Source organism: Pseudophryne corroboree, chromosome 1 (genome assembly GCF_028390025.1).
Source record: "Pseudophryne corroboree isolate aPseCor3 chromosome 1, aPseCor3.hap2, whole genome shotgun sequence".
NCBI classification, from domain to species: Eukaryota; Metazoa; Chordata; class Amphibia; order Anura; family Myobatrachidae; genus Pseudophryne; species Pseudophryne corroboree.
Window position 1 is genome coordinate 1,168,572,494 of NC_086444.1, and position 72,089 is coordinate 1,168,644,582.

At 43.4% G+C, this 72,089-nt stretch overlaps 2 protein-coding genes across 2 annotated transcripts; one reads left to right on the forward strand and one right to left on the reverse strand.

Annotated features, from left to right (window-relative positions):
- Positions 1 to 1,550: 1,550 nt before the first annotated feature.
- Positions 1,551 to 42,319, reverse strand: LOC135007427 (forkhead box protein I1c-like). The gene is made up of 3 exons (XM_063952118.1): positions 42,273 to 42,319; positions 3,403 to 4,307; positions 1,551 to 2,493 (listed from the first exon to the last, which is right to left on the reverse strand). Exons 2-3 carry the CDS (start codon positions 3,986 to 3,988, stop codon positions 1,943 to 1,945), a joined length of 1,137 nt encoding a protein of 378 aa, XP_063808188.1. The 5' UTR covers positions 3,989 to 4,307; positions 42,273 to 42,319; the 3' UTR covers positions 1,551 to 1,942.
- Positions 42,320 to 68,880: 26,561 nt separating this feature from the next.
- LOC135007576 (forkhead box protein I1c-like) lies at positions 68,881 to 70,653 on the forward strand. Its single transcript, XM_063952139.1, has 2 exons — positions 68,881 to 69,472; positions 69,988 to 70,653. The coding sequence occupies exons 1-2, from the start codon at positions 68,881 to 68,883 to the stop codon at positions 70,506 to 70,508; spliced, it is 1,113 nt and encodes a 370-aa protein (XP_063808209.1). The 3' UTR covers positions 70,509 to 70,653.
- The last annotated feature ends 1,436 nt before the right edge of the window (positions 70,654 to 72,089 follow it).

The window sequence follows — 72,089 nt, forward strand, 5'->3', positions numbered from 1 at the left end:
CAGTGGACAGCCTTAGGGCCGGATGCAATGGCGCCCAAGTTCAGCAGCCGTGCGGGATGCTGGCCGAGCTCAGGCGCCAATGCATCCGGCCCTATATGCGAGCCATCTTTACAATAAACCGAGGACATTATAATAATGTTTATATTGTAATATGATGCTTAGAGACCCATTACATGTGAATAAAAGCATGTATTTTGTAAATATGAGTATTGCAAAGTGTGCATTTGTTAGGATGGGAAAACATTCCCAGGACAGGTTTGAAGCGCATCTGTAAATACAATGTAATGTGAAACGCATTTATTTGAGACATGTCCTTCCAAAAGCAGTACCGTATATACTATTAGGGATTTTAGAACTCACATTACACATGCATGTCATTCCATTCACATGTCAAGCACATTTTTAAAACACAGATCTAGGATAATTTCACTTATTTTGTGCGACTGTAAAAGCCCTAAGACAACATCAGCCTTTTATATGGTATACATGTGAAAGTCGTTATATAGTATAATATTTCATCATGTTATTTGATTTCACTGCAGTATAACTCAACACCGTAATACCTGTATGCAAGATTGTATCGCCTTTTGGCACATGACACCTTTGATTTATTGCACATGTTTTCAGTTATTTCATAGTTGCGTGATTTGCGAGTAGCAACACCGTGCTATGATTGGTGAGTCATAGTAAGAGTTATCGCATACAGTTCATGGCGCCCTTCGAATGTGGGAAGTCAGTACAGTAAAATGTCCCCAAAAAACCAGTAGAAGAACAAAAAACGTGTAATATAAAAAATAAATGCTAAATATTCATTGATACATATATGAAATAAATTCATAATGCATACTCTAAAAGACCAGTTGAATAAGGGCTGCAACCAAAGCACTATACAAGCACACAAGTAGCATGGTGCCATGAGACACAATCATTCCGTATAGCCGCCTCATGCCCTGGTCTTTTTAGGATATGCGTCAACTTTTAGGTATCCAAACATACCATACTAGATTTCTACTCTTCTTATAGATCATTTATCACAACTAACACCATACCTAACCGACATAACTATTTATGACCAGTGTGATTCTTGATATTAGCGCAAAAATATGTACGCTGATCCAAATGACAAATGTGTGTGTATATGTGTGCGCGTGTGTATATATATATATATATATATATATATATATATATATATATATATAATTTTTTTTTTTTTTTTTTTTTAGTCCAGCGAATGACACTACATGTCTTGTTGATGCCTTCCGAACATTAAAGGTGCAGTCAGGAACGTAGATTCCAAAGTTTCCGAACCTGTTATTGTTGGTTCTTTCATCAGGGATCCCTGATGAAAGAATTGATAATAAATGGATCTGAAATGTTGAAACCTAAGTTTCTTACTGTACCTGTTTTATTGCTGTGAGTGCTGCCGGTATTGGGATTTATATGTGTGTGTGTGTGTGTGTGTGTGTGTGTATTAACTTCTGTATCATAAACAGACATAATAAATGTAAACAATTACTTTTCATATATATATATAGAGAGAGAGAGAGCGCTGACATTGTTGCATGATTTATTGCAAAAAGAAAACATACAATCCAATTGACTGTGTAATATATAAAAATATCAAAACTTGTCATTCATTATAAATAAAAAAAATATTTTTATGAAAAAAGTCCTCCCCAAATTTACACAATGTAAAATGCGTATGTATAAAAGAAGTATTTACAGTTTGTGCTGTCATTTGTTGTTAATGACCAACAAGAGTTTCTCTTGCAAAACATTTGTTTCCCAAAATATTGTACGCAAAGTCTAAGAGACCTGTTATACTGCATGTGGTCACAAGACGAAACTTTGCTCATGTTATTTGTTCTAAGTCTGTCTTCCCCATTTTTTCAACAGGAAAAGTGTCCCAGTGATTGTCAGCTGTGTCAGCAGATTCCTGGGATCACACCTCACTGCCGTCCCTTGTGTATATGAGGCTGTTGACGCTGAAAGTGTTGTAAAAATGGCTGTTGAATTGGCCGCTCTGGTTGGCGCCAGAGAAGGAGTTATAGTAGGGGGCTCTAGTGAGGTGCAAGCTGTCCTGAAATTCTGCAGATGGCTCTGACATAGAGCCTGGGGTGAAACTGCTTAATCCAGTGATGTTTCTCTGAGAAAGTTCATTCACCAGCCCCAGAGACATCTGTCTGTTCACCGAGCTCGACTCCAAGGATGTCATGCTGCTGAAAAAGTTATTCAAGCAAGGGGTGGAGGTGATTCCTGGGGGAGAGGTACTCTTCCTGCCATCTGAGGCGGCTTCCATCTCAGGAGACGACGGGGTCATCAAAGATAGACTCTCTCCATCTTTTCCCCCTAGAGTTCCGCGACCGTCCTCGCTTTTACCCGTAACGGCCTCAGTGTTGCTGGATTCTGATCTGCGCTTCCTTTTCCGGCGAAAGTTCCCATTATCAAACATTTTCTCACAGTTGGGGTCCAGAGTCCAGTAATTCCCTTTTCCTTCACAAAAAAAAAAAAGTGTTAAACAAAATGGTGGGGAGTTATAAACATGGTACAAAAGTACTGAAACACATGGTGACCAATCAGCAGCAACGTTTGTCAGTCTGATACATAATCCGCCAATTAAAGCAAATGTCTTATCAGTTGCTTTGGGTTACAGTATGTTGCCAAAATTATACCATACTAGTGTATTTTACCCCAACGCAGACTTAAATACTCTGATTTAAAAATCACAATTGAATAGAAAAAAAATTTACACTCCAAATAACTTTGCAAACAAATGTGACACGGAAATTTAGTAGACAGTTTTACTTGCAGGTTGTGTCTTAGTTTTAAATGAAACATTTGCTTGAAGCACTTAAAATGCAGAATAAAATTTTTATCACAGTTTTATGTGATTCGCCATGAACTCAGCGGAACTACAGCTGCACAACTAATTCAGAGGAAATGTGGAATTTCCAGGCCAAATCTGTGTACCTTTTTTTCACTAGTAGACCAACTTCATTTTATGCACTCATACTCAGCATTGCTTTACATGCAACACACATTTTCAGGAAATACTGAATGAGTCATTTTCATAATATGGAATTATCTCAAAGACCAATTTCAAAGTGATTTAAATTCAAATTTAGTTATGTGTGTGTTAACGAAATGTTTATAACTGCTGTCACTTTAAGTGTCATGAAAATTAAATTAGATTCCTGAGGTTCTAGAATCCAAAGGGTTAAAGGCTTTTTTTTTTGTACTTTAGAAATAACCCTTTACGCTCTTTTATAAAGTACAGCTTGTGGCATTGTTTTGTACATTACCATTGATTGGCCCAACGTAACTAACTTTTCCAAGATAAATAAAGTTATTTGCAGAATCAAATGTGAAATAATGATTTGCAATGATTTTTTTTATTTTTACCTGGGTCGTCCTCATCTCTCGGGACTTTCTTGAAGCAGTCGTTCAAGGACAAGTTGTGCCGGATAGAATTCTGCCACCCAGCTTTACTCTTCTTGTAGAAAGGGAAGTTGTCCGCCACATACTGGTAGATCTGGCTTAGGGTCAGTTTCTTTTCTGGAGCATTTTGAATGGCCATCGCGATGAGAGCTGAATATGAGTATGGAGGCCTTACCAGCTTCAGGAGTTCTTCCTGGGAGGCGATGGACAGCCAGCCAAGGTCTGCCCCACCAAAACCTGATGAATTTGGCAAGAACTGTCTCTGAGACCCATAGGAAGGTGGCATGTAAGAGGTTGGATTGTTTCCATGAAGATAGCTGGGTGAATTGTTAACTCCAGGTCCACCAAGCCATAAATAAGGGTTAGTTGAAGGTGCATAGTCCCCTATTCCATAGTTGGGTGTTCTTTGAGATGCGTGCAGGTTCTGCTGGTGGTACATGCTGAAGTTGTCACAGTACACTGCCATCTCCGTGGCTTCCTGGGCACTTTTTGGGTGAGTTGGGTGAAGGCCTGTAGATCTCTGATGGGCTGGAAGATGAATTGAGTTCATACTCCTCTCCAGCACCTTCACACATTCAGGTGCTCTTGGCAACAGGTGTCTAATGGATTTGGAGTGCTGTCTTTATACCTCTCCAGTGTAGTGATCCTCCCTGCCTGAGGCCGGTGATGGGTGTGCTGTGAGATGTTATTTCATTCTCAACAGCCAGTTAAATGCCTCAGTTGAGAGACAGGGGTGTGCAAACTGAAGGGCTGATCTCCAAAGAGGCACCGGGGGAGAACAATCTGTCTTTCTCAGTCATTGTTCTACTGATCTGTCTGCACACAAGACTAAAAAATAATAATTTGTAACTTGCTGACTTGGACTTAATCTGGGAGATAAAATAAAAGCAATTATCTTCACTTTCAAAAAAGGCAAGTTTTTGTTTTTTTTAATGCAGAAATGAAACTTAATCCCACTTTTTTTTCTGTTTCGTAACACAGCAAAACCTCACTATACTAATAACTGATGTTTAATTCGGCTGTAAAAAAGTTTCCAGGCATCATTTTCTACAGTGGTACAGGAAGACTAAGAAATCTACTTATCAAGCACTAGAAAGCTTTAATGCAGAATAATACTGCACTTTAATTGTTATGGCAAATTATGTAATCAAGGTTTTTTATTATATGGTTAGTTGACATATTAACGTTAATGAGTTATTTCATTTTTAATCTTTCTCTGTGGCCAATATAAATTGGATAAATTTAAAGCTATTGCGGGTAAGGTCAGTATTGGGGGGAATGAGTTTGCAAAAGTGTTGACTTCGCAGCGGTATTTGCCTTTAAAAAAATTCTGCTTTGAATTCGACTGCAACATTTAGCAAATAAAAACTTTTCCAAATTTGTTCCATATTACAATCCTGCTATTATCTCATTTAATTTACTTTGTGACCAGCCATAATTCTTTAACAATTTATTTTTCTTGACATAGATAATTCACTGCATTATATAATTTGCCGTATAATAAAAAAAAATCCTATTATTTAGTAATTGTTTATAAATTGCTGAATTAATATTCTGCAATATTTCATATTCTGTATGTGTTATATGCAAGGTAATATTTTGGAATCAATATAATATGGTTTCAAAGACCAGAATTTTTTTACCTGAAACATTTTTATACATAAGTATCTGGGTATTTTTTTTTTTTTTTTAATTTGACAGTGTTTTCATTACATTTTTTATTTATTTTAATATGTCAGCGGTAATGCCTAGGTTCTTTGCAGGCTGGTTAAGGGGCAATAAATACCAGTAACCAGGAAAAATTGTTGATTGTAAATAGTGGATTCCCTTGTAGATAGAGAGCAAATTGCGCCACAATAATCCAAACATTAGGTAATGAGATGCGATGCGGGTGTAATTGCTTAATTGTTTTTGAATTGTTAGTGCTTAATACTCATTTTAAAAATATTGATATTTTGTGTGTAAAACTAAATATATAATTTGTACGGAATAATATTACAAGTAACCATATAATACTGATTAAAAGAAAATGAGATTTAACTGTAGGTTTTTCACTTATTGGCTCTCAACCAGGAAACAGTTACAACGTGTGTAGCAAGACATCTGCTGCTGGAGTGGCACTCTTTGTAGATCTTTCTGGTTCTTTCACTTAAGTTAAAATCGACCGACTATAAATATTACATGTGTTTATGTTTGAAGCGTTTGTGGAAGTGACAGCGAATGTCAGTTATATAAATAGTGTATTAACGTGTTTAATGAATATTACATGAATTTAGGAACTTGATTGTATTTTTAGCATTTCTTGGTTGTAATATTTATTGTATTTAGTAATATGAGCCATCTGTCTCATGCCAGAGGGTTCTAGAGATAGATACGAGACAGACACATAGATAAAACAGATAGATATGAGATTGATGGATAGGAGATAGATAGGTAGACAGACAGACACAGACTGACAGACAAATAAGAGACAGGTAGACAGAGAGAGATAGATTTGAGATAAACAGATAGATACTGTAGATAGATAGATAGATAGATAGATAGATAGATAGATAGATAGATAGATATGAGATAGATAGATAGATATGAGATAGATAGATAGATAGATAGATAGATAATACAGTCATTAGGTAGACAGAGATAGATACTATGTATAGATAGATAGATAGATAGATAGATATGAGATAGATAGACACTTTAGATAGAGAGATAATAATTAGAGAGATATATAATGAGATTAGATAGATAGATAGATAGATAGATAGATAGATAGATAGATACTTTAGATAGATGATAGATATGAGATAGATAGATAGATAGATAGATAGAAAATAGATAGATAGATACTTTAGATAGATAGATAATACAGTCATTAGATAGACAGACAGATAGATAGATAGATAGATAGATAGATAGATACTTTAAATACATAGATAATAGATAAACAGATAGATATTAGATAGGTAATAGATAGACACTTTAGCTAGAGAGATAATAATTAGAGAGATATATAATGAGATCAGATAGATAGATAGATAGATAGATAGATAGATAGATAGATAGATAGATAGATAGATAGGACATATAGCTAAATGACAAATAGATAGATAATAGATAGACAGATATGAGATAGATTGATAGATAAACAGATAACTAAATAATATATAGATTGAATAATATAACAGATTATAGATAAATAGATACTTTAGATAGATAGATAGATAGATAGATAGATAGCAGTTAGATCAATAGCTACTTAAAATATATATATATATATATATAAATAGATAGATAGATAGATAGATAGATAGATAGATAGATAGATAGAAAGAAAATAATTAGATAGACCGATAAATAATAGATAGATAGATAGATACTTTAGATAGATAGATAATACAGTCATTAGATAGACAGATAGATAGATAGATAGATAGATAGATAAGATATATAATAGATAGATAGATAGACAGATAGATACTAGATAGATACTTTAAATACATAGATAATAGATAAACAGATAGATATTAGATAGGTAATAGATATACACTTTAGCTAGAGAGATAATAATTAGAGAGATATATAATGAGATCAGATAGATAGATAGATAGATAGATAGATAGATAGATAGATAGATAGATAAATAGATAGATAGGACATATAGCTAAATGACAGATAGATAGATAGATAATAGATAGACAGATATGAGATAGATTGATAGATAAACAGATAACTAAATAATATATAGATTGAATAATATAACAGATTATAGATAAATAGATACTTTAGATAGATAGATAGATAGATAGATAGATAGATAGATAGATAGCAGTTAGATCAATAGCTACTTAAATATATAGATAGATAGATAGATAGATAGATAGATAGAAAGAAAATAATTAGATAGACCGATAAATAATAGATAGATAGATAGATAGATAGATAGATAGATAGATACTTTAGATAGATAGATAGATAATACAGTCATTAGATAGACAGATAGATAGATAGATAGATAGATAGATAGATAGATAGATAGATAGATAGATAGATAGATAGATAGATAGATAAGATACATAATAGATAGATAGACAGATAGATACTAGATAGATACTTTAAATACATAGATAATAGATAAACAGATAGATATTAGATAGGTAATAGATAGACACTTTAGCTAGAGAGATAATAATTAGAGAGATATATAATGAGATCAGATAGATAGATAGATAGATAGATAGATAGATAGATAGATAGATAGATAGATAGCTAAATGACAGATAGATAGATAGATAGATAATAGATAGACAGATATGAGTAAGATTGATAGATAAACAGATAACTAAATAATATATAGATTGAATAATATAACAGATTATAGATAAATAGATACGATAGATAGATAGATAGATAGATAGATAGATAGATAGATAGATAGATAGATAGATAGATAGATAGATAGATAGCAGTTAGATCAATAGCTACTTAAAGATAGATAGATAGATAGATAGATAGATAGATAGATAGAAAATAATTAGATAGACCGATAAATAATAGATAGATAGATAGATAGATAGATAGATAGATAGAGATACTTTAGATAGATAATACAGTCATTAGATAGACAGATAGATAGATAGATAGATAGATAGATAAGATATATAATAGATAGATAGACAGATAGATACTAGATAGATACTTTAAATACATAGATAATAGATAAACAGATAGATATTAGATAGGTAATAGATAGACACTTTAGCTAGAGAGATAATAATTAGAGAGATATATAATGAGATCAGATAGATATATAGATAGATAGATAGATAGATAGATAGATAGATAGATAGATAGACATATAGCTAAATGACAGATAGATAATAGATAGACAGATATGAGATAGATAAACAGATAACTAAATAATATATAGATTGAAAAATATAACCGATTATAGATAAATAGATACGATAGATAGATAGATAGATAGATAGATAGATAGATAGATAGATAGATAGATAGATGGATAATAGTTAGACATATAGCTAAATAACAGATAGATAGATAGATAGATAGATAGATAGATATGAAATTTTATATATATATATATATATGTAGATAGATAATGTAGATAGATAGACAGACAGACAGACAGACAGACAGACAGACAGATAATAGATATATACGTTAGATAGATAGATAATAGATAGATAGATAGATAAATATATAGACAGAGAACACAAAGCTAGATACTTTAGATAGATAGATATATATATATAGATATATATATATATAATAGTTACATAGATATGAGACAGATGCACAGATCAATATAAATAGATATATAGTTAAATATGAGAGATTGATAGATAATAGATAAACAGATAGATAGGAGAGCACGGGCGTAGCCAGAACTTTGTAGGCCTCATAGCAACATTTTGAAGGGGACTCTGTCTCAATGCTTCTAGAGAGACCTCTGCAGCTGTTTTTAATTGTATGCTCTATAATAGTGCCAAAGTTTATTTTCGGAATCATAGTAGCGCCCTAGTTCACATTATGCCACATCAGTGCCCCCAGTTCAAATTATACCACACTGTAGTGCCTCCACTTGATATTGTGTCACATTACAGGGGATACGGTCTCTAGGTCGACAAGACTTAGGTCGACAGTGTCTAGGTCGACCACTATTGGTCTACAGTAAGTAGGTCGTAGGTCGACATGGTTTCTAAGTCTACAGGGACTCTAGGTCGACATGACAAAAGGTCGACATGAGTTTTTTGTAAAAAAAAATAAATCATTTTTTTTAAACTTTTTCACACTTTACGATCCACGTGGACTACAATTGGGAACGGTAACCTGTGCCGAGCGCAGCGGTAGCAGAGCGATGCACCGCGCCCGAAGCATGGCAACCGAGGCGAGCCATGCAAGGGTACACGGTGCACTAATTGTGGTTCCACGTCACTCTACGAAGAAAACACCATTTTTTAAATAAAAACACCACATGTCGACCTTTTTTCATGTCGACCTAAAGTCCCTGTCGACCTAGAAACCATGTCGACCTACTTACTGTCGACCAATAGTGATTGACCTAGACACTGTCGACCTAAGTCTATTCTATCTAACATACCACGCCCCATTACAGTGCCCCAGATCATATTATGTAACACTATAATGCCCTCCAGTTCATATTATGCCACACTATAGTGTCTACACTTCATATTATGCCACATTACAGTGCCCACTAGTTCATTTTATACCACCTTACAATGATCAGGTCAAAGGGCATACCTAGATATATTGCAGGCCCAAAGGCAAGTCTGTAAGGGCCCCATTTAATTTGTAAAAAAATGTATATGACACATATACCTTTGACACAGTAGCGGATCTTGCCATGGGCAAGCAGGACTTTTGCCCGGGGCGCCGCCTTCCGGAGGGCGCCGCACCATGGCAAGATCCGCCACCGCTGTGCCCTCCGCTGCCCGCTGTGTCCCCCGGCTGTGTCTCCTGTGAAGGGAACTAGACGCATAGCGTCTAGTTTCCCTTCGTGGAGAGGACCTTTGCTGAGCTGTGCGCGATTACGTCATCGCTCACCGCACAGCAAAGGTCCTCTCCACGAAGGGAACTAGACGCTACGCGTCTAGTTTCCCTTCGTGGAGAGGACCTTTTGCTATGCGCGATGACGTCATCGCGCACCACTCAGCATTTAAGCGGCGCTACTACTGTACAGGGGGCGTAATTGACCACGGCCCCTATATTAAGCCACGCCCCCGTTCCCTGCCCGGGGCACAGAGTGGGCTTGAACCGGCCTTGCTTTGACAGGTAAGGTGGGCCCCTCTCAGCTCTGGGCCCCATAGCAGCTGCACTGCCTGCACAAATGGGAACTTCGCCCTTGTATGAGAGATAGATAAATATAATAGATAGACACTTAGACAGACAGATAATAGTTAGATAGGTATGTTAGATAGATAATTGATAGATAGATAGATGACAGACAGATAGATACTAGTTACATAAAAAAATAAATAGATAGATAGATAGATAGATAGATAGATAGATAGATAGATAGATCGATAGATACTTTAGATAGACAGAGATAAATAATAGTTACAAAAATAAATAAAATATTGTCTCTGAATAGTAATAGCCATTCTTTATTCTATCTATCATATTTATTTATTACCAGTTATTTATATAATGCACAGATATTCCGCAGCGCTTTACAGAGAATTTTGGCCATTCACAACAGTCCCTGCCCCAGTGGAGCTTACAATCTATATTCGCTACCACAGGTACACATTAGGGTTAATTTTTTCGTTGGGAGCCCATTAACATACCAGTATATTTTTGGATTGTCGGAGGAAACCCACGCAAGTACGGGGAGAATATACAAACTCCACACAGTTAGGGCCATGGTGGGAATTGAACCCATGACATCAGTGTTGTGAGGCAGTAATGCTAACCATTACACCATCTGTACTGCCCTCCCCTCATATCTATCTAATATCTATCGATCTGTCATATTTATCTATTTATCTATCTTTTATATTATATTTGATCTCATATTTCTGTGGTGTGTAGGTTAGGGATACTGCACAGAAGCACACTGTCATACATACACTGAATGGGGCACACTGACAGATGACACTCTGCAATGAGCGTACAATCTGTGATGTTTGGAAACTACAGAATACTGGTTACTTTTTTCAGCGTTCATCATTTTAATGTTTATCTAACATTTTCCAACACCGATAACCACTGACATCTGGTTATATGATGCATTATCTATGTACGCTGTCGCCTGTCACCATAATTATCCAATGTATTCCAAGCCCAGGGATCACCAGGATTTATTGAGAGTAAGGGAAATAGTTCACTGCGTCTTTATAAAATGTTATATCATTTGTAAAGTTTAATATTGGTGCATAGTGTGATGCTAGAACTGTATGGCAATGGTACTAGAAACCGCAGACGTGACCCCTATTTCTTCCGCTGTACATAGCAGTGGGGAGAATATTATTTTATATGACTATCCCCGCTATGTAACTGGCAGGGACAGCGGTAGCGCTTTCAGCTGTCCCTGAGAGTTACAATCCCGCGGGTATCTGAGGAGTCTTTGACATTTGTGAAGTGTTATGGGTGGAGAGCCTGAATTCTGTCATGTTGGAGGAACGTGGATGGAGACGGAACACCTGTGTCAGCATGGTGTCGGCACAAGACCTGGTACTGACGATGTCAGCTTCGGCTGCAGACGGAGAAACACTGCATACGCACAAAGACAGTCAGCTACCCGCATATACAGAGAAATACTTTACAGTGGTAACTCTGGCTGCCAGGGATGTCCGCATATCAGACTCGGAGGCAGGCCCATCACTTTTTTCCTGTGCTTTTCAGTCATGTCTTTACATCTTGGCTTTTGTTGTTACCCCAGGATACGGCACAAAGCTCCGCCCTGGATACAGAGGACTCAGTGTCCTGCATCAATAAACAAATGTGCCTGGATATATGAAACCACTGCTATTTATTTATTGCCAGCTATTTATATAGCGCACACATATTCCACAGTGCTTTACAGAGAATATCTGGCCATTCACATCAGTCCCTGCCCCAATGGAGCTTACAATCTATTGCCCAGATTTATCAAGCCTTGGTGAGTGATAAATTGCACAGTGATAAAGTGCCAGCCAATCAGCTCCCAACTGCCATGTTACAGGCTGTGTTTGAAAAATGACAGTTGGGAGCTGATTGGTTGTCATTTATAACACTCCAAGGCTTGATAAATCTGGGCCTATATTCCTTACCACATATAGGGATAATTCTGTTGGGAGCCAATCAACCTAACAGCATATTTTTGGATTGTGGGAGGAAACACGTGCAAGCCCGAGAAGAACATACAAACTACACACAGTTATAGCCATGGTGGGAACTGATCCCATGATGTCAGTGCTGTGAGGCAGTAATGCTAACCATTACACCACCCGTCCTGCTATAGAGCAAGACAGACGGCGGGGACTATGAACACTATATATACAAAGCCTTGTAGGCTGGCACACACATGCTACAAAGCTAACTGAAGTTTGGAAATCCATAAAATAATGATGTTAATTAGCTGGTCGTTCTAACACACATTACACTGAATTGACTTATTTTGCAATGACACATTAATCATTTTAAAAAGATGTCCCAAGGTGCTTTGCCAGCATGCTGGGATTTACAGTTCAACAAAGAGTGCCTGCCAGTTTTGGCACATGAAAAGGTGCAGTAACCCCTTGTGTATGTGTTTAACTCATGTATGTTTTTAACGTGATGCAGCACCCTCATATAACTTTATGTTATGCAATAATGTGTAAATCTCTATCCACCTACTGTACATACTATAAAATATAAAAGACAGTGGAAAATCAGGTGAGCTCACATCTTAAGTCTGATGTATCATGTTTTGTACACCTCAAAGGTATTTCATTAATTTGGCAGTTACAGGATTAGTATAGGGCGCCCTCTATGGCTGGATTTAGGGACTGCAGTCACTTTGCTGCTACCTTTCCCTTTATTCCAGGAGCTTTAGCCCCATACACTAGAACGATAATTTCTGATTTCATCCGACTTCGGGCATTTGGCCCAATATATCGGATGAAATCTGGCATTTTGGAGGTGTTTCCAATCCGATGCGCGTTCCCGTGAGCATCGGATCCTCCAGATTGCCGTGCTGCACTAGTGATCATGTCCGAACCCGCAGGCATGGCTGGGATCGCACAAGATACATCGTATGCAAAAGAACAGCATACGATATATCTTGGGCGATCCTGCCGTCCAGGAGGCTGCCGGGGTGATCGCCTGCGACATGACGGGTGGACATGTGTCGCATAAGTGTATGTGGCCTTTAACTTTAACCGTTTGTTCTGTATCAACTGCATTTTGTAAAATGTTGAATGAACTGTACAGATATGTCCTCATACAGCCGTCCTTTCTGGGCCATATGGTGTGAGACGCAGAGTGCTACTTACATACTTAGACGCTCCGCCAGCGGGCGTAATTCCTGTACTTTTGTACTTTTTTTCTGGCTTTAGTGTCTTATTCAATATTCACACTATGGGGGTTATTCAGGTTTGTTAGCAAATCCAAAAAGTCAGCGACTAGGCAAAACCATGTGCACTGCAGGTGGGGCAGATGTAACATGTGCAGAGATTGATTTTTTTTGTGGGTTATATTGTTTCTGTGCAGGGTGAATACTGGCTGTTTTTTTTTTACACTGCAATTCAAATTTCAGTTTGAACACGCCCCACCCAAATCTAACTCTCTCTGCACATGTTACATCTGCCCCATCTGCAGTGCACATAATTTTGCCCATTAGTGTGCTTTTTTTGTTTGCTAACAACTCTGAATAACCCCCAATAGCCAGAGCTGTCTTAACAGCAGTGTAGGCCCCTGGGCTCAGCAATGCACTGGGGCCCCTACCCACCCATCGGCGGTAGGGGTCGGGGGTAGTGATGTGCACCGGACATTTTTCGGGTTTTGTGTTTTGGTTTTGGATTCGGTTCCGCGGCCGTGTTTTGGATTCGGACGCGTTTTGGCAAAACCTCCCTGAAAATGTTTTGTCGGATTCGGGTGTGTTTTGGATTCGGGTGTTTTTTTTACAAAAAACCTTCAAAAACAGCTTAAATCATAGAATTTGGGGGTCATTTTGATCCCATAGTATTAATAACCTCAATAACCATAATTTACACTCATTTCCAGTCTATTCTGAACACCTCACAATATTATTTTTAGTCCTACAATTTGCACCGAGGTCGCTGGATGGCTAAGCTAAGCGACCCAAGTGGCCGACACAAACACCTGGCCCATCTAGGAGTGGCACTGCAGTGTCAGACAGGATGGCACTTCAAAAAAAGTCCCCAAACAGCACATGATGCAAAGAAAAAAAAGAGGTGCACCAAGGTCGCTGGATGGCTAAGCTAAGCGACCCAAGTGGCCGACACAAACACCTGGCCCATCTAGGAGTGGCACTGCAGTGTCAGACAGGATGGCACTTCAAAAAAAGTCCCCAAACAGCACATGATGCAAAGAAAAAAAAGAGGTGCACCAAGGTCGCTGGATGGCTAAGCTAAGCGACCCAAGTGGCCGACACAAACACCTGGCCCATCTAGGAGTGGCACTGCAGTGTCAGGCAGGATGGCATTTCAAAAAATAGTCCCCAAACAGCACATGATGCAAAGAAAAAAAAGAGGTGCACCAAGGTCGCTGGATGGCTAAGCTAAGCGACCCAAGTGGCCGACACAAACACCTGGCCCATCTAAGAGTGGCACTGCAGTGTCAGACAGGATGGCAGATTTAAAAAATAGTCCCCAAACAGCACATGATGCAAAGAAAAAAAGGAGGTGCCTGACTTAAACAAACCACCTCACCATCAGAATCCTCCTTGTCAATTTCCTCCCCAGCGCCAGCAACACCCATATCCTCATCCTGGTGTACTTCAACACTGACATCTTCAATTTGACTATCAGGAACTGGACTGCGGGTGCTCCTTCCAGCACTTGCAGGGGGCGTGCAAATGGTGGAAGGTGCAGAGTTGGGAAGGTCAGGCATCGCAACCAACACAATTGGACTCTCCTTGGGGATTTGTGATTTCGAAGAACGCACAGTTCTTTGCTGTGCTTTTGCCAGCTTAAGTCTTTTCTTTTTTCTAGCGAGAGGATGAGTGCTTCCATCCTCATGTGAAGCTGAACCACTAGCCATGAACATAGGCCAGGGCCTCAGCCGTTCCTTGCCACTCCGTGTCGTAAATGGCATATTGGCAAGTTTACGCTTCTCCTCAGACGCTTTTTATTTTGATTTTTGAGGCATTTTACTGATCTTTTGTGTTTTGGATTTTACATGCTCTGTACTATGACATTGGGCATCGGCCTTGGCAGACGACGTTGATGGCATTTCATCGTCTCGGCCATGACTAGTGGCAGCAGCTTCAGCACGAGGTGGAAGTGGATCTTGATCTTTCCCTATTTTTTTAACCTCCACATTTTTGTTTTCCATATTTTAATGCGCACAACTAAAAGGCACCACAGGTATACAATGTAGATGGATGGATAGTATACTTAATGGATGACGAGTGACGACACAGAGGTAGGTACAGCAGTGGCCTACCGTACTGCTATATACAGTATAATGGACCTGGTGGACACTGTCAGCAGACTGCTAAACTACTAGTATAAAAAAAAAAGCCACCACAGGTATACAATGTAGATGGATGGATAGTATACTTAATGGATGACGAGTGACGACACAGAGGTAGGTACAGCAGTGGCCTACCGTACTGCTACATACAGTATAATGGATCTGGTGGACACTCAGCAGACTGCTAAACTACTAGTATAAAAAAAAGCCACCACAGGTATACAATGTAGATGGATGGATAGTATACTTAATGGATGACGAGTGACGACACAGAGGTAGGTACAGCAGTGGCCTACCGTACTGCTATATACAGTATAATGGACCTGGTGGACACTGTCAGCAGACTGCTAAACTACTAGTATAAAAAAAAAAGCCACCACAGGTATACAATGTAGATGATGGATAGTATACTTTATGGATGACGAGTGACGACACAGAGGTAGGTACAGCAGTGGCCTACCGTACTGCTATATACAGTATAATGGACCTGGTGGACACTGTCAGCAAACTGCTAAACTACTAGTATAAAAAAAAAAGCCACAGGAGTGTTTTTCAGGCAGACAAACGTATACTGGTGGTCACTGTCAGCAAAACTCTGCACTGTACTCCTGCTATAGCTGCTCCCCAGTCCCCACAATTAAGCAGTGTTAGCACTCAGCACAGATATATCATGCAGCACACTGAGCACAGATATGGTATGGAGCGTTTTTTTTCAGGCAGAGAAGAGAACGGATAAAAAACTGGTGGTCACTATCAGCAAAACTCTGCACTGTACTCCTCCTAACAGCTGCTCCCCAATCCTCCACACAATAGTAAAATAAACAAGCAAAGCAATCAGATCAACTGTCTCGTATATAAACGGAGAGGACGCCAGCCACGTCCTCTCCCTATCAATCTCAATGCACGTGTGAAAATGGCGGCGACGCGCGGCTGCTTATATAGAATCCGAATCTCGCGAGAATCCGACAGCGGGATGATGACGTTCGGGCGCGCTCGGGTTAGCCGAGCAAGGCGGGAGGATCCGAGTCTGCTCGGACCCGTGTAAAAAAGGTAAAGCTCGGGTGGGTTCGGTTTCTCGGAAACCGAACCCGCTCATCACTAATAATTAATTTATCTCCGGATCTCATCATACTCATGTCAAGTTTTTATTGGACTTGGCCCTAATTGGCAATCAAAATAGTATGTGTATGGGGCCACCTTGCCCTGTCACCTAGTGGAATCTGGAGCGGGATGATTACAGCTGCTCCTGGTTCTGGGTGGCTATAGGCAAAGGAAAAAACTGAACCTCTGCTCAGATTGCTGCTGCTTTAATACTACACAAAACACTGCTTCCCTGTCAGCGTACGCCTGATTGTTGTATTTAACAAGGTGAGATGTATTAAGCCTTGGAGAGTGATAGAGTGGAGTGATACATTGGAGAGATTATGGGCTAGATGCATCATCGCTTGGAGAGTGATAAAATGGAGAGTGAAAAAGCACCAGCCAATCAGCTCCTAACTTCCATGTCACAGGCTGTGTTTGAAAAATGTCAGTTAGGAGCTGATTGGTTGGTACTTTTACACTCTCAATTTTATCACTTTCCAAGTGATGATGCATCTGGCCCAAAGTCATGTTACAGGCTGTGTTTGAAAAATGACAGGAGCTGATTGGCTGGTAGTTTATCTCTCTCCACTGTATCACTCTCCAAAGCGCTATCCGGTCTTTAAGTTGACAACACTTAGGTCGACACTCATTTGCCCGAAGCATGGTGAGCGAAGCGAGCCATGCGAGGTGACACGGTGCACTAATTAGGGTTCCCGGTCACTTTACGAAGAAAACGACACCAAAACAACCACAAAACGCATGCCGACCTTTCTCCATGTCCACCTAATGACCGTGTAAACCTATTGCAGGTGTCAACCTAGTCACTGTCGACCAATAGTGGTCGACCTAGGTACCGTCGAACCAACGATGCACACTCCTCCAAAGCTTAGTACATCTGTCCTTTCGTGTGTATCTGAGGAGCAGGGTGTGTGGTTTTGTTTTGTGAGAAACTGACATCATCAGACAGCCAAAACTTTGGTCCAATCACGTTCTACCTACAATTGTGTGAAGTTTTGCTTTTTGTTAGAATGTGACAATACTCATTAGGGAATTGGATTGCCCCCTGTCTAATTATTTATTGGATTGTGCAAATTTTCTAAATGACAATCTAGCAGTAAATTCCACAGCCGCGGCTGACAAGTAATTGTGAGTGTTCAGAGAAGGCAGTGGGTCCCACTAGATGTTATCACGAGATGGGCTGGCTAAATAATTAAATGCTAATTCCCTTAGAAAGAGAAGGCGCAGCCTCAGATGTCCGGATAAGTCTCTTCTCACCATTACTGTGAGGAGGCCTCTTGGGAAGCCAGCAGAATACACAGACAGAACATTTAATTGTATTTTACAGCAATTCTCTACGCTGGAGATTGAAACTGTTGATTCTCCTGGCAGTCATTAAACGGCTAAATTCACTTACACAAATAACAACAGCTGCCGGACTGCTATAGGAAAGACAAACGTATGTAGCCACAGAGTGCATACAGTACCCCATTGCCTCGTATCACATCCGATATATAGTCAGTACATGCTACAATGAATAGAAGTAAATGGCTTATTGGTTACTGTTGGCTACAGCAAGATGTTTGAAACTGTCCATGAGATCATAACTGGAACAGGCAAAGTGTCTAACCCATTTATAAGGGGGGTCATTCCGAGTTGTTCACACGCAAGCTGCTTTTAGCAGCTTTGCACACGCTAAGCCGCCGCCTACTGGGACTGAATCTTAGCTTATCAAAATTGCGAACGAAAGATTAGCAGAATTGCGAATAGACACTTCTTAGCAGTTTCTGAGTAGCTCCAGACTTACTCGGCATCTGCGATCAGTTCAGTGCTTGTCGTTCCTGGTTTGACGTCACAAACACACCCAGCGTTCGCCCAGACACTCCTCCGTTTCTCCAGCCACTCCCACGTTTTTCCCAGAAACGGTAGCGTTTTTTCACACACTCCCATAAAACGGCCTGTTTCCGCCCAGAAACACCCACTTCCTGTCAATCACATTACGATCACCAGAACGAAGAAAAAACCTCGTAATGCCGTGAGTAAAATACCTAACTGCATAGCAAATTTACTTGGCGCAGTCGCACTGCGGACATTGCGCATGCGCATTAGCGAATAATCGCTCCGTTGCGAGAAAAAAATAATGAGCGAACAACTCGGAATGACCCCCAAGGTTCAACCATATGCCACAAGCCAGGCACCCTACAACACCCTGCCATCAACACCAATAGTCACCATTTGCAAAAGAGGTGCACAAGACAAATCTGGGATGTCACCACTAGTCTATCTGGTTGACACTTATAGGCTCATTTATCGATGAGTGATAAATGTCACTGTGAGTGAGAAACTGCACCAGCCAATCAGCTCCTAACTGTCATTTTTCAAACACAGTCTGTGACATGGAAGTTAGGAGCGGATTGGCTGGTGCAATTTATCACTCACAGTGAAATGTATCCCTTATCGATACATGAGCCTGTGTGCTTGATACCACCCCACCAACCAGAATCCCCCTACCACTACAGATTGGAAATTGAACCTCTCCCTCTGACCCTTGCCCAAATGCTTAGCCAGATTTTGACAGGAGGGGGAGCAAAGATGGAAAAATAAGCACTGCAGGCCCCATACTTCATGCATGGAAATACCCTTCACTCCCCATAAGTTCCATATTGCCCCTACATCCCCATTTCTGTGTTCCATACTGCACACCACATCCCCATCTCTATGTTCCATACTGTCCTGCACATCCCCATCTCTATGTTCCATACTGTCATGCACACCCCCATCTCTGTCTTCCATACTGTCCTGCACACCCCCATCTCTGTGTTCCATACTGTCCTGCACCCTCCCATCTCTCTGTTCCATACTGTCCTGCACACCCCCATCTCTGTCTTCCATACTGTCCTGCACACCCCCATCTCTATGTTTCATACTGTCCTGCACATCCCCATCTCTAAGTTCCATACTGCCCTACACCCCCCATCTCTGTTCCATACTGTCCTGCACACCCCCATCTCTGTTCCATACTGTCCTGCACACCCCCATCTCTATGTTCCATACTGTCCGGCACCCCCCATCTCTATGTTCCATACTGTCCTGCACACCCCCATCTCTGTTCCATACTGTCCTGCAACCCCCCATCTCGGTTCCATACTGTCCTGCACCCCCCATCTCGGTTCCATACTGTCCTGCACCCCCCCATCTCTGTTCCATATAGTCCTGCACCCCCCCCATCTCTGTGTTCCATACTGTCCTGCACACCCCCATCTCTGTTCCATACTGTCCTGCACCCCCATCTCTGTTCCATACAGTCCTGCACCCCCATCTCTGTGTTCCATACTGTCCTGCACACCCCCATCTCTGTTCCATACTGTCCTGCACCCCCCCATCTCTATGTTCCATACTGTCCGCCCCCCCATCTCTGTTCCATACTGTCCTGCACACCCCAATCTCTATGTTCCATACTGTCCTGCACCCCCCCATCTCTATGTTCAATACTGTCCTGTACACCCCATCTCTGTTCCATACTGTCCAGCACACCCCCATCTCTATGTTCCATACTGTCCTGCACCCCCCCATCTCTATGTTCCATACTGTCCTGCACACCCCCATCTCTGTTCCATACTGTCCTGCAACCCCCCATCTCGGTTCCATACTGTCCTGCACCCCCCCATCTCTGTTCCATATAGTCCTGCACCCCCCCCATCTCTGTGTTCCATACTGTCCTGCACACCCCCATCTCTGTTCCATACTGTCCTGCACCCCCATCTCTGTTCCATACAGTCCTGCACCCCCATCTCTGTGTTCCATACTGTCCTGCACACCCCCATCTCTGTTCCATACTGTCCTGCACCCCCCCATCTCTATGTTCCATACTGTCCGCCCCCCCATCTCTGTTCCATACTGTCCTGCACACCCCCATCTCTATGTTCCATACTGTCCTGCACCCCCCCATCTCTATGTTCCATACTGTCCTGTACACCCCATCTCTGTTCCATACTGTCCAGCACCCCCCCATCTCTATGTTCCATACTGTCCTGCACCCCCCCATCTCTATGTTCCATACTGTCCTGTACACCCCATCTCTGTTCCATACTGTCCAGCACACCCCCATCTCTATGTTCCATACTGTCCTGCACACCCCCATCTATGTTCCATACTGTCCTGCACACCCCCATCTCTATGTTCCATACTGTCCTGCACCCCCCCATCTCTATGTTCCATACTGTCCTGCACCCCCCATCTCTATGTCCCATACTGTCCTGCACCCCCCCATCTCTATGTTCCATACTGTCCTGCACACCCCCATCTCTGTTCCATACTGTCCTGCACCCCCATCTCTATGTTCCATACTGTCCTGCACACCCCATCTCTGTTCCATACTGTCCTGCACCCCCCCATCTCTGTTCCATACTGTCCTGCACCCCCCATCTCTGTTCCATACTGTCCTGCACACACCCATCTCTATGTTCCATACTGTCCTGCACACCCCCATCTCTGTTCCGTACTGTCCTGCACACACCCATTTCTGTTTCATACTGTCCTGCACACCCCCATCTCTGTTCCATACTGTCCTGCACACATCTCTATGTTCCATACTGTCCTGCACACACCCATCTCTGTTCCATACTGTCCTGCACACACCCATCTCTATGTTCCATACTGTCCTGCACACCCCCATCTCTGTTCCGTACTGTCCTGCACACACCCATTTCTGTTCCATACTGTCCTGCACACCCCCATCTCTGTTCCGTACTGTCCTGCACACACCCATTTCTGTTCCATACTGTCCTGCACACACCCACACTAGCTGGCATGTTACAGGCTGTGTTTGACAGGAAGTGATTGGCTGGTACTTTAACACGGTGCAAATATGGGTGTAGTATGGTTTGCCGGCAGGCGGGTTCCCGGCGACCAGCATACCGGCGCCGGAATCCTGACCGCTGACATACTGACAGCTGGGCGAGCGCAAATGAGCCCCTTGCGAGCTCGCTGCGCTCACCATGCTGCGGGCAGGGTGGCGCGCTATGCGCGCCACGCTATCTATTCTCCCTCCAGGGGGGTCGTGGACCCCCCAAGAGGGAGAAAAGATGTCGGTATACCAGCGCCGGTATGGCGGTCACCAGGAGCCCGGCCGCTGGCAACCTGAAGACCACCCGCAATTTATCACTCTCCAAGGCTTGATAAATCTCTAATGGAGTGCAATGCTTTTCTTGGGGACTACACTTCTAGGTAAAATAGTGACCCCACACAGAGGACAACAGGTGTCATTATATGAATTTCTACCCTACGCATTCCAATCCATTCTGATAAAGGTGGATTTACATTGTATGAAATATCATTTTGGAGTCAAGACAGAACAATTGAAAAGCACAATTGCATCCTTGAGGGGTTTCCAGTGTAACATACTGTATATTGAGAGATATTCAATGTTTGCTTTTTCTTGCTGTTAATATTTTAGTAGGAACCTACTGTATCACTACAGTTCCCCAACTGGAAACATACAGCAGAGCGGTCTCATAGAAACGGATTTAGGGGCCGATTTCTCAATGTAGGAAAAGCCGTATTGCTGTCAAAAAATGTCCTATATATAAAAGCGTTATCACCAGAGCATCTGACCAATCACACAACTGCAAGGACTGGCCCAGCAATGCAGTAAGTTAATAGTTTCTACTAGGTGGCAGTAATGTTCAGAAACCCACCAATATTCTAAAGTGAAATTGTTATTTCTCCTACATCCTAGAGGATGCTGGGGTTCCAAAAGGACCATGGGGTATAGACGGGATCCGCAGGAGACATGGGCACACTATAAGACTTTGAATGGGTGTGAACTGGCTCCTCCCTCTATGCCCCTCCTCCAGACTTCAGTTAGACTTTGTGCCCAGAGAAGACTGGACACACACTAGGGGAGCTCTCCTGAGTTTCTCTGAAAAGACTTTATGTTAGGTTTCTTATTTTCAGGGAGACCTGCTGGCTACAGGCTCACTGCATCGTGGGAGTGAGGGGAGAGAAGCGGACCTACTTCTTCTGAGTTCAAGGGCTCTGCTTCTTAGGCTACTGGACACCATTAGCTCCAGAGGGTCTGATCACTTGGTTCGCCTAGCTACTCATTCCCGGATCCGCGCCGTCACCCCCCTCACAAAACCAGAAGAAAAAAGCCGGGTGAGTATTAGAAGAACAGAAGACTTCAGTGACGGCAGAAGACTTCAGTGTCTCGGAGGCAGTGCCGTAACTAGACTTTTTAGCGCTGTGTGCAAGTAACCGCAACTGCGCCCCCCCCCCCCTGTCATGTTTTGAAATGAATGCTACCTCTCCCCCCTCCCCATCCCTTCCTATAATTCACACACCGCTAGTTACGCCACTGCCAGAGCGGCAACTAGACATTTTGGTGCCCTCTGCCAGAAAGAGAATTGCCCCCCCTCCGTTAGCCACATTACACTGCATGGTCACATTACACAGCACGGTAGCGTCCGCCAGTTACATTACACAGCACGGTTGCGTCCGCCTGTTACATTACACAGCACGGTAGCGTCCACCAGTTACATTACACCGCACGGTAGCGTCCGCCAGTTACATTACACCGCACGGTAGCGCCTGCAGTCACATTACACCGCACGGTAGCGTCCGCCAGTTACATTACACCGCACGGTAGCGCCTGCAGTCACATTACACCGCACATTAGCGTCCATTAGTTACATTACACCGCACGGTAGCGTCCGCCAGTTACATTACACCGCACGGTAGCGCCTGCAGTCACATTACACCGCACGGTAGCGTCCGCCAGTTACATTACACCGCACGGTAGCGCCTGCAGTCACATTACACCGCACATTAGCGTCCATTAGTTACATTACACCGCACGGTAGCGTCCGCCAGTTACATTACAAAGCACGGTAGCGCCTGCAGTCACATTACACCGCACATTAGCGTCCATTAGTTACATTACACTGCACGGTAGCGTCCGCCAGTTACATTACAAAGCACGGTAGCACCTGCAGTCACATTACAACGCACATTAGCGTCCATTAGTTACATTACACCGCACGGCAGCGTTCATTAGTCACATTACACCAGACAGTAATACTCCAAATATATATATATAGTTTTATACCATAGCAGAAAAATATTTACACACAATCTTATGTATTCAATTTACAGGGGACATTACATAAATGTATATGCAGTTTATCTTTTTTTCTTTATTATAGATAAACTACACAGTAGTTTATCTAATAAGTCACTGAGAGAAAGTCCAGAATTTCCAAACACAAGAAAAGTAGTTTGTTGTTGTATTTATGTTGTTTTACTGGAATAAGTAGTAACTAGCAGCACATACCTACAATATAAGGAGCACTTGCACGAGGGGTGGGAGGGAATGGAGGGAGAGACTTCACTTGCTGTGATAAGCAGCAGCTGCAGCCTTCGTCTCTCCTGTACCCGGAAGTCATAGTTGCCAATTCAGCTTATAACAAGCGGAATTGGGCTTGTTTTTTCTTCTGGTTGCTTATTTTTTTGTGTGGTTGCTTGTTGCTTGTTTTTGGGCTTATAATTTTTTTTGCTGCTTGTTTTTGGGCTTCTTTTGTTTTTAGGTATCACTGACACCGACTTTCAGAGATAATTAGTCATTCATCCATATAACACAGATCCTCACACAGACATACTGTAGGTGAGACGTTGTGGATGAATAGAGTCTTAAAGAAATGATGATGAGTCATTCATTATGTCTATTGTTGCCGACTGCCGGTTGTGTGTATTCAGTAGGGCTAATTTGTTTTTAACAATGACAACAACAAAGACACTGACCAGACACACAACAGTGAAGCAATTCAGGACCACTTTATGTGGTATTCTTTATGTCAGATATGGTTTAAGACGCTTGGGTATTTGTTGCAAGGATTTTAAACCAACTACCAATATGCTTCAGCGCTTCAACTCAGGAATGTATAACATGGAAGCTTCTATAGACGATGGAGACAGCTCAGATGAATTTGCTTATATCCATTTTACATAAAACCACCGCTTCTGCCAAGTTCTCAGCATGACGCTGGGGCCGTACAGGACCCCTGGATCCTACAAGTAGTATCCCAGGGGTACAGATTGGAAAGTCGAGACGTTTCCCCCTCGCAGGTTCCTGAAGTCTGCTTTACCAACGTCTCCCTCCGACAGGGAGGCAGTATTGGAAACAATTCACAAGCTGTATTCCCAGCAGGTGATAATCAAAGTACCCCTCCTACAACAAGGAAAGGGGTATTATTCCACACTATATTGTGGTACTGAAACCAGAAGGCTCGGTGAGACCTATTCTAAATCTGAAATATTTGAACACTTACAAAGGTTCAAATCAAGATGGAGTCACTCAGAGCAGTGATAGCGAACCAGGAAGAAGGGGACTATATGGTGTCCCGGGACATCAGGGATGCTTACCTCCATGTCCCAATTTGCCCTTCTCACCAAGGGTATCTCAGGTTCGTGGTACAGAACTGTCACTATCAGTTTCAGACGCTGCCGTTTGGATTGTCCACGGCACCCCGGGTCTTTACCAAGGTAATGGCCGAAATGATGATTCTTCTTCAAAGAAAATGGACGACCTCCTGATAAGAGCAAGGTCCAGAGAACAGTTGGAGGTCGGAGTAGCACTATCTCAAGTAGTTCTACGACAGCACGGGTGGATTCTAAATATTCCAAAACCGCAGTTGTTTCCGACGACACGTCTGCTGTTCCTAGGGATGATTCTGGACACAGTCCAGAAAAAGGTGTTTCTCCCGGAGGAGAAAGCCAGGGAGTTATCCGAGCTAGTCAGGAACCTCCTAAAACCAGGAAAAGTGTCAGTGCATCATTGCACAAGAGTCCTGGGAAAAATGGTGGCTTATTACGAAGCGATTCCATTCGGCAGATTCCACGCAAGAACTTTTCAGTGGGATCTGCTGGACAAATGGTCCGGATCGCATCTTCAGATGCATCAGCGGATAACCCTATCTCCAAGGACAAGGGTGTCTCTCCTGTGGTGGTTACAGAGTGCTCATCTTCTAGAGGGCCGCAGATTCGGCATTCAGGATTGGATGCTGGTGACCACGGAGGCCAGCCTGAGAGGCTGGGGAGCAGTCACACAGGGAAAAAAATTTCCAGGGAGTGTGATCAAGTCTGGAGACTTTTCTCCACATAAATATACTGGAGCTAAGGGCAATTTATAATGCTCTAAGCTTAGCAAGACCTCTGCTTCAAGGTCAGCCGGTATTGATCCAGTGGGACAACATCACGGCAGTCGCCCACATAAACAGGGCGGCACAAGAAGCAGGAGGGCAATGGCAAAAACTGCAAGGATTTTTCGCTGGGCGGAAAATCATGTGATAGCACTGTCAGCAGTGTGCATTCCGGGAGTGGACAACTGGGAAGCAGACTTCCTCAGCAGGCACGACCTCCACCCGGGAGAGTGGGGACTTCATCGGGAAGTTTTCCACATGATTGTGAACCATTGGGAAAGACCAAAGGTGGACATGATGGCGGCCCGCCTGAACAAAAAACTGGACAGGTATTGCGCCAGGTCAAGAGACCTTCAGGCAATAGCTGTGGACGTTCTGGTAACACCGTGGGCGTACCAGTCGGTGTATGTGTTCCCTCCTCTGCTTCTCATACCCAAGGTATTGAGAATTATAAGACGTAGAGGAGTAAGAACTATACTCGTGGCTCCGGATTGGCCAAGAAGGACTTGGTACCCGGAACTTCAAGAGATACTCACAGAGGACTCATGGCCTCTGCCGCTAAGAAGGGACTTGCTTCAGCAAGTACCATGTTTGTTCCAAGACTTACCGCGGCTGCGTTTGACGGCAGGGCGGTTGAACGCCAGATCCTAAGGGAAAAAGGCATTCCGGAAGAGGTCATTCCTACCCTGGTCAAAGCCAGGAAGGAGGTGACCGCACAACATTATCACCACATGTGGCGAAAATATGTTGCATGGTGTGAGGCCAGGAAGGCCCCACGAAGAAATTTCAACTCGGTCGATTCCTGCATTTCCTGTAAACAGGAGTGTCTATGGGCCTCAAATTGGGGTCCATTAAGGTTCAAATTTCGGCCCTGTCGATTTTCTTCCAGAAAGAATTGGCTTCAGTTCCTGAAGTCCAGAAGTTTGTCAAGGGAGTACTGCATATACAACCCCCTTTTGTGCCTCCAGTGGCACTGTGGGATCTCAACGTAGTTCTGGGATTCCTCAAATCACATTGGTTTAAACCGTTCAAATCTGTGGATTTGAAGTATCTCACATGGAAAGTGACCATGCTGTTGGCCCTGGCCTCGGCCAGGCGAGTGTCAAAATTGGCGGCATTTGTCTCAAAAAAGCCCATATCTGTTTGTCCATTCGGACAGGGCAGAGCTGCGGACTCGTCCCCAGTTTCTCCCTAAGGTGGTGTCAGTGTTTCACCTGAACCAGCTTATTGTGGTACCTGCGGCTACTAGGGACTTGGAGGACTCCAGATTGCTAGATGTTGTCAGGGCCCTGAAAATATAGGTTTCCAGGACGGCTGGAGTCAGGAAAACTGACTTGCTGTTATCCTGTATGCACCCAACAAACTGGGTGCTCTTGCTGCTAAGCAGACGATTGCTAGTTGGATGTGTAGTACAATTCAGCTTGCACATTCTGTGGCAGGCCTGCCACAGCCAAAATATGTAAATGCCCATTCCACAAGGAAGGTGGGCTCATCTTGGGCGGCTGCCCGAGGGGTCTCGGCTTTACAACTTTGCCGAGCTGCTACTTGGTCAGGGGCACACCCTGACTGAGGAGGACCTGGAGTTCTCTCATTCGGTGCTGCAGAGTCATCCGCACTCTCCCGCCCGTTTGGGAGCTTTGGTATAATCCCCATGGTCCTGACGGAGTCCCCAGCATCCACTTCGGACGTCAGAGAAAATAAGAATTTACTTACCGATAATTCTATTTCTCGTAGTCCGTAGTGGATGCTGGGCGCCCATCCCAAGTGCGGATTGTCTGCAATACTTGTACATAGTTATTGTTACAAAAATCGGGTTATTATTGTTGTGAGCCATCTTTTCAGAGGCTCCGCTGTTATCATGCTGTTAACTGGGTTCAGATCACAGGTTGTACAGTGTGATTGGTGTGGCTGGTATGAGTCTTACCCGGGATTCAAAAATCCTTCCTTATTGTGTACGCTCGTCCGGGCACAGTATCCTAACTGAGGCTTGGAGGAGGGTCATAGGGGGAGGAGCCAGTGCACACCACCTGATCCTAAAGCTTTTACTTTTGTGCCCTGTCTCCTGCGGACCCGCTATTCCCCAAGGTCCTGACGGAGTCCCCAGCATCCACTACGGACTACGAGAAATAGAATTATCGGTAAGTAAATTCTTATTTTTTTATATCATTATCATCCAGTCTATATTAGCAGCAGACGCAGTACGGTAGTCCACGGCTGTAGCTACCTCTGTGTCGGCAGTCGCTCGTCCATCCATAATTGTATACCACCTACCCGTGGTGTTTTTTTTTTTTTCTATCTTCTTGATACTAGTAGCTTACTTTAGGAGTCTGCAGTGCTGAGCTGACAGTGTCCAGCAGGTCCGTCATTATATAATATATACCTGTCCGGCTGCAGTAGTGATATATATATATATTATATCTCATTATCATCCAGTCTATATTAGCAGCAGACGCAGTACGGTAGTCCACGGCTGTAGCTACCTCTGTGTCGGCAGTCGCTCGTCCATCCATAATTGTATACCACCTACCCGTGGTGTTTTTTTCTTTTTTCTATCTTCTTGATACTAGTAGCTTACTTTAGGAGTCTGCAGTGCTGAGCTGACAGTGTCCAGCAGGTCCGTCATTATATAATATATACCTGTCCGGCTGCAGTAGTGATATATATATTTTTTATATCATTATCATCCAGTCTATATTAGCAGCAGACGCAGTACGGTAGTCCACGGCTGTAGCTACCTCTGTGTCGGCAGTCGCTCGTCAATCCATAAGTATACTAGTATCCATCCATCTCCATTGTTTACCTGAGGTGCCTTTTAGTTGTGCCTATTAAAATATGGAGAACAAAAATGTTGAGGTTCCAAAAATAGGGAAAGATCAAGATCGACTTCCACCTCGTGCTGAAGCTGCTGCCACTAGTCATGGCCGAGACGATGAAATGCCAGCAACGTCGTCTGCCAAGGCCGATGCCCAATGTCATAGTACAGAGCATGTAAAATCCAAAACACCAAATATCAGTAAAAAAAGGACTAAAAAATCTAAAATAAAATAGTCGGAGGAGAAGCGTAAACTTGCCAATATGCCATTTACCACACGGAGTGGCAAGGAACGGCTGAGGCCCTGGCCTATGTTCATGGCTAGTGGTTCAGCTTCACATGAGGATGGAAGCACTCAGCCTCTCACTAGAAAAATGAAAAGACTCAAGCTGGCAAAAGCACAGCAAAGAACTGTGCGTTCTTCGAAATCACAAATCCACAAGGAGAGTCCAATTGTGTCGTTTGCGATGCCTGACCTTCCCAACACTGGACGTGAAGAGCATGCGCCTTCCACCATTTGCACGCCCCCTGCAAGTGCTGGAAGGAGCACCCGCAGTCCAGTTCCTGATAGTCAGATTGAAGATGTCAGTGTTGAAGTACACCAGGATGAGGAGGATATGGGTGTTGCTGGCGCTGGGGAGGAAATTGACCAGGAGGATTCTGATGGTGAGGTGGTTTGTTTAAGTCAGGCACCCGGGGAGACACCTGTTGTCCGTGGGAGGAATAGGGCCATTGACATGCCTGGTGAAAATACCAAAAAAATCAGCTCTTCGGTGTGGAAGTATTTCAACAGAAATGCGGACAACATTTGTCAAGCCGTGTGTTGCCTTTGTCAAGCTGTAATAAGTAGGGGTAAGGACGTTTACCACCTCGGAACATCCTCCCTTATACGTCACCTGCAGCGCATTCATCATAAGTCAGTGACAAGTTCAAAAACTTTGGGCGACAGCGGAAGCAGTCCACTGACCAGTAAATCCCTTCCTCTTGTAACCAAGCTCACGCAAACCACCCCACCAACTCCCTCAGTGTCAATTTCCTCCTTCCCCAGGAATGCCAATAGTCCTGCAGGCCATGTCACTGGCAATTTTGACGAGTCCTCTCCTGCCTGGGATTCCTCCGATGCATCCTTGCGTGTAACGCCTTCTGCTGCTGGCGCTGCTGTTGTTGCTGCTGGGAGTCGTTGGTCATCCCAGAGGGGAAGTCGTACTCGTAAGACCACTTTTACTACTTCCACCAAGCAATTGACTGTCCAACAGTCCTTTGCGAGGAAGATGAAATATCACAGCAGTCATCCTGCTGCAAAGCGGATAACTGAGGCCTTGGCATCCTGGGCGGTGAGAAACGTGGTTCCGGTATCCATCATTACTGCAGAGGCAACTAGAGACTTGTTGGAGGTACTGTGTCCCCGGTACCAAATACCATCTAGGTTCCATTTCTCTAGGCAGGCGATACCGAAAATGTACACAGACCTCAGAAAAAGACTCACCAGTGTCCTAAAAAATGCAGTTGTACCCAATGTCCACTTAACCACGGACATGTGGACAAGTGGAGCAGGGCAGGCTCAGGACTATATGACTGTGACAGCCCACTGGGTAGATGTATGGACTGCCGCCGCAAGAACAGCAGCGGCGGCACCAGTAGCAGCATCTCGCAAACGCCAACTCTTTCCTAGGCAGGCTACGCTTTGTATCACCGCTTTCCAGAATACGCACACAGCTAAAAACCTCTTACGGCAACTGAGGAAGATCATCGCAGAATGGCTTACCCCAATTGGACTCTCCTGTGGATTTGTGGCATCGGACAACGCCAGCAATATTGTGTGTGCATTAAATATGGGCAAATTCCAGCACGTCCCATGTTTTGCACATACCTTGAATTTGGTGGTGCAGAATTATTTAAAAAACGAGAGGGGCGTGCAAGAGATGCTGTCGGTGGCCAGAAGAATTGCGGGACACTTTCGGCGTACAGGCACCACGTACAGAAGACTGGAGCACCACCAAAAACGCCTGAACCTGCCCTGCCATCATCTGAAGCAAGAAGTGGTAACGAGGTGGAATTCAATCCTCTATATGCTTCAGAGGTTGGAGGAGCAGCAAAAGGCCATTCAAGCCTATACAATTGAGCACGATATAGGAGGTGGAATGCACCTGTCTCAAGCGCAGTGGAGAATGATTTCAACGTTGTGCAAGGTTCTGCAACCTTTTGAACTTGCCACATGTGAAGTCAGTTCAGACACTGCCAGCCTGAGTCAGGTCATTCCCCTCATCAGGCTTTTGCAGAAGAAGCTGGAGACATTGAAGGAGGAGCTAACACAGAGCGATTCCGCTAGGCATGTGGGACTTGTGGATGGAGCCCTTAATTCGCTTAACAAGGATTCACGGGTGGTCAATCTGTTGAAATCAGAGCACTACATTTTGGCCACCGTGCTCGATCCTAGATTTAAAACCTACCTTGGATCTCTCTTTCCGGCAGACACAAGTCTGCTGGGGTTCAAAGAACTGCTGGTGACAAAATTGTCAAGTCAAGCGGAACGCGACCTGTCAACATCTCCTCCTTCACATTCTCCCGCAACTGGGGGTGCGAGGAGAAGGCTCAGAATTCCGAGCCCACCCGCTGGCGGTGATGCAGGGCAGTCTGGAGCGACTGCTGATGCTGACATCTGGTCCGGACTGAAGGACCTGACAACGATTACGGACATGTCGTCTACTGTCACTGCATATGATTCTCTCCCCATTGAAAGAATGGTGGAGGATTATATGAGTGACCGCATCCAAGTAGGCACGTCAGACAGTCCGTACTTATACTGGCAGGAAAAAGAGGCAATTTGGAGGCCCTTGCACAAACTGGCTTTATTCTACCTAAGTTGCCCTCCCACAAGTGTGTACTCCGAAAGAGTGTTTAGTGCCGCCGCTCACCTTGTCAGCAATCGGCATACGAGGTTACATCCAGAAAATGTGGAGAAGATGATGTTCATTAAAATGAATTATAATCAATTCCTCCGTGGAGACATTGACCAGCAGCAATTGCCTCCACAAAGTACACAGGGAGCTGAGATGGTGGATTCCAGTGGGGACGAATTGATAATCTGTGAGGAGGGGGATGTACACGGTGATATATCGGAGGATGATGATGAGGTGGACATCTTGCCTCTGTAGAGCCAGTTTGTGCAAGGAGAGATTAATTGCTTCTTTTTTGGTGGGGGTCCAAACCAACCCGTCATTTCAGTCACAGTCGTGTGGCAGACCCTGTCACTGAAATGATGGGTTGGTTAAAGTGTGCATGTCCTGTTTATACAACATAAGGGTGGGTGGGAGGGCCCAAGGACAATTCCATCTTGCACCTCTTTTTTCTTTCATTTTTCTTTGCGTCATGTGCTGTTTGGGGAGTGTTTTTTGGAAGGGCCATCCTGCGTGACACTGCAGTGCCACTCCTAGATGGGCCAGGTGTTTGTGTCGGCCACTAGGGTCGCTTAGCTTACTCACACAGCTACCTCATTGCGCCTCTTTTTTTCTTTGCGTCATGTGCTGTTTGGGGAGTGTTTTTTGGAAGGGCCATCCTGCGTGACACTGCAGTGCCACTCCTAGATGGGCCAGGTGTTTGTGTCGGCCACTAGGGTCGCTTAGCTTACTCACACAGCTACCTCATTGCGCCTCTTTTTTTCTTTGCGTCATGTGCTGTTTGGGGAGTGTTTTTTGGAAGGGCCATCCTGCGTGACACTGCAGTGCCACTCCTAGATGGGCCAGGTGTTTGTGTCGGCCACTAGGGTCGCTTATCTTACTCACACAGCTACCTGATTGCGCCTCTTTTTTTTCTTTGCGTCATGTGCTGATTGGGGAGTGTTTTTTGGAAGGGCCATCCTGCGTGACACTGCAGTGCCACTCCTAGATGGGCCAGGTGTTTGTGTCGGCCACTAGGGTCGCTTAGCTTACTCACACAGCTACCTCATTGCGCCTCTTTTTTTCTTTGCGTCATGTGCTGTTTGGGGGAGTGTTTTCTGGAAGGGCCATCCTGCGTGACACTGCAGTGCCACTCCTAGATGGGCCAGGTGTTTGTGTCGGCCACTAGGGTCGCTTAGCTTACTCACACAGCTACCTCATTGCGCCTCTTTTTTTCTTTGCGTCATGTGCTGTTTGGGGAGTGTTTTTTGGAAGGGCCAACCTGCTTGACACTGCAGTGCCACTCCTAGATGGGCCAGGTGTTTGTGTCGGCCACTAGGGTCGCTTAGCTTACTCACACAGCTACCTCATTGCGCCTCTTTTTTTCTTTGCGTCATGTGCTGTTTGGGGAGTGTTTTTTGGAAGGGCCATCCTGCGTGACACTGCAGTGCCACTCCTAGATGGGCCAGGTGTTTGTGTCGGCCACTAGGGTCGCTTAGCTTACTCACACAGCTACCTCATTGCGCCTCTTTTTTTCTTTGCGTCATGTGCTGTTTGGGGAGTGTTTTTTGGAAGGGCCATCCTGCGTGACACTGCAGTGCCACTCCTAGATGGGCCAGGTGTTTGTGTCGGCCACTAGGGTCGCTTACCTTACTCACACAGCTACCTCATTGCGCCTCTTTTTTTCTTTGCGTCATGTGCTGTTTGGGGAGTGTTTTTTGGAAGGGCCATCCTGCGTGACACTGCAGTGCCACTCCTAGATGGGCCAGGTGTTTGTGTCGGCCACTTGGGTCGCTTAGCTTAGCCATCCAGCGACCTCGGTGCAAATTTTAGGACTAAAAATAATATTGTGAGGTGTGAGGTGTTCAGAATAGACTGAAAATGAGTGGAAATTATGGTTATTGAGGTTAATAATACTTTGGGATCAAAATGACCCCCAAATTCTATGATTTAAGCTGTTTTTTAGGGTTTTTTGAAAAAAACACCCGAATCCAAAACACACCCGAATCCGACAAAAAAAATTCGGTGAGGTTTTGCCAAAACGCGTTCGAACCCAAAACACGGCCGCGGAACCGAACCCAAAACCAAAACACAAAACCCGAAAAATTTCCGGTGCTCATCACTAAGAAGTATGTGGGTGACCCTGTCGGCACCAACTATGATGACTGGGTGTAAAAATAATATATATATAAAAAACTTATACCTGTATGTATATATGTATGGTACCTTGCAGTGAGCTGTAGCTCGAGCACAGACGTGATAGTATTTTGTGGGATCGTCCTAGTGAAATTAGGTATATGTTTCCCTCAGATCCTTCGGGGTCACAAAAATTTTATTTTGCACAGTCACTACTCCCTGTCGTCGACACGTATACTTTGTTCTATGTCGGCCATAATGTTTCCTGATTAGATCCACAACATTGGCATTCAGTCCATGTTCATACACATTCAGAACACATAAATGTCACTAGGGACCCTGATGTTCCTGACAGATTATATATATATATATATATATATATATATATATATGTTGTATATATAGGTATATGTGTATATATGTGTATTTAAATGTGTACAGTTATATTACAACTTATTATGAATGCTGAAGTAATGTTATTCCTTCTCATGTGCTGGTCGCTCTGTCGATGAAGCACTAGGTCAGCCATGACAAGATGGTCTCGAATCCTCACGAGGAGTCCGAGTGTTTATTCTTCTCCCACAGTGGATAGAATAGAGTGAATGTCTACCCCTGGTCTACACGGGGCCCTGTCACCAAGGATCGTATACAGGAAGCTAAGTTATAATTTTAATTATATGCTTTGATGATATTTGCATTACATGCGCATGGGGGTGTACTTTTATTCAAAGATGGTCGGTTACCTAGATGTACCAAGATTTACCAGGGCTGCGTTTGACGGCTTGGCAGTTGAACGCCATATCCTGGCCCGAAAGGGTATTGCCGATGAAGTCATTTCCACATTGCTTCAGGCTAGTAAAGGAGTAACGGTGATGATTTACCACTATATTTGGAGGAAGTATGTGTCTTGGTGTGAACCCAAGAACGCTCCTGCGGAAGAATTTCGGCTGGGTTGTTTTCTACATTTTTTGCATGCAGGTTTCGGCCTTATCAATTTTCTTTTAAAAAGAAAAAGAAAAAAAAGTATGGGCCACCTTTCCAGAAGTTTGGACTTTCGTGAAAGGAGTGCTGCACTTCCAACCTCCATTTGTGCCCCCAGTGGCACCATGGGACCTTAATGTTGTGTTGCAGTTTCTTATGTCACACTGGTTGGAACCTTTACGTAAGGTAAAAATTTCTCTTGAAAAGTGGTCATGCTATTGGCATTGGCGTCCGCAAGGCAGGTGTCGGAATTGGCGGCTTTGCCTCACAAAAGCCCTCTTTGATCTTCCTTGTGGATAGAGCAGAATTGAGAAATTGACAACAATTTCTGCCTAAAGTGGTTTCTGCGTGTTCACAGGAATCAACCTATTGTGGTGCCTGGGGCTACTTAAGCCTTGGCTGATTCGAAGTCTCTTGTGGTAGTCAGAGCTTTGAATATTTGAGTCGCCAGAACGGCTCAGATTGGGGAAACAGAGGCTCTGTTTATCCTGTCGCTCCCAACAAAATTGGGGCTCCTGCTTCTAAGCAGACTATTGCACGCTGGATCTGTGATACGATTCGGCAGGCTCATTCTACGGCTGGATTGCCGTTACCGAAGTCGGTGAAGGCCCATTCTACCAGGAAGGTGGGCTCTTCTTGGACGGATGCCCGTGGAGTCTCTGCGGTTCAACTTTGCTGAGCAGTTACTTGGTCGGGTTCAAACACTTTTCCTAAGTTCTACAAGTTTGATACCCTGGCTGATGAGGACCTCAGGTTTGCTCAATCGGTGCTGCAGAGTTGTCCGCACTCTCCCGCCCGGTCTGGAGCTTTGGTATAAACCCCATGGTCCTTTTGGAACCCCAGCATCCTCTAGGACGTAGGAGAAAATAGGATTTTAATACCTACCGGTAAATCCTTTTCTCTTAGTCCGTACAGGATGCTGGGCGCCCGTCCCAGTGCGTACTGTATCTGCAGCTATTGGTTGTCGTTACACTCATGTGGTGTTTCTTTGCAGTCAAGTCTGTTGCTGCGGTTATTCGTGCCATGACGTGCAATATGTGATTATCGGTCATGATACACACAAGTTGTGTTACGTTTTCGGTCAGCATTTTGCTGTATGGTTTTTCCGTGCCGTCAGCTGGTGTTCTATTGAATGCCACGTTCTGCGGCATGTTCGTGGTGTGAGCTGGTATGACACTCACCGTGTTTAAACAATAAATTCTTTCCTCGAAATGTCCGTCTCTCTGGGCACAGTTTTCTAACTGAAGTCTGGAGGAGGGGCATAGAGGGAGGAGCCAGTTCACACCCATTCAAAGGGGGGTATTCAATTATCCGCAAATTCGCGGCAATTTTTCGCCCGAAAATTGCCGCGAAAACGCTCCGTTTTTCGACCTATTCAATTCCGACCGGGTTTCACGTGAAAATTCTTGCAGTGAAAAGTGCAGGTGAAAATGGGGAAATCAGCCTGTACCCCAAAAAATGCTAAACTAACATAGGAAAACAGAAGAGACGTGTGTTAGAGATCACATTAGAGCGTTTTTGGGGACTTAAATTGTGTGAAATCGCTGTTATATGCATTTTTTAAAAAAATGCAAAAAAATGATAGAAAGCAAGTTTTTTTTAGCAAAATAAATGCTCTCATTAAATTTGGGGTACATGAAAATGGGTATAAGTATATATTTGGGTCATTTTAGGGTACTTTAAAAAAAGTGGAAACAGACCGATTACTCCCATCTGCAAGCCTAAAAAACACCTGTCCCACTCATAAAGCACCCCAATATACCTGTCCAATACCTTGAACCCCAATTTCCATCACTTTTTACTTTTTCACCCCAAAAATTACATGTCATTATTGGCCAATTAAAAATAATTAAAAACTTCAACGTGCCTAACTAGTCATTAAGGGGGGTGTCCCAGGAGTTCTGTACCATATCCAAACATTTTTACCTTAAAATAGTGACTTTTCCCCAACTTTTCACCTGCTTCAGAGAAGGTGAAGTGAAATTAGTGAAAAAATGATCACCGATAAATTTTCCAAGATAATTGAATAGGCTGTAATTGCGTTTCACGTGAAAAGTCCGTTATCACTGCTAATTGAATATACCCCAAAGTCTTATAGTGTGCCCATGTCTCCTGCGGATCCCGTCTATTCCCCATGGTCCTTTTGGAACCCCTGCATCCTCTACGGACTAAGAGAAAAGGATTTACCGATAGGTATTAAAATCCTATTATTTTATTGAATTACATCAACTTAATGATTAAAAACATCAGCTTGACTACCCGATTGGCATTCTAATTCCAATTCAACGATTGCATTGCTTTTTGACCCAGTGGACCAATGAAATATTCTTATATCCCCTAAAAGCTTAACATGCTTACCTCTGTCTCTCTCTGTGGGTGGTGTGTCGGGTGGGGTTAGTGTGTGCTCTGTAGGGGTGCGTTACTAGGGTTTTCGAAACTTAGGGCAAGATGAAGAGTGCCCCCCCCTCCCCGATAAAATCAAGTATGTGTGCGCGCCGAAAAATGGGTGTAGTCACATACCAGAAGGGGCGTGGTAACTGAAAATGGGGCATGCCACCATGACTTCCACCTACCCCCTGTGTCACCTCTCTGCACACTATCACCCCCCCCTTGTGTCGTCTCTCAGCACACTATCACCTCCCCCTTGTGTTGTCTCTCAGCACACTATCACCTCCCCCTTGTGTCGTCTCTCAGCGCACTATCACCTCCCCCTTGTGTCATCTCAACACGCTATCACCTCCCCCTTGTGTCGTCTCTCAGCACACGTTCACTCCATTTTTGCACATTACGGCAGTAGAGTCCCCGGTTTACACAGTACACAGGCAGAGTCCCCTTTTTACACAGTACACACAGTGCCAGATACACATTACTCCACAGTGGCAGAAACATATTACCCCACAGTGCCAGATACATATTACCCCAGTGCCAAGTACACATTGCCCCACAGTGCCAGATACATATTACCCCACAGTGCCAGATACATATATGCCCCCCACAGTGCCAGATACATATTACCCCACAGTGCCAGAAACATATTACCCCACAGTGCCAGATACATATTACCCCACAGTGCCAGATACACATTGCCCCATAGAGATACACATTGCCCCACAGTGCCAGATACACATTGCCAGATACACAGTGCCCCACAGAGATACACTTGCCCCACAGTGCCAGATACACATTGCCCCACAGTGCCAGATACATATTACCCCACAGTGCCAGATACACATTGCCCCACAGAGATACACATAGCCCCACAGTGCCAGATACACATAGCCCCACAGTGCCAGATACACATTGCCCCACAGAGATACACATAGCCCCACAGTGCCAGATACACATTGCCAGATACACAGTGCCAGATACACATTGTCCTTTCTTTTCCACACTAGTATAGGAGTGGAGGTGAAAGCCTGTGTGTTGTTCCTGATTGCATGTGCCTCTCTAAATTCTAATCACCTTCTTGACACTGTCCTCTTCCTCTTGCCTCTTCTCATAATGTGAAAAGTCATCAAATATGGAGGTAGTATGTTTGAAGCTAGCTATGATTCGGAGAACTTGGTGAGCTTTTTCCAGGGGGACCAACTGTCGCTGAAATGATGGGTTTATTAAACTGTGCATGTCCTGTTTAAACAACATAAGGATGGGTGGGAGGGCCCAAGACAATTCCATCTTGCACCTCTTTATGTGCTCTTTGGGGCCTAGTTTTTAAAACTGCCATCCTGTCTGCCACTGCAGTGCCACTCCTAGATGGGCCAGGTGTTTGTGCCGCCCACTTGTGTCGCTTATCTTAGTCATCCAGCGACCCTGGTGCAACCTTTTGGCCTAAAAACAATATTGTGAGGTGTTCAGAATAGACTGGAAATGAGTGGAAATGAATGTTATTGACGTTAATAATACCATATGCTCAATATTACCCCCAAATTCTGTGATTTTAGCTGTTTTTATGGGTTTTTTTTTTCAAAAATCATCCAGATCCAAACCCAAAACGTGGAAAGTGTCCGCCGTACATCTCTATAAGGTACTGAATCACAATTCTGTAGGGAGGTCAAGACAAAGGCAGATGCTTAACCAATAGGACAGTGTTGTACAGAATCCACAGTGCAATGGTTCAAAGCCAAAGTACACGTTAACGGCAAATAAGCAGTCAAGATCAGGGCAGGGTTAATGGGTTCAGTATGATATCCCAATGGATGGGATGCCGTCGGTCAGAATCTTGACAGCGGCATCCCGGCCATCAGAATCCTGACAGCCCTTCCAAAAGTAACCTAACGCTCCCTGGTGGTGCCTAACCCTAATCCCCCATCATCAGTAGCTAACCATAACCTTGCCATCCCTACACTCTAACCCTAACCCCCCTTCTAATGTCTAAACCTCCCCCCCCACGTCCCGCTGGAAGAACGATCAGGATTCCGAGCGTAGGTATTTTGACGCCAGGATCCTGAGCTCTGTTTTGGATTTTGACGCCGGCTTTATGCCATTGTTCCGGATTCCGACATCGGTATTTTGACCGTCGGGATCCCATATGATGGCATTTGAACTACAGCCCGGGTTAATAGACACCCCCACGCATACTGATTCTGATTTGTAAGTAAAGCTAGTAACTTTGTGTCTGGAACAAACCATGTTGTCAAGGGGAGAAAATACATTTAGATTTTTTCTGTGCAGGGTAAATACCGGCTGCTTTTGCATGTAGTCCAGAAATGTTAGAAAGCTTTATTTTAACACTGCAATTTAGATTTCAGTTTGAACACACCCCACCCAAATCTAACTCTCTCTCCACATGTTCCATCTGCCCCACCTACAGTGCACATGGTTTCATGCTTTTTTGCTTTACTTGCAAATCAGAATCAGGCCCAGGGTGCACACATAAATGCACTGCAGTATATCTAGATGCTCTGACACATGTGCACGTGCTGATCAATATAGGTGCCCACATAGGACAACAGTCACCAGCTAATCACCAGCGGAAGCAGTTGTGTTATTAGTCTCAGAGACCCCCCATATTTGATAATATTTAATGGTTGGCAGTGCATGTGAGCAGGGAACTCAAGTAAAGACTGATTCTGAGTAACGCACAAAATAGCCACAAATGCACCTCCAGTGGACTAACTGTGAATGTCATGCACCCCGATGAATCCACTTGTTCCGACAACATCATCGTTATCATTAAGCCCTATAAATAAGACAGATCTGAATGCCCCCAATTCTGTACCTGCACCTGGGATACGCCCTTCTCTCGACTTCGCCTATGCATGAGTGCCTGTAGTGTTAACATCCAGTTATGCTGCAAGTGGATTTGCTACTGAGATGCATAGTCTGATTCTGATTGGCCCAAAGATGCATGTCCTTTACGATGGAGCATGCACATTGCCTTAAGAACTGTCAGCAAAAGGGACTGGCATGCAACTCCGGATTTGGCCCCTTAGTTGCCCTGAGATACTGCCACTTTAGTCAGCCACTTAGATTGCCTACTGGAACCACTGTTCCTGAAAGCTACACCATTCTCTGTATGCTGTATCATATCTGAAAAAAACAATATGGCCCAGGAGATAGACTGTCACTTGTGATTGGCTAAGCAACGAGGACAGGTTATTGTGATTGCTGAATGGTTCCAACTGAGAATCCAATTCTGCAGTCTCAACTGGACCTTAGTTTATGGTTATTCTTATCCTATTTGGATAAATCAAGAATAATTTTTTATTATTCCGTTAAGGCAGAGAATTTGTGCGTATCAGCAGCGAGGTTTTATAATATTTTAAATGCTTTTTTAACCCCTGTTTATTTGTGAGTTTATTTACCTTTTTCTTTTTTAGCTTTTACATATTCCACAGCGAGCACATGCAGCCAAGAGCATGCTGGGGCTTGTGGTTCAACAAGCCCCAGCCAAGAGCATGCTGGGGCTTGTGGTTCAACAAGCTCTAGCATGCACACATTTATAATCAGTGGTTGCCAGAGTGTGTTAGGACACTTTGTGCTACAATATCTGCGGTGGTAGCTGACACTACAGAGCTCTGATCCAATGAATTACCTCAACTGTCAACTCCAACCGGTTTACTGAGCAGTCTAACCCAGTGGTTCCCAAACTTGATCTTCAAGACTGCCTAACAGGCCAGGTTTTAAGGATATCCATGCTTAATCACGGTGACTAAATTAATGCATTGATTTTGCTTTAGCTATTCATGCTCCAACATGGCTATCCTTAAAACTAGACTGTTAGAATGGCATGAGGACCGAATTTGAGAACCACCGGTCTAATCTAACAGAAGAGACTCAGGGGTCTATTTACTAAGCCCTGGATGGAGGTAAAGTGGACGGAGATAAAGTACCAGCCAATCAGCTCCTAACTGCCATGTCACAGGCTGGATTTAAAAAATGACAGTTAGGAGCTGATTGGCTGGTACTTTATCTCCGTCCACCTTTATCTCTATTCAAGGCTTAGTAAATAGACTCCTCAATCACCTGGAATTTGCAGAATGTGTTCCCTGATTGCCCTTTAAAGCAGATTCAAAGTGCCTGGAGTAACATATCACTCATCATATTCACTGTACAGCAGGTGATTCTCTTACGTTACAAATAGATAAATACGCTTTGCATTTGTGCAGGCAAAATAAATGAAACCCTTGACTTATTGACTTCCCGATCTACAAAAAAACTAACTAAATTACAATCTGCTATAATACATTTATCAAATAGAGCTAAACAAATGATAGAAGAGGACAAGAAAAAAATATTTAGACTATAGAAAGTAGATCTAACTTTTCCCTGTTAAGATTAGAATCACATTTTCATTAGCATTTTATTTCAGATGATCAGTACCTTTATTTATTTATTTTCATTTGTTAAAAAGACATGTCTAATTGATCTGCAGTGAGTCACTCGAGCTGGGTGGAGTCCAAATTGCAATTATCACCTATTTGAGATGGTCATCACCCATTTATTCTTTCTGTGTCAATGTCTTTTAGAAATAATGGCAATGACTAAAAGAATAGAAAAGAAGAAACCGCCCATTCTCTCCACCCCAGCAGAGGTCAGTCCAAAAGTTTGCAAAAATAAAAAAATGTCATCACCAATTTTTAAAAACTCAGCTATTGTAGATATAAGTCCATATTTTAACTTTTTAATCAAACATTTATTTTATTAAGATTTACCTGCATATGCTTTAAAAAAAAAAAAAAATTATATATATATATATATATATATATAAACAAACACGAGGAACCACTGCACTCGCCATTCCCAGGGGTTGGGGTGCGGTGGGCTGTGACCACCGAACTCATATATACCAAACAGAAGACACTGCACTCTCCTAAGCAGCTTCATTCACCTTAATGCTTTAATATACATCTAAATAAACAATGGGGTTTTGGTTTATGAATTGTACAATGCATGTAAGCTTGCGGCCCACTCCACGGGACCCCATTTCACCGCAAGTCCTACTCTATCACAAACTTTCGCATAGATTTTATAGAAACCTGGCAACTGCTGTCTCATAGAGGAAAATGTGCTTATCTGGTTTCAAGCTTACCTGCCACACTTATGGCTTTTAAAAGGTAAGACAGTCACCAACACAAATAACACAAGTGTGCTTACCTGGTTTACAGCTCACCTGCCAACAGACTACTGGCTTTCAAAGTGAGACAGTCACCAACACACCTACATAGCAGCTGATCCAGGTTAAAGGTAAATGAGCTTAGGGGTGCATGAGAGAGAGATATGGTCACAAATGGGCCAATTAAAAATTAACCCTGTTATACAAGCAAACACGAGGAGCCACTGCACTCGCCATTCCCAGGGGTTGGGGTGCGGTGGGCTGTGACCACCAAACTCAAATATACCAAACAGAAAACCCAGCACTCTCCTATGCAGCTTCATTCACCTTAATGCTTTAATATACATCTAAATAAACAATGGGGTTTTGGTTTATGAATTGTACAATGCATGTAAGCTTGCAGCCCATATATATATATATATATATATTAGCCTAATTTACATGGATATTATTTTATTATTTTTTGGACTATTATTGGCATTATTTTTTTACAGCATTATTTTTTTAGTCTATTTAAATAATAAGCATATGTTATTACATACTGTGTTATTATTACTGTACAGAAGTAGCATTGTATAAACAATTTCAAAAGTATTATTTTATTTGTTATATAATCGTTTTATTTATTTCTTTATATTAAAATTAGCAAAATCATAAACATCATATCATATATAATGTTTCCAAAATGTAAACAGAAATTACCATAAATGAAAAATGAAAGTACTTATCAAAATTCTTCACTTATAAGGCTTGTTTTTTTATGTAGATATAAAATTAAATATATGAACATTGATAGTATCATTATATATTAACGTTATAAATTATAATGTGTGTTTTGTATGATGTTGACAGTTTTTATATTTTGCTGCAGTAGAAAAGGAAGAGATTTGATGGTGGCAATATAGTTTCCTTAATTTTTTATTTTTTTTAAATAATAATAATAAAAAACATTCTGATCCTGCATCAATGATACTTATGACAGCCCCTCCCTCCTTTCCTTCCTGGCAATTAGAGGTGAAAGTAAAAAAAAAAAAAAAAAGGGTGGGCTCTACACAGCTGATGCTCTTGTATTGTTTACTGTATTGTTTATACAGAAATAAGTAATTTAATTGGGGCCCTCTGCTACTCTGCACTTCAATGCAGTGAGTGTGAATAAGTGCTGCCACTGGAGGAGGCTGAATATCCCTCTGTGTCTGGACCAATTAGACAATTCAGTAACACCCAAGGGTCAAGCAGCTGGTAGAAAGATTGTCATCCCCCGCATATCACTGACTGGTCCTGATAAGGATCAATCTCTTATCACTTTAGTCTGTAAAGTTGTATTTTTTAAGACAATGTAACATTTTCCTAGTTCAGCCTCCAGTCGACAAGTTAAAGTCTTTGCAAAATGACATATACAGTAAGCTAATGCTGATGAGAGACTAATTATTAGCATACACACACGGGACACACAATAATATATAAAGTGTAAAGGAAGTAGGAATAAAACCAAAAATGTCTCAAACTCTCAACCCGATTAGTGCTAGAAGCAAAAATAAGTCCAGATCAGCATATAACTATAGAATCTATTCAACTATAGAATCCTTCAAAAGTAGACTCAAGACTTTCCTCTTTACTCAAGCATTCCAATGATTGTCTCTTTAGTATCTCTATGCTTCTGTATTTTATGAAAATCTGTTCTATACTTCATTATTTTCTGTACTATATTATGCTATGTATCTCTTAAGCGCCTTGAGTCCTATTGGAGAAAGAGCGCTATATAAATAACATTATTATTATTATTATTATTATTATTATTACATACTTACACCTTTGCTAACCATGGTGCTAGCTGTCTTTAAAAAAAAAAAAAAACCACAAGAACTATATATATATATATATATATATATATAATTTCCAAATGGTCGGCACTCACTTCTGTCCCAAGATGTACCTTGCCAAGGTGCTGCGTCGGCAGAAAGCATGCAGATATACCAAAAGACGGCACTCACTGGTCTCATACAGAATCAATAGACAGCGTCCTCTTGTCAACGTTTCGAGTTTATTTCAACCCGTCATCAGGATACACATAACAAACAACAAATAACACAGACATACCTTATATACCCCTCCATGCTGCCAAACGAGTGCGCGCCAAACTAAGCTCCCAGCTGCATAATCAGTGTGATTAACACAGTCAGTGTATTCACACTGCTCACGGAAGTCCACATGCGGAAAACAAGTCGCGTCCGGTTGCCTTGGCAACCTATAACAACACACGGGCCATCAAGTATGACTCACACCAATAGCGGTGCAGGTCATGATGCATTTCAACGGGGAACCAATCAGTGGAAACATCACCTCCCACACACTGAACTCACTGGCCTCCGCAACTGTTCCCATAGTAACTAAACAGAAGCTGGTTATAGGCGCTAAACAGCGCGTACGGTATCCGTAATCACCCGTTTGGCAACATAGATTAACAATACCACCAACATATCTATAAAAATCAACAAACACAATAATATATAACCATAATTGCCAACACAGAATAAAGTGCACAGTGCATAAAGAACAGTCATAAAAGACCCTCAAGTACAATTTATAAAGGCATCCCATAGCGTCACTGCAATCAAATATATCTACAATTATCAAAATAATCCCAGATCTCGCATAAAACAAAGTATCAAATTCAGATAATAGCATAGGGTTACTGATATCACCAATACATATTGTAGGTAAGATGATCATTAAGACCTCTGGGTTTAACAGTATCTAATACCTGTATCCATTTAGTTTCAATCTGTAACAACCTCTTATGTCGATCACCACCCCTCGGGCTCTCTGGTACATGATCAATAATAATATACTTAAGGCTTGCAAGCGAATGATTATTCTCAACAAAGTGTCTTGCCACCGGTTGTTCAGATGGCTTACCATTCAATGCCGCCCTAATTGACGACCTATGCAGGGTCATCCGCTCTCTAAAGGTACGTATGGTTTTACCTATATAGCAGGAACCACAGGGACACTTAATCATGTATATCACGAAACTCGTTGTACACGTGACCGCTGATTTGATCATATATTTCTTGCCACTATGTGGATGGTAGAAATGTTTGCTCGCGATCATAAAGCGACATGTTGTACACCCAGAGCACTTATAACAACCCCCACTCTTAATCTGTACTCGAGGGTCATAATGCATCTGCTCAGTAATGTCTGGGTGTACCACCCAGTCACGAATATTCTTACCCCTCTTAAGGCATGACATCACCTGCAAAGGTCTAAACACTTTAGCATCTCTGTCACCCTGTACTAAAGGCCACAGGGTCCTAACTGATCTCTCTACAATAGAATGTGAGGTATTAAACCTCCTCACCCAATGTAATTTGTTCAAATTCTGTTTTTTATCTGTTTGATTCAAAAGAGACTCTCTAGTAAGCAGATCTACTTTGTTCCTAGTCTCAGAGAGCACATTACTGGGGTAACCACGTTCAATAAATTTATCTGTCATCCTCTCAAGATCACGTGATAACATCTGCTCATCACTAGTAATCCTCTTAACTCGCAGTAATTGTGAGAAGGGCAAGCTCTTTTTCATGGCAACTGGGTGGTGGCTATTAAAGGCTAACAGCGTATTTCTATCTGTAGGTTTGGAAAAGATTGAGGTGGTAAGTATCCCTTCCTCAACTGTAATATTTACATCCAAATACGAGATATTATCCAAGCTACAGGTATAGGTATACTTAATGGGACAATCACGCTCTAGTTGTCCTCTAGAGTGTTGACTGATATGGAAATCAAGGTACTGAATAAAGGCTTGGGATTTGTACCCACAGTCCCCTTTAATGATTTACATTGGAAAATTGACCAGTCCCATCTGCATCGGCAGCTCAAACTTAGAGAATTTTTTGGAGACAGGAATGATAATAGGGGTGATGCTCAGACAGTGAAGAGTTTTAGGAGAAAGTCCACTTTTGATCCAGCCTCAAGGAATATGTCTATCATGGCTTTTATGAAAGCATTGGACTGCCAAGTTGTTGAACAGTCGAGAAAACAATCACTATGTAGGTCTAATTTAACAGCTACAGAATATAAGGCATTGAAAGATCTGGGGAACTACAAGGACGTGGTATTCCGTGCTGCCGACAAAGGTGGAGGAATAGTAGTTCAAAATGTAACCGATTACTGCGATGAGATTGATAGGCAGTTATCGGATATAAGTACTTACCAGAAATTGATGTGTGACCCCACTAGTGATTATAAATTGGCACTGGACACTTTATTAGATGAGGCAGTGAAGAATGCAGTCATTGACGAGGATACCTCCCTTTTTCTTAAAGTGGATTGTCCCAGAGTACCACTTTTGTATAGTTTGCCCAAGATCCATAAGAATCTGGATAGGCCACCTGGCCGCCCTATAATTTCTGCAAGGGAATCTCTGTGCAGTAGGATCTCTGAGTATTTGGATTATTATATCCAGCCAGCTGTACAATCTCAGTGCACTTACCTTAAGGACACTACATCGTTGCTGGTTAAGCTTAAGGAACTTGGAAATATACCTGATAACACATGGATGTGCATGCTTGATATTACCAGCTTATATACTAACATTCCGCATGATGATGGTATCCAATCAGTCAGGGAACTATTAAGTGGTGATGCTGAATATAATGGTCCTGATTTGGAGTTCTTGATTTCTCTTCTTGATTTTGTGTTACACAATAATTATTTTTATCATAATGGTGGATACTATTTACAACGCAAAGGCTGTGCGATGGGTTCTCATGTCGCACCAGCCTATGCGAATGCGTATATGTTTAAAATAGAAAAAGAATGTTTCTTCAATAGAGATGTTAGGGACAGAATTCTGTTTTATTATAGGTATATTGACGATATTATACTATTCTGGAGGGGTGATCATGGTAGTTTTGTAGAATTGGTTGACACTCTTAACAAGCGTGATTGTCCTATTAAGTATACCTATACCTGTAGCTTGGATAATATCTCGTATTTGGATGTAAATATTACAGTTGAGGAAGGGATACTTACCACCTCAATCTTTTCCAAACCTACAGATAGAAATACGCTGTTAGCCTTTAATAGCCACCACCCAGTTGCCATGAAAAAGAGCTTGCCCTTCTCACAATTACTGCGAGTTAAGAGGATTACTAGTGATGAGCAGATGTTATCACGTGATCTTGAGAGGATGACAGATAAATTTATTGAACGTGGCTACCCCAGTAATGTGCTCTCTGAGACTAGGAACAAAGTAGATCTGCTTACTAGAGAGTCTCTTTTGAATCAAACAGATAAAAAACAGAATTTGAACAAATTACATTGGGTGAGGAGGTTTAATACCTCACATTCTATTGTAGAGAGATCGGTTAGGACCCTGTGGCCTTTAGTACAGGGTGACAGAGATGCTAAAGTGTTTAGACCTTTGCAGGTGATGTCATGCCTTAAGAGGGGTAAGAATATTCGTGACTGGGTGGTACACCCAGACATTACTGAGCAGATGCATTATGACTAGTGATGAGCGGATTCGGTTTTACTCGGTTTTACTCGGTTTTACTCGGTTCTCAAAACGGCATCTTATTGGCTCACGGATGTCACGTGTTTTGGATAGCCAATAAGATGCCGTTTTGAGAACCGAGTAAAACCGAGTAAAACCGAGTAAAACCGAACCTCGCTCATCACTAATTATGACCCTCGAGTACAGATTAAGAGTGGGGGTTGTTATAAGTGCTCTGGGTGTACAACATGTCGCTTTATGATCGCGAGCAAACATTTCTACCATCCACATAGTGGCAAGAAATATATGATCAAATCAGCGGTCACGTGTACAACGAGTTTCGTGATATACATGATTAAGTGTCCCTGTGGTTCCTGCTATATAGGTAAAACCATACGTACCTTTAGAGAGCGGATGACCCTGCATAGGTCGTCAATTAGGGCGGCATTGAATGGTAAGCCATCTGAACAACCGGTGGCAAGGCACTTTGTTGAGAATAATCATTCGCTTGCAAGCCTTAAGTATATTATTATTGATCATGTACCAGAGAGCCCGAGGGGTGGTGATCGACATAAGAGGTTGTTACAGATTGAAACTAAATGGATACAGGTATTAGATACTGTGAAACCCAGAGGTCTTAATGATCATCTTACCTACAATATGTATTGGTGATATCAGTAACCCTATGCTATTATCTGAATTTGATACTTTGTTTTATGCGAGATCTGGGATTATTTTGATAATTGTAGATATATTTGATTGCAGTGACGCTATGGGATGCCTTTATAAATTGTACTTGAGGGTCTTTTATGACTGTTCTTTATGCACTGTGCACTTTATTCTGTGTTGGCAATTATGGTTATATATTATTGTGTTTGTTGATTTTTATAGATATGTTGGTGGTATTGTTAATCTATGTTGCCAAACGGGTGATTACGGATACCGTACGCGCTGTTTAGCGCCTATAACCAGCTTCTGTTTAGTTACTATGGGAACAGTTGCGGAGGCCAGTGAGTTCAGTGTGTGGGAGGTGATGTTTCCACTGATTGGTTCCCCGTTGAAATGCATCATGACCTGCACCGCTATTGGTGTGAGTCATACTTGATGGCCCGTGTGTTGTTATAGGTTGCCAAGGCAACCGGACGCGACTTGTTTTCCGCATGTGGACTTCCGTGAGGAGTGTGAATACACTGACTGTGTTAATCACACTGATTATGCAGCTGGGAGCTTAGTTTGGCGCGCACTCGTTTGGCAGCATGGAGGGGTATATAAGGTATGTCTGTGTTTTCTCTATCGTCCTAAGTGGATGCTGGGGTTCCTGAAAGGACCATGGGGAATAGCGGCTCCGCAGGAGACAGGGCACAAAAGTAAAGCTTTTACAGGTCAGGTGGTGTGTACTGGCTCCTCCCCCTATGACCCTCCTCCAGACTCCAGTTAGATTTTTGTGCCCGGCCGAGAAGGGTGCAATTCTAGGTGGCTCTCATAAAGAGCTGCTTAGAGAGTTTAGCTTAGGTTTTTTTATTTTACAGTGATTCCTGCTGGCAACAGGATCACTGCAACGAGGGACAGAGGGGAGAAGAAGTGAACTCACCTGCGTGCAGGATGGATTGGCTTCTTGGCTACTGGACATGAAGCTCCAGAGGGACGATCACAGGTACAGCCTGGATGGTCACCGGAGCCACGCCGCCGGCCCCCTCACAGATGCTGAAGCAAGAAGAGGTCCAGAATCGGCGGCTGAAGACTCCTGCAGTCTTCTTAAGGTAGCGCACAGCACTGCAGCTGTGCGCCATTTTCCTCTCAGCACACTTCACACGGCAGTCACTGAGGGTGCAGGGCGCTGGGAGGGGGGCGCCCTGGGAGGCAAATGAAAACCTTTAAAAAGGCTAAAAATACCTCACATATAGCCCCAGAGGCTATATGGAGATATTTACCCCTGCCTAAATGTACTAAATAGCGGGAGACGAGCCCGCCGGAAAAGGGGCGGGGCCTATCTCCTCAGCACACGGCGCCATTTTCTGTCACAGCTCCGCTGGTCAGGAAGGCTCCCAGGTCTCTCCCCTGCACTGCACTACAGAAACAGGGTATAACAGAGAGGGGGGGCAAAATAAATGGCAATATATCAATATAAAAGCAGCTATAAGGGAGCTCTTAATCATAAGGCTATCCCTGTCATATATAGCGCTTTTTGGTGTGTGCTGGCAGACTCTCCCTCTGTCTCCCCAAAGGGCTAGTGGGTCCTGTCTTCGTATAGAGCATTCCCTGTGTGTCTGCTGTGTGTCGGTACGTGTGTGTCGACATGTATGAGGACGTTATTGGTGTGGAGGCGGAGCAATTGCCAAATATGAGGATGTCACCTCCTAGGGGGTCGACACCAGAATGGATGCCTTTATTTGTGGAATTACGGGATAGCGTCAACTCGCTTAAGCAGTCGTTTGCCGACATGAGGCGGCCGGACACTCAATTAGTGCCTGTCCAGGCGCCTCAAACACCGTCAGGGGCTGTAAAACGCCCCTTGCCTCAGTCGGTCGACCCAGACACAGGCACTGATTCCGGTGGTGAAGGTGACGAATCAACCGTATTTTCCAGTAGGGCCACACGTTATATGATTTTGGCAATAAAGGAGATGTTACATTTAGCTGATACTACAGGTACCACTAAACAGGGTATTATGTGGGGTGTGAAAAAACTACCAGTAGTTTTTACCGAATCAGAACAATTAAATGACGTGTGTGATGAAGCGTGGGGTGCCCCGATAAAAAACTGCTAATTTCAAAGAAGTTATTGGCTTTATACCCTTTCCCGCCAGAGGTTAGGGAGCGCTGGGAAACACCTCCTAGGGTGGACAAAGCGCTAACACGCTTATCAAAACAAGTGGCGTTACCCTCTCCTGAGACGGCCGCACTTAAAGATCCATCAGATAGGAGGATGGAAAATATCCAAAAAGGTATATACACACATGCAGGTGTTATACTACGACCAGCTATTGCGACTGCCTGGATGTGCAGTGCTGGGGTAGTTTGGTCAGAGTCCCTGATCGAAAATATTGATACCCTGGATGGGGACAATATTTTACTGTCGTTAGAACAAATAAAGGATGCATTTCTTTATATGCGTGATGCACAGAGAGATATCTGCACACTGGCATCACGGGTAAGTGCTATGTCCATTTCGGCCAGAAGAGCTTTATGGACACGACAGTGGACAGGCGATGCGTAGAGGAGTTATTTGGGGTCGGTCTATCGGATTTGGTGGCCACGGCTACGGCCGGGAAATCCACCTTTCTACCTCAAGTCACTCCCCAACAGAAAAAGGCACCGACTTTTCAACCGCAGCCTTTTCGTTCCTTTAAAAATAAGAGAGCAAAGGGCTATTCATATCTGCCACGAGGCAGAGGACGAGGGAAGAGACAGCAACAGGCAGCTCCTTCCCAGGAACAGAAGCCCTCCCCGGCTTCTACAAAAGCCTCAGCATGACGCTGGGGCTTCGCAAGCGGACTTGGGGGCGGTAGGCGGTCGTCTCAAAAATTACAGCGCGCAGTGGGCTCACTCGCAGGTAAATCCCTGGATCCTGCAGATAATATCTCAGGGGTACAGGTTGAAATTAGAGACAGAGCCACCTCGCCGTTTCCTGAAGTCGGCTTTACCAACGTCCCCCTCAGAAAGGGAGACGGTTTTGGAAGCCATTCACAAGCTGTATTCTCAGCAGGTGATAGTCAAGGTACCTCTTCTACAACAAGGGAAGGGGTATTATTCCACTCTTTTTGTGGTACCGAAGCCGGATGGCTCGGTAAGGCCTATTCTAAATCTGAAGTCCTTGAACCTGTACATAAAGAAGTTCAAGTTCAAGATGGAGTCACTCAGAGCAGTGATAGCGAACCTGGAAGAAGGGGACTTTATGGTATCCTTGGACATCAAGGATGCGTATCTCCACGTTCCAATTACCCCTCACACCAGGGGTACCTCAGGTTCGTTGTACAAAACTGTCACTATCAGTTTCAGACGCTGCCGTTTGGTTTGTCCACGGCACCTCGGGTCTTTACAAAGGTAATGGCCGAGATAATATTTCTTCTTCGAAGAAAAGGCGTATTAATTATCCCATACTTGGACGATCTCCTAATAAGGACAAGGTCCAGAGAACAGCTAGAGATGGGTTTAGCACTATCTCAAGAGGTGCTAAAGCAGCACGGATGGATTCTGAATATTCCAAAATCCCAATTAATGCCGACAACTCGTCTGCTGTTCCTGGGGATGATTCTGGACACAGTTCAGAAAAAGGTTTTTCTTCCCGAGGAAAAAGCCAAGGAGTTATCTGACCTGGTCAGGAACCTCCTAAAACCAGGAAAGGTGTCTGTACATCAATGCACAAGAGTCCTGGGAAAAAATGGTAGCTTCTTACGAAGCAATCCCTTTCGGCAGATTCCATGCAAAGGGATCTGTTGGACAAATGGTCAGGGTCGCATCTTCAGATGCACCTGCGGATAACCCTGTCGCCGAGGACAAGGGTATCCCTTCTGTGGTGGTTGCAGGAGGCTCATCTATTGGAGGGCCGCAGATTCGGCATGCAGGATTGGATCCTGGTGACCACGGATGCCAGCCTGAGAGGCTGGGGAGCAGTCACACAGGGAAGAAATTTCCAGGGAGTGTGGTCGAGCCTGAAAAAGTCTCTTCACATAAGCATTCTGGAACTAAGAGCAATCTACAATGCTCTAAGCCAGGCGGAACCTCTGCTTCAAGGAAGACCGGTGTTGATCCAGTCGGACAACATCACGGCAGTCGCCCATGTAAACAGACAGGGCGGCACAAGAAACAGAATGGCAGAAGCTGCCAGGATCCTTCGCTGGGCGGAGAATCACGTGATAGCACTGTCAGCAGTATTCATCCCGGGCGTGGACAACTGGGAAGCAGACTTCCTCAGCAGACACGACCTTCACCCGGGAGAGTGGGTACTTCATCCAGAAGTTTTCCACATGCTATTAAACCGTTGGGTAAAACCAATGGTGGACATGATGGCGTCTCGCCTCAACAAGACACTGGACAGTTATTGCGCCAGGTCAAGAGATCCGCAGGCAATAGCTGTGGACGCGTTGGTAACACCTTGGGTGTACCAGTCCGTATATGTGTTTCCTCCTCTGCCTCTCATACCAAAGGTATTGAGGATTATACGGCAAAGAGGAGTAAGACTAGTGGCTCCGGATTGGCCAAGAAGGACTTGGTACCCGGAACTTCAAGAGATGGTCACGGACGATCCGTGGCCTCTACTTCTGAGAAGGGACCTGCTTCAGCAGGGTCCTTGTCTTTTTCAAGACTTACCGCGGCTGCGTTTGACGGCATGGCGTTTGAATGCCAGATCCTAAAAGGAAAAGGCATTCCAGAAGAAGTCATTCCTACCTTGATAAAGGCAAGGAAGGAAGTCACCGCGAAGCATTATCGCCGTATTTGGCGAAAATATGTTGCGTGGTGCGAGCAGCGGAGTGCTCCGATGGAGGAATTTCAACTGGGTCGTTTTCCTACATTTCCTGCAATCAGGATTGTCTATGGGTCTCAAATTGGGATCTATTAAGGTTCAAATTTCGGCCCTATCAATATTCTTCCAAAAAGAATTGGCCTCAGTCCCTGAGGTCCAGATTTTTATCAAAGGAGTACTGCATATACAGCCTCCTGTGGTGCCTAAGGTGGCACCGTGGGATCTAAATGTAGTTTTAGATTTCCTCAAATCCAATTGGTTTGAACCACTAAAGAATGTGGATTTGAAATATCTCACATGGAAAGTGACTATGTTACTGGCCCTGGCTTCGGCCGGGAGAGTATCTGAACTGGCGGCTTTGTTTTATAAAAGCCCTTATTTAATCTTCCATTCGACATAGGGCAGAGCTGCGGACGCGTCCGCATTTTCTCCCTAAGGTGGTATCAGCGTTTCACCTGAACCAGCCTATTGTAGTGCCTGCGGCTACAGACGACTTGAAGGACTCCAAGTTGTTGGACGTTGTCAGAGCCTTAAAAATATACATTTAAAGGACGGCTGGAGTCAGAAAATCTGACTCGCTGTTTATACTGTATGCACCCAACAAGTTGGGTGCACCTGCTTCTAAGCAGTCGATTGCTCGTTGGATTTGTAACAAGAATCAACTTGTACATTCTGTGGCAGGCCTGCCACAGCCTAAATCTGTTAAGGCCCATTCCGCAAGGAAGGTGGGCTCATCTTGGGCGGCTGCCCGAGGGGTCTCGGCATTACAACTCTGCCGAGCAGCTACGTGGTCAGGGGAGAACACGTTTGTAAATTTTTACAAATTTGATACCCTGGCAAAGGAGGACCTGGAGTTCTCTCATTCGGTGCTGCAGAGTCATCCGCACTCTCCCGCCCGTTTGGGAGCTTTGGTATAATCCCCATGGTCCTTTCAGGAACCCCAGCATCCACTTAGGACGATAGAGAAAATAAGAATTTACTTACCGATAATTCTATTTCTCGGAGTCCGTAGTGGATGCTGGGCGCCCATCCCAAGTGCGGATTATCTGCAATACTTGTACATAGTTATTGTTAACTAATTCGGGTTATTGTTTAGGAAGCCATCTTTCAGAGGCTCCTCTGTTATCATACTGTTAACTGGGTTTAGATCACAAGTTGTACGGTGTGATTGGTGTGGCTGGTATGAGTCTTACCCGGGATTCAAAATCCTCCCTTATTGTGTACGCTCGTCCGGGCACAGTACCTAACTGGAGTCTGGAGGAGGGTCATAGGGGGAGGAGCCAGTACACACCACCTGACCTGTAAAAGCTTTACTTTTGTGCCCTGTCTCCTGCGGAGCCGCTATTCCCCATGGTCCTTTCAGGAACCCCAGCATCCACTACGGACTCCGAGAAATAGAATTATCGGTAAGTAAATTCTTATTATTTGTTGTTTGTTATGTGTATCCTGATGACGGGTTGAAATAAACTCGAAACGTTGACAAGAGGACGCTGTCTATTGATTCTGTATGAGACCAGTGAGTGCCGTCTTTTGTTATATCTATATATATATATATATATATATATATATAACAGAGTGAAAAGATCCGGCACTCAAAGGACTTAATATAGAGCAATAAGCTGGTTTAAATATCAAGCTGACAGCGCAGCATCAATAGGTCCTATTGATGCTGCGCTGTCAGCTTGATATTTAAACCAGCTTATTGCTTATTGCTCTATATTAAGTCCTTTGAGTGCCGGATCTTTTCACTCTGTTACCAATTTCAACATCTGGCACCTGGGCCCTTACTTTGTTTTTTTGGATCTTAAGGAGTGCCAGTCCTTGCATCATTTTATATATATATATATATATATATACGATACCAGTGTCCTTGCAAGGAAGGAGAGGCGGCACTCATCCGGTCTTAGAATAGAATCAAAACGGTGCTATTTATTCACACAACGATTCAAGGCATGAAAGCCTTTTCATCAGGTGCATAAAATTTTTATTTTTATGCACCTGATGAAAAGGCTTTCATGCCTTGAAACGTTGTGTGAATAAATAGCACCGTTTTGATTATATTCTAAGACCGGATGAGTGCCGCCTCTCCTTCCTTGCAAGGACGTATTGTATGTAACTTTATTTGGGAAGGCACCCCGGCATTGTACCAGCTCCCGGAGTGCCACTTCTACATGCAACTATATATATATATATATATATATATATATACATACATACATACATACATACATACATACATACATACATACACACACACACACACACACACACACACACACATATACATATATATATCCTTTCTTTATATAATAATATATTTTTCCTTTATATAATAATAATAATAATAATAATAATAATAATTTATGTAGTGTCACCAAATTATCCTGCAGTACACAGTGAGACCTTCAAAAATATAATTATATTTATAATTTGTATATGCATGTCTGTGATCCACAAAATACTCCCCCCTCAAAAAAAAAAGAAACAAAAAGTAAATGATTCTATTGTTTGGTTATTTTCATCATGCACAGAGATTGCATCACCAAGTATTTTCTAGGATCACTATGAGGAGCACTGCTAAAAATGTAACTCCTTCAGTGCTAAGGAAGAGAGGGACTAGTCCCCAGTACTATAGACATTCAAATGGGAAATACAAGAAACATACAGTATCTCCCCATTCTTCTGACTAGGGGCACACTCATTTGAAAGACAAGACTCCCCTCTTTCAAATGATTTGGCTCTTCAGTTGTTGTTTTGTGGTGATCACTAGTGATCACCAGACAATATGGAACGGTGTCTGAATTCACATCCCATCACCCACATACACAGGCAGTGTAAAGAACACCTGAGATGGGGAGGTTCTAATTAGAGATGAGCGGGTTCGGTTTCTCTGAATCCGAACCCGCCAGAACTTCATGTTTTTTTTCACGGGTCCGAGCGACTCGGATCTTCCCGCCTTGCTCGGTTAACCCGAGCGCGCCCGAACGTCATCATGACGCTGTCGGATTCTCGCGAGGCTCGGATTCTATCGCGAGACTCGGATTCTATATAAGGAGCCGCGCGTCGCCGCCATTTTCACACGTGCATTGAGATTGATAGGGAGAGGACGTGGCTGGCGTCCTCTCCGTTTAGACACTTGATTTACTAATTTTGGGGAGCATTAGGAGTACTCAGTAGTGTACAGTGCAGAGTTTTGCTGATAGTGACCAGTGACCACCACTTTTATTTATAATCCGTTCTCTGCCTGAAAAAAGCGATACACAGCACACAGTGACTCAGTCACATACATACCATATCTGTGTGCACTGCTCAGGCTCAGGCCAGTGTGCTGCATCATCTATATATATTATATATCTGTCTGACTGCTCAGCTCACACAGCTTATAATTGTGGGGGAGACTGGGGAGCACTACTGCAGTGCCAGTTATAGGTTATAGCAGGAGCCAGGAGTACATAATATTATATTAAAATTAAACAGTGCACACTTTTGCTGCAGGAGTGCCACTGCCAGTGTGACTAGTGACCAGTGACCTGACCACCAGTATATAATATTAGTAGTATACTATCTCTTTATCAACCAGTCTATATTAGCAGCAGACACAGTACAGTGCGGTAGTTCACGGCTGTGGCTACCTCTGTGTCGGCACTCGGCAGCCCGTCCATAATTGTATATACCAGTGACCTAACCATGGTTTTTTTTTCTTTCTTTATACATACATACTAGTTACGAGTATACTATCTCTTTATCAACCAGTCTATATATTAGCAGCAGACACAGTACAGTGCGGTAGTTCACGGCTGTGGCTACCTCTGTGTCGGCACTCGGCAGCCCGTCCATAATTGTATATACCACCTAACCGTGGTTTTTTTTTCTTTCTTTATACATACATACTAGTTACGAGTATACTATCTCTTTATCAACCAGTCTATATATTAGCAGCAGACACAGTACAGTGCGGTAGTTCACGGCTGTGGCTACCTCTGTGTCGGCACTCGGCAGCCCGTCCATAATTGTATATACCACCTAACCGTGGTTTTTTTTTCTTTCTTTATACATACATACTAGTTACGAGTATACTATCTCTTTATCAACCAGTCTATATATTAGCAGCAGACACAGTACAGTGCGGTAGTTCACGGCTGTGGCTACCTCTGTGTCGGCACTCGGCAGCCCGTCCATAATTGTATATACCACCTAACCGTGGTTTTTTTTTCTTTCTTTATACATACATACTAGTTACGAGTATACTATCTCTTTATCAACCAGTCTATATATTAGCAGCAGACACAGTACAGTGCGGTAGTTCACGGCTGTGGCTACCTCTGTGTCGGCACTCGGCAGCCCGTCCATAATTGTATATACCACCTAACCGTGTTTTTTTTTTTCTTTCTTTATACATACATACTAGTTACGAGTATACTATCTCTTTATCAACCAGTCTATATATTAGCAGCAGACACAGTACAGTGCGGTAGTTCACGGCTGTGGCTACCTCTGTGTCGGCACTCGGCAGCCCGTCCATAATTGTATATACCACCTAACCGTGGTTTTTTTTTCTTTCTTTATACATACATACTAGTTACGAGTATACTATCTCTTTATCAACCAGTCTATATATTAGCAGCAGACACAGTACAGTGCGGTAGTTCACGGCTGTGGCTACCTCTGTGTCGGCACTCGGCAGCCCGTCCATAATTGTATATACCACCTAACCGTGGTTTTTTTTTCTTTCTTTATACATACATACTAGTTACGAGTATACTATCTCTTTATCAACCAGTCTATATATTAGCAGCAGACACAGTACAGTGCGGTAGTTCACGGCTGTGGCTACCTCTGTGTCGGCACTCGGCAGCCCGTCCATAATTGTATATACCACCTAACCGTGGTTTTTTTTTCTTTCTTTATACATACATACTAGTTACGAGTATACTATCTCTTTATCAACCAGTCTATATATTAGCAGCAGACACAGTACAGTGCGGTAGTTCACGGCTGTGGCTACCTCTGTGTCGGCACTCGGCAGCCCGTCCATAATTGTATACTAGTATCCAATCCATCCATCTCCATTGTTTACCTGAGGTGCCTTTTAGTTGTGCCTATTAAAATATGGAGAACAAAAATGTTGAGGTTCCAAAATTAGGGAAAGATCAAGATCCACTTCCACCTCGTGCTGAAGCTGCTGCCACTAGTCATGGCCGAGACGATGAAATGCCAGCAACGTCGTCTGCCAAGGCCGATGCCCAATGGCATAGTACAGAGCATGTCAAAACCAAAACACCAAATATCAGTAAAAAAAGGACTCCAAAACCTAAAATAAAATTGTCGGAGGAGAAGCGTAAACTTGCCAATATGCCATTTACCACACGGAGTGGCAAGGAACGGCTGAGGCCCTGGCCTATGTTCATGGCTAGTGGTTCAGCTTCACATGAGGATGGAAGCACTCAGCCTCTCGCTAGAAAACTGAAAAGACTCAAGCTGGCAAAAGCACCGCAAAGAACTGTGCGTTCTTTGAAATCCCAAATCCACAAGGAGAGTCCAATTGTGTCGGTTGCGATGCCTGACCTTCCCAACACTGGACGTGAAGAGCATGCGTCTTCCACCATTTGCACGCCCCCTGCAAGTGCTGGAAGGAGCACCCGCAGTCCAGTTCCTGATAGTCAGATTGAAGATGTCAGTGTTGAAGTACACCAGGATGAGGAGGATATGGGTGTTGCTGGCGCTGGGGAGGAAATTGACCAGGAGGATTCTGATGGTGAGGTGGTTTGTTTTAGTCAGGCACCCGGGGAGACACCTGTTGTCCGTGGGAGGAATATGGCCGTTGACATGCCAGGTGAAAATACCAAAAAAATCAGCTCTTCGGTGTGGAGGTATTTCACCAGAAATGCGGACAACAGGTGTCAAGCCGTGTGTTCCCTTTGTCAAGCTGTAATAAGTAGGGGTAAGGACGTTAACCACCTCGGAACATCCTCCCTTATACGTCACCTGCAGCGCATTCATAATAAGTCAGTGACAAGTTCAAAAACTTTGGGTGACAGCGGAAGCAGTCCACTGACCAGTAAATCCCTTCCTCTTGTAACCAAGCTCACGCAAACCACCCCACCAACTCCCTCAGTGTCAATTTCCTCCTTCCCCAGGAATGCCAATAGTCCTGCAGGCCATGTCACTGGCAAGTCTGACGAGTCCTCTCCTGCCTGGGATTCCTCCGATGCATCCTTGCGTGTAACGCCTACTGCTGCTGGCGCTGCTGTTGTTGCCGCTGGGAGTCGATGGTCATCCCAGAGGGGAAGTCGTAAGCCCACTTGTACTACTTCCAGTAAGCAATTGACTGTTCAACAGTCCTTTGCGAGGAAGATGAAATATCACAGCAGTCATCCTACTGCAAAGCGGATAACTGAGTCCTTGACAACTATGTTGGTGTTAGACGTGCGTCCGGTATCCGCCGTTAGTTCACAGGGAACTAGACAATTTATTGAGGCAGTGTGCCCCCGTTACCAAATACCATCTAGGTTCCACTTCTCTAGGCAGGCGATACCGAGAATGTACACGGACGTCAGAAAAAGACTCACCAGTCTCCTAAAAAATGCAGTTGTACCCAATGTCCACTTAACCACGGACATGTGGACAAGTGGAGCAGGGCAGGGTCAGGACTATATGACTGTGACAGCCCACTGGGTAGATGTATGGACTCCCGCCGCAAGAACAGCAGCGGCGGCACCAGTAGCAGCATCTCGCAAACGCCAACTCTTTCCTAGGCAGGCTACGCTTTGTATCACCGCTTTCCAGAATACGCACACAGCTGAAAACCTCTTACGGCAACTGAGGAAGATCATCGCGGAATGGCTTACCCCAATTGGACTCTCCTGTGGATTTGTGGCATCGGACAACGCCAGCAATATTGTGTGTGCATTAAATATGGGCAAATTCCAGCACGTCCCATGTTTTGCACATACCTTGAATTTGGTGGTGCAGAATTTTTTAAAAAACGACAGGGGCGTGCAAGAGATGCTGTCGGTGGCCAGAAAAATTGCGGGACACTTTCGGCGTACAGGCACCACGTACAGAAGACTGGAGCACCACCAAAAACTACTGAACCTGCCCTGCCATCATCTGAAGCAAGAAGTGGTAACGAGGTGGAATTCAACCCTCTATATGCTTCAGAGGTTGGAGGAGCAGCAAAAGGCCATTCAAGCCTATACAATTGAGCACGATATAGGAGATGGAATGCACCTGTCTCAAGTGCAGTGGAGAATGATTTCAACGTTGTGCAAGGTTCTGATGCCCTTTGAACTTGCCACACGTGAAGTCAGTTCAGACACTGCCAGCCTGAGTCAGGTCATTCCCCTCATCAGGCTTTTGCAGAAGAAGCTGGAGGCATTGAAGAAGGAGCTAAAAGGGAGCGATTCCGCTAGGCATGTGGGACTTGTGGATGCAGCCCTTAATTCGCTTAACAAGGATTCACGGGTGGTCAATCTGTTGAAATCAGAGCACTACATTTTGGCCACCGTGCTCGATCCTAGATTTAAAGCCTACCTTGGATCTCTCTTTCCGGCAGACACAGGTCTGCTGGGGTTGAAAGACCTGCTGGTGACAAAATTGTCAAGTCAAGCGGAACGCGACCTGTCAACATCTCCTCCTTCACATTCTCCCGCAACTGGGGGTGCGAGGAAAAGGCTCAGAATTCCGAGCCCACCCGCTGGCGGTGATGCAGGGCAGTCTGGAGCGACTGCTGATGCTGACATCTGGTCCGGACTGAAGGACCTGACAACGATTACGGACATGTCGTCTACTGTCACTGCATATGATTCTCTCAACATTGATAGAATGGTGGAGGATTATATGAGTGACCGCATCCAAGTAGGCACGTCACACAGTCCGTACTTATACTGGCAGGAAAAAGAGGCAATTTGGAGGCCCTTGCACAAACTGGCTTTATTCTACCTAAGTTGCCCTCCCACAAGTGTGTACTCCGAAAGAGTGTTTAGTGCCGCCGCTCACCTTGTCAGCAATCGGCGTACGAGGTTACATCCAGAAAATGTGGAGAAGATGATGTTCATTAAAATGAATTATAATCAATTCCTCCGCGGAGACATTGACCAGCAGCAATTGCCTCCACAAAGTACACAGGGAGCTGAGATGGTGGATTCCAGTGGGGACGAATTGATAATCTGTGAGGAGGGGGATGTACACGGTGATATATCGGAGGGTGAAGATGAGGTGGACATCTTGCCTCTGTAGAGCCAGTTTGTGCAAGGAGAGATTAATTGCTTCTTTTTTGGGGGGGGTCCAAACCAACCCGTCATATCAGTCACAGTCGTGTGGCAGACCCTGTCACTGAAATGATGGGTTGGTTAAAGTGTGCATGTCCTGTTTTGTTTATACAACATAAGGGTGGGTGGGAGGGCCCAAGGACAATTCCATCTTGCACCTCTTTTTTCTTTTCTTTTTCTTTGCATCATGTGCTGATTGGGGAGGGTTTTTTGGAAGGGACATCCTGCGTGACACTGCAGTGCCACTCCTAGATGGGCCCGGTGTTTGTGTCGGCCACTAGGGTCGCTAATCTTACTCACACAGTCAGCTACCTCATTGCGCCTCTTTTTTTCTTTGCGTCATGTGCTGTTTGGGGAGGGTTTTTTGGAAGGGACATCCTGCGTGACACTGCAGTGACACTCCTAGATGGGCCCGGTGTTTGTGTCGGCCACTAGGGTCACTAATCTTACTCACACAGCTACCTCATTGCGCCTCTTTTTTTCTTTGCGTCATGTGCTGTTTGGGGAGGGTTTTTTGGAAGGGACATCCTGCGTGACACTGCAGTGCCACTCCTAGATGTGCCCGGTGTTTGTGTCGGCCACTAGGGTCGCTAATCTTACTCACACAGCTACCTCATTGCGCCTCTTTTTTTCTTTGCGTCATGTGCTGTTTGGGGAGGGTTTTTTGGAAGGGACATCCTGCGTGACACTGCAGTGCCACTCCTAGATGGGCCCGGTGTTTGTGTCGGCCACTAGGGTCGCTAATCTTACTCACACAGCTACCTCATTGCGCCTCTTTTTTTCTTTGCGTCATGTGCTGTTTGGGGAGGGTTTTTTGGAAGGGACATCCTGCGTGACACTGCAGTGCCACTCCTAGATGGGCCCGGTGTTTGTGTCGGCCACTAGGGTCGCTAATCTTACTCACACAGCTACCTCATTGCGCCTCTTTTTTTCTTTGCGTCATGTGCTGTTTGGGGAGGGTTTTTTGGAAGGGACATCCTGCGTGACACTGCAGTGCCACTCCTAGATGGGCCCGGTGTTTGTGTCGGCCACTAGGGTCGCTAATCTTACTCACACAGTCAGCTACCTCATTGCGCCTCTTTTTTTCTTTGCGTCATGTGCTGTTTGGGGAGGGTTTTTTGGAAGGGCCATCCTGCGTGACACTGCAGTGCCACTCCTAGATGGGCCCGGTGTTTGTGTCGGCCACTAGGGTCGCTAATCTTACTCACACAGCTACCTCATTGCGCCTCTTTTTTTCTTTGCGTCATGTGCTGTTTGGGGAGGGTTTTTTGGAAGGGCCATCCTGCGTGACACTGCAGTGCCACTCCTAGATGGGCCCGGTGTTTGTGTCGGCCACTAGGGTCGCTAATCTTACTCACACAGCTACCTCATTGCGCCTCTTTTTTTCTTTGCGTCATGTGCTGTTTGGGGAGGGTTTTTTGGAAGGGACATCCTGCGTGACACTGCAGTGCCACTCCTAGATGGGCCCGGTGTTTGTGTCGGCCACTAGGGTCGCTTATCTTACTCACACAGCGACCTCGGTGCAAATTTTAGGACTAAAAATAATATTGTGAGGTGTGAGGTATTCAGAATAGACTGAAAATGAGTGTAAATTATGGTTTTTGAGGTTAATAATACTTTGGGATCAAAATGACCCCCAAATTCTATGATTTAAGCTGTTTTTTAGTGTTTTTGGAAAAAAACACCCGAATCCAAAACACACCCGAATCCGACAAAAATAATTCGGTGAGGTTTTGCCAAAACGCGTTCGAACCCAAAACACGGCCGCGGAACCGAACCCAAAACACAAAACCTGAAAAATTTCAGGCGCTCATCTCTAGTTCTAATACCCAGATCTCACTGGCATATCTATAATGGTTGCAGTGTGCCAGCAGCAGTTTCCCCCCCCCCCCCCCCCCACCTCTAAATTTTGCAGACGACAACTTATTTTGTTTAGTATATTCAGAAATATATTGCTTGTGCAGCTGATACTAAGGACTGTGCTAGGGGAGTGCTACACAGAGGTGGGGGTGCTGCATGCATACAGGCTCCCCTAGTCATTAAGATCCCCTGTTATGACATCAATAAACACAGGGGATCTCCTAATTTAATGCAGAAGGTTGTCCACTTTTCAGAATGTCTTGTGCTGCCATATTATGCTTACACATTTTTTGCGTTCAAATATAGCTATTGTTATGATTTTATGGCTATAAAATGTGTAAAATCCTGATTGTTGCCATCTTGGAGGGGGTGGATTAATGCTGAAGCAAGAACAAGGGTATCCTTTAGTGGTGGCTACACACTTTTTTTTATTTAGCTTTCTTGCTATTTCAATAAATAAAGCACATTTTTGGCAATGTTGAGTAGATTGTTTTGCTGTGTAAAGTGAAATACAACCTGATGTTATTTATAAGCAAACTGGTGTTATATTCTGGAAATAGTGTTTGAGAAAAAAAAACAAGGTAATGTACAATTAGTGTAAATGCAGCACATCTAATTAATGAAATTGATATTTCATAAAAACAGAGAAACAATTGGCTCAGCAGCAAAGGGGTTAATGGGGGTATAGAATCTCAGGAGCAGTGTGAGGAAAAATAGGAGTATTTTTTTAACATGTTTTAGCAAATTTTTAGCACAATGAGCCAGATGATATAAAACAAATTATCTTTTATAGAAAACCGAAAGTTCGTAAAAATGCTGTTTTGGAATTCTAGACCTGTTTCTATTAAAAAAAAAGTAAAAAAATTTAAAAATAAAACAAACAAAAAAGAAAAGCAAACAAAAAATGTAAATTAATCTCTAGAAGGACATATTGGTTCTATCACCATATCTTGTCTGTGAGTAATCTCTACATGAATACCAAGCATATATAAGAAGGGAGTGCAGTGGATGCCTTTTGTGTATTTGATAAAAATTTACACACACACACACACACACACACACACACACACACACACACACACACACACACACACACTGTCCTGCATAAACAGTAGCCAGAAAGTCAATGTCACGTTACTGGTTGGAGGACAGGTGCATCAATCATTGGAGACATGTCTTATTTACATAACGAGGCACTGCAATTAGGTCCAGGTGCCACCATGATCAGTAACACCTCATAAAGCCATTTTCTAGTCCCTTTGGGCGTTTAATTGATCAATAGTGAGTTCTGCATTTCCATCAGACGCCCTCTCTCCTGATAGGAATTGTTCCAGTCACATGTGTGATGAGTGACAATTAAGGCATCAGGTCCTGACAACTGGCCTATAGCTTTAAGCAGGAAGAGACCTGGCGGTAGGTGCTGCTGATATCACCACCATCCGTCACAGTACAACCTAACTGCTGAGATTATTCTGAGACTGTTGACAACGTTCCTTATCACTGAGACAAGAGACTCGCTATCTGTGTGAATGATCATTTCTTTATTTAACCAACAACTAATAGGGCAACATCTGACACTGCGGCTTCTTTACACCATCAACTGCGAGGAGTCACTATATATGAAAGACCAGAAGTTTCTTGAGAAGTGTTTCGTTTTTTAAATAAACACTTAGGCTTATGTGACTATACAGTATGTATGTATATATATATATATATATATATATATATATATCACTCAAAGACGGGTGGCACTCACGAGGACTTGTCACAGCAGAAAGAAAAAACGAGAGAGACTGAGTGAGACTGGTCTGACGAAAGCTAGAATATAGCTGAAACGTTACCAGAGCTCAGTCTCTCTCGTTTTTTCTTTCTGCTGTGACAAGTCCTCGTGAGTGCCACCCGTCTTTGAGTGATTTACATTGGCATGTAGCCAGGGAAGGCACCGAGGCAGCTGATAATAGAGACAGAGTGCCGGTCATTTTGGAATATATATATATATACATATATATATATAGTGATAAAAAAATTATTTCGTCACTTGACACAGCGATAAAACAATCTCTCAACTCAATTTACCAATTAATGGGGGTGATTCAAACCTGATCGCTACTGTGCGTTTTCACACAGCGGGTGATCAGCAATAGAGTGCGCATGCACCGCAATGCACACGCGCGTCGGCCAACAACAAAGGACATCGCCGGTCAGCAACAGCATGGTGTGAAAATTTCATTCGCACAGGCGTTCACAAGGTGATTGGCAGGAAGAGGGTGGTAACTGACCGTTTACTGGGAGTATCCGGAATAACGTAGGCGCTCCCAAGCGTTTTCAGGGAGGGTGTGTGACGTCAGCTCCGGCCCCGATCAGCCTGTTCTCATCACACTGTAGGAGTAAGTCCTGGGCTGCGCACACACTGCACACACTGGATTTTTGCAGCTCAGCGTACACAAGGGATTGCACACTTGCGCTGTGAATTTACAAAACCCCTTGGGATTACTATTAGAGATGAGCGGGTTCGGGTTTTACTCGGATTTACTCGGTTCTCAAAACGGCATCTTATTGGCTATTCAAAACACGAGACATCCGTGAGCCAATAAAATGCCGTTTTGAGAACCGAGTAAATCCGAGTAAAACCGAACCCGCTCATCTCTAATTACAATCCTCCTTGGCGACAATCTGAATGCAGGACAGCAAAGTCAGCAGTCCAGTGATCAGGTCTGAATCACCCCCAATGTTTGCCAGAGCTGATTAATGCTCAGCTCCCCATTGATTCTGGTTGTCCGGTATAAATGGGAGCCTATCGCTTCACCAGCCAGTCTTGGTGCCTTCTGGGCCTTCGCGAGCCAAGCCCTGACTTTTCTGCAAACATGTTCACGTCTTTCAGCAAATGTAAAAGTACCAAAATGGGCCACAAAAGAGAGTCTTCACTCCAAGCATTATCCATGCTCTTACGTGGCAAACCTTCAGATTGACTATAGATGCTTTTATTTTGTTTCAACGTACTCAAATGAATGCCTTTATTTATCAATGAGTGATAAATTTCACTGTGAGTCATAAATTGCACCGTCCTAACTGTCATTTTTCAAACCCAGCCTGTGACATGGAAGTTAGGAGCTGATTGGCTGGTGCAATTTATCACAGTGAAATGTATCACTCATTGATAAATGAGGGCATAAATACTTTAATCACAACTTTTCCATTGTTTTGCATAGCAAGGAATCCCTTAAAGCACTGTGTGTGTGAGCGGTGTTGAAATTCACACTTTGAAAAATGGGGTGTTAATTTACCACTAATTTGCCACTTAATGTATCACTAAACAAAGTTAGTACTTTCCAGTCATTGAAGGAATTATGGGATTTTACCTAATTCACTGTCAAACAGTTAATTTGAGAAATTCCATGAAAGTTTCTGTGTAAAAGCAGCGCTTGATTCAGAGGTTGGCTCAGGTACTGCGCCGCACGTAGATTCCAGGTTATTGTGAATCTGTGACTGTGCAAGGTACTTTCTGCACTTGTGCCGGACAGGCCTTGTGATCTCGCCGGCACTTCCCCTCTGCCATTGCCTGATTGGCAAGCAGCGGGATTGAGGGGCGGGGGAGGTCTTTGTTCCCAGGAACGGGGTCGTGATGCCCCCATTTTCTGGGAGAGCAAGCAGAGCCGGGAGGTCTGCGTGTTACCACACAGACTTCCTGGCCTGGCAGCCCCTGCTTCCATCGGTCAGCTGAGTAAGCTGGAGCTTCCTGAGCTGGCCTTCTGCGTGGACAATTGCGACCGCTGGATCCCAGCTTGCGATGTCGGTCACAGTGCTGGGATCGCAGCTACATGCAGGAGGCATCTCTTCTACTGAGACGCCTGCTCTCATGCAGCATTGCATTTTTGTCAATCTCTGAGTCAGACCATAAGAGAGAAGGCCCATGTGCACTCTCCTTGTAGGCCCTTATCCTCTCTCGCCCCCGATTCCAGTGATTAGACTCTGGCATTGTACTAAAGTCTACTGCGCGGGAACATTGTGCCCACATCATTTTCCTGTGTAAGTGCAGATCACTAGGCAAATGGCGCCTGTGCCATTTTCTCAGTAATAACTGCGGCACTGAAGGACAGGTAAGTATTGTATATGGGTGCAGGGTGTGCAGTGTGGGCTCCCCTGGACCCAGGGGAGCTTGTAAACCGCAAACCCTGCGCCAGTGTCGGACTGGGGCATGTAGGGCCCACCGGGGGAATGCAGTGGTAGGGGCCCATGTTTAGGGGTGTGGTCAATCTGCAGAGGGAGTGTGGCCTGCCACCACATTGGTTTGACTAACCATTAGAGAGTGCAACATCTGGGCCCCTTCATTAAATTCAGCTGCTGCATGCATGATAATGTACCAGATTAATAACAACAATGCACTGTAGAAAATACACCATAGTCCAGTATAAGGTAACATATGTATAATGTATAATTCAAGTGCACAGTCTGGAAGCCTGCCCTGCGCCCATTGTAGTTACGTTTATGCCAAAAAGGTCAAACAACATTTTTCTCAGGCTATAGAGAAAACAACAGGTATATATTCAATATATTATCAATAGTCCTAGTAATAATAGTATTATGAGATATTTAATTGTATATTTTATTTTTGTGCATTTTTTTACATCACAGAACTCATCTCTTTGCTGTGCAAGTGTTACTTCAGTGTTTTATTTTTAAAATTATAAAAATAAAAATGTGTTGTAAAAATCATGAAAATATTTAAGTTTACACTAAAGATACTTTTCTGCAATACATTTTAACTTCAGTGCAGTATTGTAAAAATTATATAGAAGTTTTTGCTTTTGTGGCATCATAGTATTTAAAAAAAAATGTTTTAGGAAGTACTAAATAATTCTGTTATGTATTTATTATTTAGTAACGCAATACGTACGTGCATTTAGTGGATGTAAAAATTAATTATTCATTTGAATAATTTGTATTTTTTTCTTTTCTGTTTTAAATCAGTCATTATTTAGACTTCACATACCTATTACACAATAAAATAAAAGCAACATTGTGATTAAAAAAGTTAATCCAGCATCTATATATTTTTTACATTCTCCCATAAAAGTGTACAGAAAATATTTAAAGTATGTACAAAAAAATAAGCCCTATTACAATTTTCTAAAATTATCATATAAAAAAAACTTTATTTTTTATTTTTAAATATTATTTATTCTGAAATAAAATATTATATACCGTATTTTACTGTATATAAAAAGAATATGTGAAAAGTTCATGTGTAACTATTACCTGGAGCAAAATAATTAACATTAGAAAGATGGAAGTAATGTCCCTGAAGTTGCAGACAGGTAAGGAGAACAATGAATGAAAAGAGTTTTTTGTTCTCTCTGGTGCCTCTCTGATGGTGATGCCTTGTCTGTCTGTATCCACCCAATGGTTCTCTGTTGAGCTATTCAACTGGTTGTTCAGAAAAAGACACACCTATCACTGGCCTCAGGCAAGTAGGCCCTGGGAGGTTTAAATAGAGGCATCCTTCATTACTGAAACAGATTACCAGAAGCAGCTAGACTTTTGAAGGTGCTGCCAAAAACTATGACCTCCTTCCAACTTCCAACACCCCAGAGACCTCCAACTTCAAACCCACAGATACATCATCCAAAAAGTGCTCAGGAAGCCCCAGAGATGGCAGTTTATTGTGATAACTTCAGCATGTACCACCAGCAGAACCTGCACACATCTCAGAGAGCACCCAACTATGGACTAGGGGATTATGCTCCTCCAAGTAACCCCTACTTATGGTTTGGTGGCACTGGAGTCAACAATTCACCCAGCTACCTTCATGGAAACAATCCCTCTCCCTACATGCCTGCATCTTATGGATCTCAGCGTCAGTTCCTACCAAATTCATCATGCTTTGCTGGGTCAGAGCTTGGCTGGTTGTCTATGGCTTCCCAGGAAGAACTCCTGAAGCTGGTGAGGCCTCCGTACTCATACTCAGCTCTCATTGCCATGGCCATTCAGAATTCTCCAGAAAAGAAACTGACCCTAAGCAATATCTACCAGTACGTGTCAGACAACTTCCCTTACTACAAGAAGAGTAAAGCTGGGTGGCAGAATTCTATCCGGCACAACTTGTCCTTGAACAACTGCTTCAAGAAAGTCCCAAGAGATGAAAATGACCCAGGTAAGAAAGTGTTCAAAACAATCATCAACTTTTAGTTCGTTGTCTCCAACAATGTGGTTAGAATTTTGAGCAATATATATTAATGATACTCAATAATTTCTGGCAGTAAACTGCATTTTATTTATGGTTCTGCACTACGTTTCAGCATAATATGTATATTTGTAATATGTTTGGTTCCCAAGCTAGAAACTAGTGATACTAATGTCTCATTTTTTACCTATTGAGAAGTGCTAAATAATTTACTATTGTATATTTTTATAGCTTTAGTTTTTCTTTAGCCTGTTTGTTCTCATAGTTGTAAATATCACATATATAGTTTTTAGATACATTGTTGATTATCACTGCTTAATGTTAATCATTTTTTGTGTCCATTTAAAATGGCAAAAAATTTTTTGGATAGCCAAGTAATGTTTTCTTATTATACTCATGTTACATCTGGCAATGATTGATAGTTTGCAGTTTATGTGTTGAATAGCTCTGGTCTTCCTCTTATACCAATATTACTTTATTTTCAGGTAAGGGAAACTATTGGACTCTGGACTCAAACTGTGAGAAGATGTTTGACAACGGCAATTTCCGCAGAAAGAGAAAAAGCAAATCGGAGTCCAACTCGTCTAAGATTTCAAAAACTGGGGAAGATCATTTAATCTCAAGCAAAAAAGGGAAAGAGAGCCCAATGAGTTCTACAGCATTATCACCTGCAGCGGAGACCTCATCTCCTGATATAAAAACCATATCACCACCAGCAGTCCCTTATACACCTTGTCTAAACAACTTTCTCAACAGTTTTGCATCTATTGAAACAAACTCAGCAAGTAAACAAATGCCCTTGGGACTGGCCAATGAGTTATCCCAGAGAAACATTTCCAACTTCAACCCAATCCCTTCTGCAGATCCAGCAGGAGACGCTCAGGACAATAATCTGTTCTACAGCAGGGCCTCTTATTACAACTCCTTCTCTACAAACAATCAGATGCCACCCCAGTTCCTCCAACAGCTGCAATCTCAACAACCTCCCATATACGGCAAGTACTGACCTATGGGACCATTGCAGTATTTTGTATAGGAGAACAGCGTACGTTGGGTGAACACTTTATCCTATTCTGGACTTGAGTGACTGTACTGTATTACCACCATGAACTTATGAATTGTACATAGATGCTCTTTGACTTTTTTGCGTCTTTTTATGCTGCAATTTTGGCTAGCAATACTGTAACCGTTTCATCTTAGCTTTTATGTTTTGTAATGTAAATTATGCTTTTATTATTGTGTTATTTATGAGAAATAAAAACCTGTACATTGCTAGAAAAAGACTGTAGTCCTCATCCGTAACCCAAATAGACTTCCTTCTGTACCTTATCTTTATTTCATTTGGTCCAACCGTAGGCAAAAATTCACTCCTCAGAAATGCGGCACCTGTTGGTACCTGTAGTTTGTAGTTCCACTACAACTGCTGGGACATGACTGTCTTATGAAAATACCTATTTTTTTTGTTCTTCCCTAGTCCATTTAGACCAAATGATGAGGGGACCTACATGCAGTAGGCACCGTCACCATGCAATGGGCATCCGACCCCCATACCTGCGCTGGCAGAGACTGGGGGTTGCTTTGTGTGTGTGTGTGTGTGTGTGTGTGTGTGTGTGTGGCTCTCCCCTGCCCTTTTCTAGCTCTCGGTGGAGCGGCCATCTTGCCTGCTACGTATTCCAAAGGATGGCATATGTGTGGAACAGAGCAAAGACTCTGGCACAGTGCTATCATTCCAAATACATAGCCGGAAACATGGCGGAATACATAGCTGGAAAGATGACTATGCTGTCTAGAGCTATAAAAGGTTAGTGGGCAGTCGCACAGACATAGGCGAATATCTAGGTGCAGGGTGTGCAGTGGAACCCATGTAATGAATATAGAACCTTTCCTCTCACCACTGTTCTAAAACAGGGGGAGATGTATCAAACCTCAGAGGGAGATAAAGCCTCAGAGGGAGATCAGCTTCTATCATTGTATAGACTGTGCTAGATAAATTATAGCTATCAACTGATTGTTTGCTATTGGCAATTTCTCCACTTTATCTCTCTTTGATCCTTCTTCCCTCTAATTTTCTTATCTTCATCTCCTGATATTTAACCAGATGTTTCTTCTATAGTATTTGTAAACTGACTGATTTACTTTCTGTACTCCTAATTAGAGAACCAACATACAGTACAGTGTGTTGACATTTAGGGGTCTATGTAACCATTGGAGAGAGATAAAGTTCCAGCCAATCAGCTCCTAACTGCCATGCTACAGGCTGTGTTTGAAAACATGGCAGTTAGGAGCTGATTGGCTGATACTTTATCTCCGTCCACTTTATCTCCATCCAAGGCTTAGTAAATATAGACCCCATAGTGTTCAGTTTACAAAACAGCTGCATTCACTACATGTAGCCAGTAACAGAAATCACAGTCAATGGTTCAATCAATACTTCACTCAGGGGGACATTTACTAAGCAGTGATAAGAGTGGAGAAGTGAGCCAGTGGAGAAGTTTCCCATGGCAACCAATCAGCGCTGAAGTAACAGCTATAATTTGAATACTATAAAATGATACAGAGCTGCTGATTGGTTGATGGGGCAATTCCT

Excerpts from the sequence above, each read along its gene's own strand:
- LOC135007427 (XM_063952118.1), bottom strand. The coding sequence starts at position 3,988 with ATGAACTCAATTCATCTTCCAGCCCATCAGAGATCTACAGGCCTTCAC. Across the intron at positions 2,494-3,402 it reads GAGAGATGAGGACGACCCAG|GAAAAGGGAATTACTGGACT; the intron begins GTAAAAATAAAA and ends TTTTTTGTGAAG.
- LOC135007576 (XM_063952139.1), top strand. The coding sequence starts at position 68,881 with ATGACCTCCTTCCAACTTCCAACACCCCAGAGACCTCCAACTTCAAAC. Across the intron at positions 69,473-69,987 it reads AAGAGATGAAAATGACCCAG|GTAAGGGAAACTATTGGACT; the intron begins GTAAGAAAGTGT and ends CTTTATTTTCAG.